General features: G+C 43.2%; 2 protein-coding genes and 2 long non-coding RNA genes across 4 annotated transcripts; 2 read left to right on the top strand and 2 right to left on the bottom strand.

The window, feature by feature from the left end:
- Positions 1 to 15,043: 15,043 nt before the first annotated feature.
- On the top strand, positions 15,044 to 16,104 carry LOC123165059 (uncharacterized). The gene is made up of 5 exons (XR_006482749.1): positions 15,044 to 15,120; positions 15,207 to 15,254; positions 15,455 to 15,499; positions 15,708 to 15,752; positions 15,831 to 16,104. It is a non-coding gene; the product is annotated as an uncharacterized lncRNA (long non-coding RNA).
- Positions 16,105 to 21,928: 5,824 nt separating this feature from the next.
- Positions 21,929 to 23,265, top strand: LOC123165047 (protein TonB). Its single transcript, XM_044582676.1, has 6 exons — positions 21,929 to 22,008; positions 22,101 to 22,181; positions 22,281 to 22,334; positions 22,505 to 22,555; positions 22,819 to 22,898; positions 22,978 to 23,265. Exons 1-5 carry the CDS (start codon positions 21,993 to 21,995, stop codon positions 22,896 to 22,898), a joined length of 282 nt encoding a protein of 93 aa, XP_044438611.1. The 5' UTR covers positions 21,929 to 21,992; the 3' UTR covers positions 22,978 to 23,265.
- Positions 23,266 to 30,228: 6,963 nt separating this feature from the next.
- On the bottom strand, positions 30,229 to 33,597 carry LOC123180258 (uncharacterized). The gene is made up of 3 exons (XM_044592251.1): positions 33,255 to 33,597; positions 30,802 to 33,121; positions 30,229 to 30,713 (listed from the first exon to the last, which is right to left on the bottom strand). The coding sequence occupies exon 2, from the start codon at positions 33,116 to 33,118 to the stop codon at positions 31,787 to 31,789; it is 1,332 nt and encodes a 443-aa protein (XP_044448186.1). The 5' UTR covers positions 33,119 to 33,121; positions 33,255 to 33,597; the 3' UTR covers positions 30,229 to 30,713; positions 30,802 to 31,786.
- Positions 33,598 to 38,369: 4,772 nt separating this feature from the next.
- LOC123180257 (uncharacterized) lies at positions 38,370 to 42,608 on the bottom strand. The gene is made up of 2 exons (XR_006490830.1): positions 42,457 to 42,608; positions 38,370 to 42,332 (listed from the first exon to the last, which is right to left on the bottom strand). It is a non-coding gene; the product is annotated as an uncharacterized lncRNA (long non-coding RNA).
- Between the last annotated feature and the right edge of the window lie 29,481 nt (positions 42,609 to 72,089).

The following is a 72,089-nucleotide window of genomic DNA, read 5'->3' as shown; positions in this document are numbered from 1 at the left end:
TCCTTTTGCCTCACGATATTTTTTGTCGAGCTCAAGGCGAGTACTTGTCACCCTTGTGTTAGCTCGACCTCTCTTCTCGAAACCATGATACAGATTCCCGAACTGGGTTAACACTTAACCCAAGTCGCATGGCCATGCTTTCCATATCTGATCACTCGAGAGGGCCTAGAGAATATCTCTCCAAATAGGAGGGGCAAATTCCATCTTGGTCAACCATGTCTCGCGGCGTGTCTCACGACTCACCTGAAAGCTACCTTTATAACTACCCAGTTACGGAGTAGCGTTTGATAGACCCTAAGTGAGTCGATCCTCATCCCGAGAACATGCGAGGACCTCAGGTCTAGGACATGGCATAGACATTGCACTTGAGACTAACAGATGACTATATCTCGCTGAGTCTCAAAGTGGGTCTGTCCGGCTCGGTGATCTCCATCCCCGAGCCCATACTATCGGTTTAGCATCTCCATGCACATGACTTGTGAAACATAGTCATCAACCGAGTCATATACTAGTCAAGGATATGTGTCCGCATAACCTTATCAACTAGGGACCATTAAAACAATCATCATACAATACATAGTTCCACAAACAAGTCACATACTTATTGATACATATCATTGATGATGTTCAAGGACAATACAAAGGACTCATGAATACATATGGAAATATCATCATCACATGATTGCCTCTAGGGCATATCTCCAACAATAATGCTCACTCAAACATTGTTGAATTCTCTGTAAGCTCAAGGTTGCTCGATCTAAAAAGGACATTGCTTCTTTGCCCCCCACATACTGTACTGTCTTCCCGTCATTGATAAATTCCCCATTGAAATGAAAACGGACAGCAGTACAATCTGCTGGATCCATAACCTATGATTGCAAAAAATAAATGAGATCAAATCACTTTGTTGCAGAAGACCCAAATCATCCCTAAGTGAGCCTTATGAACTATTCTGTGAAAGACGGAGAAGATGGCAGAAGTGGGCGGGGGAATATTGCTCACCTAATTCTTCGCGTCCTCAACCTCGTGTCCGAGCACTGGAAGAACTTGGCAAGCTATGGCGGCGACGATACTTCACCGTCGAGATTAGCCTAGGGGCTGCGGGCTCTGCTTGGAGTTGGGGTAGGAGCTCTGCCCATGGAGGGGATAACTGCAGGAGGCGGCGGAAGCGTCAGATCGGCCGGTGGCGGGAACAACTCAGGCGGCGGTGAGGATAGAGCGGGGCGGCGGCGCTGGTCTGTTCGGGAGAGATTGGGGTGGCGGCGTCGGTCTCCTCGGGAGAGACCGGGGCGGCGGTGGGGGGAGAGGGGCGGCGGTGGGGAGAGATCGGGGCGGCGGCGCTGGTTTCCTCAGCGCCAGGCGGCAGTGGGGAAATCTAAGAGAGAGATGAACAAGAGAAAGGGGGTGCTCGGGCTGTGTAGGTTAAGTCAGACGTGGCATGCTGACTGGACGAGTTGACCTGGTCAACATGTGCTTACTGGACCAAAACCAGGGTCAAGGCGAGATAGGGGGGTAATTCATCTGGTTTTGACAGTTGGAGGGTGCAACTTAGATGGTATAATAGATGAGGGGTGTATATTAGACCGACCAAAGAGTTGAAGGTTGATATATGCACTTCTCTCATTGATTAATATGTCAAGATAGATTGAGCGAGGTGGCCCTCAAAGTTTAGAAAGATCAACCGAGATCAATTAATGAAACAATGATTACAGTAGAAAAAGAGGCATGCATGTCAATGTGACAGTATCTATCCCATTGACCAATGCACAAATGGAAGATTCGGTGTCCTATGAAACATGCATTGACTTTATTAAGACAAGAAAAAAAAACTATAATAAGAACTCCATCCAAATTTGTATAGTGTGCAAAGGTTATAAATTTGACTAATAAAATGTGTGTAATATGGCCCTCAAAGTTTTACGACAGGATGTACTAGCTCTATCCCCATTTACTGCCCCCCCCCCCCCCCCAATATTGTTGGTCATATTTAGATCATGATTTCAACTAATAAAATATAAGTCATATGTAGCAAAAACAATATCATAAGAAACTACATTCAAATAAGAATTCGACAATATAATTTTTTGTGACATGCATGAAAGTTTGGCTAGTTAAATATATGTCCATATTTTTGACCCAAAATACGAGGGGATTAGTAAATAAGGGCAGAGCTCTTTTTTTTAGGGGTAGGACAGAGCTAGTAGCACATAGATATATATATGCCTAGAAATATGGGCTACGTCTGTATCTCGCCTCTTGCGAGCGAGAGGGAGCGGTTGCCCACTTCACGCTGGGTGGGACGGCCCAACATAGCGTACGATTGCTAGTTTTTTCTTCCATCGAAGTATGGTCTATAGTTTGATATGCTACAAGCTCTTTTTTTCAAGGGTATGTACAATTTTGTTAGCTCTAAAAAATACTATGTGCAGTTTAGTTAGCTCAAAGGAAGTAGACTTTTCCATTTTAGATGTACTAATTATTTTTAATGTACTAAATTTACAAAAAAATGCCATATATTAAACTGTTTCTCAATTTTTTAAAAAGTTTGTCACGTGTTAAAATGTATTTATCATGTATTTGATAAATGTTCAATGTCTATTTTAAAATATATGCATAATTTATGGAAAATGATCATCGTATATTTAGAAAATTGATCTTGTATTGACAATTTTTAATCATTTTTTTTAAAAAAATCATAGTATAATTTTCGAAAATATTTATCATTTATTAAAAATCATGTTTTAAAAATTATTCATCATACACTAAAAAATACCCATCTTGAATTTTTTAAATATATATATTAGAAAAATTATGTCATGTATTAAGAATTGTTCTTGTTTTAAAAATGTTCATCATGCATTTTGAAAAGTGTATAGCATAATTCAAGAAAAATCATGTATTCATAATTGTTAATTATGGATTTTAAATATGACCACCCAACTAACAAATATTCATTTAATTTTGAAATGTGTTTGTGCATTTTGAAAAAGCGTTCATATGTTTTAAAGTGTTCATAGATTATTCATAAAAATGAAAGCCAAAAAAGAACACAAAGAATAAAATATAAAGATAAAAAACAAGACAAAAACAAGAACATAAAATAAAAAGGAAAAGGAAAAGAAATTGGTAAAGGAATGAAAACAACAGAGAAACCAGACTAAAAAACTCATTGAAAACCCAGACCAGAGAAACAAAGTAAAAAAAATTGAACCACGAACCAACGAAATAACTAGTTAAGGTTAACCCCTTGCAAAGGTCAATCTTCATCTTCACAGGTGCTAAGAAGTGGTGCACTGCAGTGTGCCAATTGTGTAGGAGTTTTCCTTTTATTCGTAGATTTGTTTATTTAAAATGTTTTATCTTCTCAATCGTGTGTCCAAATACCAAACCGTTTTCACTGTTGGATTTATCATGTCAGGATCTTCGAAAGTTGATCCCATGTTAATAGGTTTCAACGAACTTTTTTATGTGAAAACCGAAAAAAAGTAAGCCAGAAAACCAGAAACGGAAAAGATCGAAAACAAAACAACAAAAACAAAAAAATGAATACCAAAAAACTAGAGGAAAAAGCATAGCCCGAAAACACTGTTGTGTTCTTACTTTTTTTAGAAGCACGGGCTATGCTTTCCCCTTCTCGCGGAAGCATAGCTGTGCTTTTCCCTTTTCGAGAAGCATGGGTTGTGCTTCCTGCAAAAAGAAAATACTATCTTTTTCCTGGTTTATTAGTCCCCATCGTATTTTGTGTCATATTTCACTATAATTTGAACTAATAAAATATAAGTTATATGTAGCAAAAATAATTTCATTAAAAAGTATGCTCAAATATGAATCCAACGATATTTCTTTTAGGACATGCATTAACCTTCTGTTAGTTAAACTAGTCAAAATTTGGCACAAAATTACAAAGGGGGGCAATAAACCGGGACGGAGGTAGTATGTGCTTCTTGTGGAAGGAAACACAGGATGTGCTTGCCCCTTTTTCGGGAAGCACATGTTGTGTCTTTTCGGTAAAGCGCTTTCAAACCAACAGTTTTTTTCCTCCAAAAACTAGGAAAAACCAGGCAAAAACCGAAAAACCAAAGAAACCAAAAAACTAAAGCCCAAATTTTTTCAGAGAAAAAATAAACAAGATTCATAGGGAGCACCCAACACACGACACATGGCAGCGGCTAGACGCACCGCTTGGTGCGCTCCTAGGCCAAAAAACGGACCTTTAGCTAGTTGCACCAACAAACTAGCCATCACGCCTAAAACCTGGCCCCCACTCCAAAGAAAGCTGGCCCACACACGAAGAAATGAATGCCGCGGCTTAAGGGGCCGCAGCTCAAAAATTGCCGTGTGTAGTCGAGCAATTGTTCCCACTCACAATAGGCGAGATATAGTGTTTGCGCTGTATATGGGCGCATGTTTGACGCCATGGACGAGGTCACGCTCGCGGGCGACTGAACTAGGTTGGTCCAGTAACAGTTTCGTACTGTTTTGTTCATGCACAGCAACTCCATCGTGTGTTTTCGGTTATGTGTTGCTCGTAGGTGACCGAATTGAGCCGTAGCAATAGCAGGTTTCATGATGTTCCGTTCGTGCGCAGCAACTAAGCATTTTCTTTTTCTGATTTTTTGTTTGTACTTTTGTTCTGGTTTTGTTTTGGTACTCTGCCATCCGCTTTTGTTTATATACTCCTCCATCCTGTTCTTGGAATACTTTGGAAGGTTCTATGCATTTTCTTTCATGGAGATGTTGATCGTGCTTCGGCCCAGTCAATAGAAACTATGGAGTTAATTTAGCGATTGCATAGGCGCAACATCGTCTCAGATTGTAGTCGGATCTTTAAAGTCGACTCCACCCAAATCGACATGTATTTCTCTTCGAAAGATTGGGACACCCGTGTAATGTATTACATGCCATGGATAGGAGGAGAAATAGAGATGGAAGGTGGAACTTGGGGGAGGGTGATGTGACGGGTTCTCCAACCTGACACACATATAGCAGCAAGCACGAATGGAAACGTGCAAAGGTTACCGACCTATGTAAAAGCGGTGGAGATGCCTATGAGCTAGGTACGCGCAATCTAGAAGAAGACGCTGAGGGTGATTTTGGTGAGGCGGTCGGCCAGGTAGGCAGCGATGCCGGTGCAAAGTTGCAATCACCTTCTTCTTGCAGCCGTGCTGCCTCTTGCTTTAATCCGGTATTGCGTGCGTCGTCAACATTGTGTGCTATGGTGGGAGACAGAGCCGAGCGGGCAATTTGTTGTTGGGGACATCGATGATGTGGGTGCGCGGGAAGTACATGTGTTTCAAGAAAGGGGCCGATGTTGGAGGAAGTGGTGAAACAAAAAGCGAAAGCCCACTAGATCAGAACCCATGATGCAAATGGGACAGCGGCTGTAAGCCTAAATTATTATCATTCGTAATTTATTTTACTCAATACTAAAGTAGGTGATCCTTAATACCAACGCTAAACATGGCACCTCAATATGCCATCATTCATTGAATAAATATATTATAGACATGTAGTAAATCATATGTATTTAGAGTTTCAATTCTCGCATTATTAATCAAAATGTCAACGTTTCAGTCCAACAAGCTTTTTTTGGGGTGGAGGGGGGTGGGGGGCGGGGGGCTTCGTTGCACCAGACACTATCATGTCATGTGTATCTAAAGACATGGTGTGTACTTTGCATACAATTTCTGAGTGGAAGAACAAAGATGGGATATCGTGATACCCATATTAGACTATCTACTACTCCGCCAGCTCCGTCCGTGGGTGTGTTCAAGAAGGTCGCAATCTACCGGTGCAAGTACTAATTACACTCATCTTGGGGCATTAGGTAGGTCACCGCTTGTCTTATCTTTTGTCATGTATCTCATTTAGATATAGAAACATATTATACAATGAATTATCTCTTAGTATTATATCTGGCAGTCCATGATTTCATGCTCCTAAAATTGTGGAATGATTAAAACTGAACTAGAAATATATATATAGCTAAAAATGCCATCTTTTACAACAGATAGAACTATCTTATCTTTCTTAGTGAGAGATCATCTCTTAGCTAACAGAAGGCGAGCTCTTTTCTCATTTCTCTCTCATCCAACTCAATAATTATCCTGTGGGGCATTGCTAAGATAGTGACATTCACAAACCATAAGTGACCAATTAATGATCATGAACATATACCGTCCAAATTCTACACGTAAAAGACTTGACTTGATGTATTGAGAAATTAAATTTTTACTCTGATCTGCAACGACCAAGGAAACATCAACCATATATATACACATCATCTAGCCAATCAAGAAAAATTGCGCCATGACAGTTATCTATACCATCTGCATACCAATAGCTGTCTATGAAGAATATCAAGACCTAGCTAGCCAGAGAGCTATTACATTAAGACTTGTGCTAATTTGAATGGCAAGATCAAGGAAATTACACACGACCAGACCCTTATGGCAGGATATTATGTTCACACCGTGAGAAATACATGGTTTTCCTAAATAATGAACCCGCAGTTTCTACTATGTTTTGTTAAACTATAAAAAGCCAATACCATGGTATCTGTTTTTCCTCTTGTCCATGCCTATAAGGAGTAGTACATTTTTCTTCAGTTTGGAAAGGTATCTGCTTTTTAGGTGAAATATGGTGGACATTTGCCATCCTGAACCATGGACACGAGGATCACATCCACATGTGACGGAAAATAGTACATTTCCCTCTTGGTTTGTCACGGAACTGAACTATATAAGGCACATTATTGGAAGGTAAAAAAAAACTGTCAATACACTTTCAAATAATTATCCGTTTTATTCTGTTTAATTTCTGGCTGCATACGCGATATAAATTTTCTTGACTGAGCAAATCTAACTGGGTCAAATTCAAGATTCAATGACATTGCCACCCATCAGAATGTATACATCAGCGGAATTAATTAGTTGCAAATAGAGTGGAATATACAAATTTTCCTTGAGAGAAGTCATGATCATCCTAATTAATTACATGCAATTTCTACGATTTCGCGATCCTATAAGCCTATCAAAGGAGAACTTTTCCCAAGCATTTGGCCATCGGCAGCTCAAACTTTCTGCAGACGCCCAGTTAAGAATCAAGGGATCTCCAAGTCCAAACAACATGGACACCAAGCCGGACAGTTAGCTAATTAACCTCCAGTTATCATAATAGTATATTGCGTGCATGCACACTCACTCTATTTATATCTTCTGACACGCCATATATATGCAGTGCCTCCACAGAAAACTAAAACAGATGACCATCCACCGTATGTTCCAACACAGCATGTCTCCACAGCATCGCATAGAGCTGGTGGTTAGTGCCGGCCGGTTTCAATTGCTCATTCGAGTATACTATCCTAATCCATTCATTAACTAATTAAATGTTGGGTATCATATATTCTGATTTGCCATGCAGCGGGGAGTACTAAAGATGATATGCCTAGACTACAGAACTATGCATCTGCGACACCATATAATGCCTCTGGGCAGATGACACAGGCATCTTCTGCTGGTCAGTAGTCCAGCACTCGAGCTTATACTATATTTATATATGCAAATAGTAATGGTATATTAGTCTCCAAGTAAGAGTGATCGATCGTCGTGTGCATGCATGCACCATCGCTGACGTCGGCCTTGCTTCCTCCAACCTTTTTGATCAAACTTCTTTTCCCTCTTGTCCAAAAGATCTCCTGAGATGACTAAAGTAATCAACAAACTCCCTAAGTTTCTTTTGTTGTCTCTTGTGCATATATTTTGCACGAGCGCAGATCCGCCTACAGCGTCAAGCTCAAGCACCAGACGGACAAGCAAGTAGACCCAGGTATGCCAAGTTGCGAACTTATATGATAACTGAAATCATCTGCATATATTGTGCATGTGGCTCCGCAGACACCTGACACGGTGAAATTTTATTTTGTCAGGCAGGACCCTAAATACTTTTAAGGGACGTGAATTCATGATCCACTTACATATTGATTTCCCTGTATGGATTGATTGATCAAGAAGAAAAGTGATCTGAACATCAATTGGCATACTTTGTCTCCAAATTAATACATGTATTGAAGATCTGATAGTGTGTAAGTAGTTAAGCGGTGGAAACGAAATATGGATTAATGTATTGCATTATAGTAGTTTGTGCTTGCTTTGGTGAATTTGTATTGTCCTAAGTTCATACGTTGGTATTGTATTGACTTCATAACTGGGTTGTCGTTTTCTTGGGAGATGTTCATTGGGTTATATTGCGTTCGTGTATGTACTTCGCAACAATAAAATGGTATTGTTCGACTACATTTAGTTATCTATGCTTCTTGATCAAAATGGTATATGATATATGTTAATTAGTACATTCAGTTTGATGCAAATGAGCAGCTTCAATCTAGAACAATGAAAAACTTTACATAAGATGGCCACTTATTCTATCACATTGATGGTGAGGTCCGATGAATCCAGTATACTTCCATGGGAATTTATGTGAGTAGTATACCAAGAAATTTCTTGCCCAATATAAGTATATGGTGTGTTGTTTGGTACTTTTCTACCCAGAGCAAACATCACGGAACCGTAACTTTTTTTTTTGCAAAAGGGCGTTTTTATTAACTCATAATGTAACATCAAGAGGATACTACACATAATGAGTGGAGACCCTGCCTGTGCATAATTAGGATGCATACATCAAATATGAACTGACGCACAATGTGGTAAAAGGCAGACCGGCAACAGTAAAGTCGTTTATGACCGAAACTAGGCCTATGTGGGGATGGTGAAGGTACGGATGAAGGTTCTATGCATAGACTATGTTGCCACCAATGTGGGGGTAAAAACGTGGCTTTGGTCACCTGCTCCAACCGCATACATACCATCGCGAACATCAGTTGATACCCAACTCGGTGTACCGTAGACCACGTACAAAGCTAACACATAAAAAATTAGATCAAAGGTACCCGCAAAAAAGAAGATAACTACCAAAGGAGATAAAATTTTACTAATTCTTTCATTTTTATATACAAGGCCACAAACTCAGTTTACAGATACCAATGTAATATTTAATGCCTGCTTTGCAAACTGAGTGGAGGAAGTAGCCGACTGTTATTATGACTGCATGCATGCAAGTATTAAACATGTTGATAGTACGAGAAAATATCATTAACTTTGAATCGATTACTGTTGGTGGCCTTGTATAGATGCAAAATGTATATTGCATAGTGGCCTTGTAGAAGTAAACAGTGGGTAAAAATTGTATCATTTCTACATAGCTTGTATGAGCATACAAAACTTGTTAGGCGTGTCATCAAGCTAGTGACCATACATATTGGCAACATTTTTTTGACAGATATATATTGAACATTATTTGGATGACTAACTACATGGAACATGCAAACTATTGGGATTAAAGTTCCAGAAAACCACAAGCTTTTCATTTAACCACAACCATCATGGGGTGAACGGTTGCAACCCACTCAAATTGTTTGGTTCAGCTCAGGTCACAACGAATCTGACCTATGGAGCCCTGTTGGGGTTTTAGGTTTAGGTTTTGGGGCCTAGTAGTTGAGGTTTTGCGCAAAGAGAGCCTTGGCTCAGTGGTTGGGCATGCGGTTGTGCAGCCTAACGACCCGAGTTGAATTTCTAGAATTAACAAGTGATGCACAGGGGTTTTTCCGCATTTATTGAGGATCAAGTTTGGTGTGTGGTGGAACCAGTCACCAAGAAATATGTTGATACTCATTTTTAAAAATTTGAGGACCATGTTTATCTTGGTACTTATATTAAAATGTATGCATCCCTAGTTAGTGCAGAGGCCAGGAAATGAAAATCTCTCCCATTTTTAATTAGGAGCATGGTTAGAACTTATCGATAGGCTCAGTTAGTTATGACCCCTCCCGACCCCCTACTGACCCCCTCAGTGCCGCCACCCCAGGGCGGCGCCAGGGGGATTAGATACCAGTGCCGCAAGCCCCCCCTCCCCAGAGGAAGATGATGCCGCCGCTGGTGCTGGCGTTGGCTGCAGCGCCCGGTGCCAAGGCGCTGAGACGGGAGGAGCCGGCGGAAACCATTGGAGGTGGCTGGGGCACCTCGGGCTAGGGGCTTCGCACCGCAGCCAGGGCGGCTCCCTAGTTGTGCCACAGCAACCTACGCCCCCATGGCTGGTGGTGCTGGTGATTGGGAGCATGGCAGCGGCCGTGGATCTGGATCCCATCTAGACCCGTCGTCAATTCTTCATGTGGATAATCGGCGACGCGATGAGGGCTCCGGTGAGGGGATGGAGGATCTCCGCCGGAGAACCGGCCGCGTCATACGTCTTCACGGCAAAGCTCAGCGCGGTTCCAGCCAGCCGCGAGATCGCGACGATGGGTTTACGATGAAAACCACGCCTGAGTGCGGTCTTTGCGGACGATGGCGGCGTCACTGACGTAGTTTCCTTCTCGAGGCATTGTCGTTCCAGGCCGCGTCAAGTCGATCAGGATGTTCTGGGGGAAACCCTAGATCTGGCTCTACCGGATCAGATGATGACGGCGCCTTCGGTGCCGCTCTCCCTCCCGGGGGCATCGTTTTGGAGCAAGTGCTGGCTGGGGGGACAAGAGGAGGAGCGGTGTTACATCTACCACAAGGCCGACGGCGGATCCCGACGGCATGGCGCTGCGGAGTTTCCGCGACGGACACGCATGGATGGATATGCGTAGGATGGTGGCATTGTCTGGCGCCATGGTGGCGTCGACGGCAGGCCTGGCAAAGTTGGTGCTTTAGTACCTGCTCTGGAGATGGATCGATGGAAGACAGCGGCGGCGGCTTCTGAGAGTGCGACGGGCCAGAGTGGGACCCAGTCCCGACATTGTGGCTTGGCTGGGGCATCCAGCTTTAGATGTTAGGCTTTGGTGCGGTTTCTGTTTGGTATTCAGCTCGGACATTCGACACCCCTTCATCAAGGGGATAGGAGTAGCGACAGGTGTTGCGAAAATGATAGCTTCAGGCTTCCATATGTATTACTTTGTAAGGTCTTTGTGAAAAATAATAAAATGGTTGCATGCAACGACCAGATGCAGAGCCTGGGGTATACCCTCCTTTTCTAAAATAATTAGTTGAGGTTTTGGGTCATTCGATGTCTTGGCTTCGGCGGAGGCAACGTCGGCACTAAATAAAGAAGCTCCATATCCTTCCTCGATGAGGCGATCGGCTTTATTGTCAGTGATGGATTTGCGAACTAGTCTGTTCAACCGGGGATGTCGCGGTGGTGGTGACATCCTTGTGGTGGACTTTTGACCTCAGGCTCTGCGACTGTGATGGCATCCGGTGCGGAGCTTGGGTGCTAGACGAGGAGCGGATGCAGATAGTGATGTACATCGACAACATCTAGAAGACGAATTGTGTGTTGGATTCGTGGTTGATGGTTGGCGGGTATGGTTTTCTCTTCCGACATCTTAGTCGTGTGGGGGTGCCTGATCTAGAGTTCGATGGTGTATTCGGGGTGCTGCCCCGACCAGATTATTTCAATGGCAATGGCTTCGTCTTTGGTAAGCTACTTTGAAGGTCCGCAAAACTGCATATCAACAATGGAGCCGCATCAAGCCCGGATGAAAAGGTGATTCGTCGCATTTTCCTTTGATGGTTGTTGCAATGGTGCCGGAGGGAGGTGACGGCATTGTTGGAATCATGCTCATGGGATTCGTCGATTTTAATTCTAATTTTCGTTCTTGGCTGACGGTCTTTTATGCAAAGATTAGTGTGTTCTATTATCTTTCTAGTTTTGTCAAGTCGATCTCAAATAGAGTCGAACTGAACTGCTAGACTACGTTGAGTGATGAACTCAATGATTCAAAAAAAAAACTAAGAGATGTCTACGATGGCTAGCTTGTACCTTGTCCTTTCTTATAAGAATGAAAAATGTATTACCATGCAATGTTTTTGTTGTTGTTTCACAGTTCTGTATCTATAGCTGCTTTTCATGGTCTATTTATGCATAATTACACCACGCGTGCTCCATTTCTGTTTGGTATTTACCGAAAAAGGCTTTCGCCCCGCTTTATATTATAAAGTAAATTGCCCGAGCCAAATATCCAACAAGGTTCACACAAACACACATACACAAGTCTCACACACAAATAAGAGCGAAAGGGTTAATGCTGAGAGCACAGGTCAACAAGGCCTGAAAACAAAGCAACACACTCAGACACAGCAACACGTGCAGCATGTCTAATCGGGCTCCGGCGGAGGGGGCGGAAGAGGTGGCGCCATGCGGAAGGCCATCGAGCGAAGTTCAGCGAGGAGATTGTTGATGACGTCCCGGTCCTGGGAGCGGCTAAGCGGCCGCCAAAGCTGTTTGGTATTTATGTTGCATGATAGTCAGCTCCACATCCGTCGGGTCCAATTCTGACTCCAAATGGGTCCATGTAATAATTCATGAATTCAGTTGGAAAGGATCCTTGTACTGGCAACTCGCTGGCCGCAAGAGAGAAAATAAGTTTTGTTTTTCTTTCTTTTTTCCATTTGATCCAAAAAAATGGATCGGGTTCTATTATCAAGAGCTAACGGAGCAAAAACAAAGAAAATAACAAGACCATGAATGAGCGAACAAGCTACAGCGGTGCCGTGAATTAGCACAGGTGGCCAAGAGAAGTAACCCGGCCAAGTACGCATGTGAGCATGTCCTCGTCAAATGCTTGCACATGTGCCTTACATATGTCTCTAAGACGAAATTCCATGTTCGCACATACAACTGGACACTAGAGATTATCCATTCGCCCGCGTGTTTTTACAGCCGCTGAGCAGCGAACCAACGTGGTGTGAACCACAGAAATTCGTTAGAAAGTTCAACCAAGATCAATTAATGAAATGAAGATTCTCAGTGATAGAGCCATCTTATTATTGTCTTGATTGCCGTATAAAAACAGCCGCGCACATATGATTCCATTCCATTGACCGATGGAATATTGGAAGATTCACACTGTCCTACAAGACATGCAGACACGATCATGTCACATTATTGAACGGAGAAAACAGATCGTAATAACTAGCAAGAGTAGTAGCATGCATGTATAGAGTTACGGACCACCCTAGCAAATGTGCAGCTGAACATACTTTTGGCGTCGTGGTTAAGGATGTGTTTGGCCATGCATGGATTATCATACTACCTCCTTGACATGATTTATTGCCATGCATTACACATAATACCATAATATTTATTATGATACGATATTATGATATCATACTCGCTCATGCTCTAAGGCTGTTTGTAATGGGTAGTCTCATAAGTTAGTATCATACATATGATACTACCTCCCTAATATATCATATATTAGTACCATAGATGACATTATTTATAGCCATGCATTACGCATAATAGCATAACATTTATTATGATATGATATCATGATATGATACTCAACCCTCTCTTTCTTCATTTAATTGTATGTCACCTCATCAAAATTACTTAGTTGGCATGCATAATACTAGATATGATACTACCATTACGACCAACCTAAGGCAACCAGTCTCTGAATGGTCCGAGCACATGTAGTAATGATCAGATATACTTCAGAACAGGTTGATAGGGCATAGTCGTCCAGCGAGGGATCTGGCTTGAAACCTTACACGTCGCTCGGGGACTTTGCCCTAACTGTAGTCGAAAAGGGCTGACAACTCGGTTGAGGGGTTGGGGGGGGGGGGCTATCATGGATACCCCACCTTGAGCTAAGCTTGCTCGGACTGGAGAGCTAGATGACCATGCTCTGCACCACGGGACAGTGATGGTTGCCGATTCATTTTGTTATGCAGAGGTCTCATATATGTTCAGCACAGTTGTATCATCTTGATATAAAGATCGAATGGAAGTGTCATTTATCAAAAAAGAAACTATTGAGAATTACTTTGTCTCCTTCTTCCCTGGAAGAAATACCGAGCTCATTTTGTACTTGTTAATTAGCGAACTGCCCAATCAATAATCAGGAAATATATCATGCAAATTATACACGCAAGACTTGACTGGATGTATTGAAAAATTAATTTTACTCTGACTTGGAAGGATGAAGGAAAAAACTACCATATATATACACATCGGCTAGTCAAATGAAGGAAAATTCCGCCATGATAGTTATACCATCTGCATACCAGTAGTTGTTTATGTAGAATATCAAGACCTAGTAGCTAATTAGAGAGCTATTGCATTAACTCCCAAAAGACTTTACCTAAGAAAACTCTCAAACGACTTGTGCCAATTTAAGTGGCATGATCAACGAAATTACACTCAACCAGACTCTTGCGAGACATTATTCGCAAAAAAAAGACTCTTGCGAGACATTCACACATTGAGTGGATTCATCCGTACATATCGTGTTGTTTTCTAGTAATATATATTTTTGTGCATTTTTCATTAACATATATAGTTTGGGCAGATACATGTTTTTTAGGTGAGCTACTGCGGATATTTATTTTTTTGCGGGTTGAACTATTGCAGATACTAGCCAGCCTGAACCATGTACAAGCGGACCACAACATATGTCACTTGACAGGAGAATAGTATATTTTCTCTATGTTTAGCCATGTTCAGGGAACTGAACTTTAGGGTGCATTACTGAGAGGTAGAAACAACATCTAAATCTACTTTCGAATAATTATCCATTTACTGTGCGTATGTAGCTAGGTTGCTCATAGGTTGTTCGTGCCTTTTGGTCTGTTTGGACTTCATCCAGTTTCACTTATTTCCATCTGAACCGCTGTTCTGTTATAATTATAAATAATAATGGAACCCAGCTCCCATTTGGTAGGCATATGCAAAAAAAAATCCCTGTAACTCTGAACTGCTTATGTGATATATGTATAGACTGGGCAAAAATCCTGGTCAAATTGAAGATTTAATGACAGTGGCACTCGTATGAATTTATGCATGTATACATCAGTCTAATTAATCAGTTTTATAAATAGATCATATATAATATTTCCTCAAGAGATGTCATGATCGTCCTAATTAAATGCAATTTCTAGGTTTTTTCATGCGTAAGCCTATAAGAAGCGAACTTTTGTCAAGCATTTGGCAATCCACAGCTCAAACTTGCTGAACACGCCTAGTTAGGGATCAAGGCCTCTCTTACTCCAAACAACATGCCGCCCAAGTCGAAGGGTGAGCTAGCTAGTTAACCTCCAGATATCATAGTTTCGTTCATTAACCAATTAAATTAAAGTTTATATCTTTTTATTGCCATGCAGCGCCGAGTAATAGAGGTCCTATGCCTGGACTGGAAACTTATGCGCAAGGTTCTCATCGACTCTATCTTCATCGCAGCCTCTCCAAATTTAGCCTTATGTTACATTGAAAAGCATAACTGATCTCCTAACATCTTAATCACATGCATGAATGCAAACTGATTGCTTTTCATATCCATGTAGTACTAGTGTTTGATTGATTTTCATATCCGTGTAGTACTAGTGTTTGATTGATTGATATTGCCGTGCAGGGAAACCACCAGCGCCTGTGCAGAAACCACCTGCTTCTAATGGTGGTTAGTAGTACTCCAGCACTCGAGATTACATTACTTTAGTCTCTAAGTAAGAGTAGTAGCTACTGAGCTAACGTACCGATCGTCGTGTGCATGCATGCATGCACCGTCGTCGATGTGGGCCTACCTTTTTGATCTAGCTTCTTTTCCTCGTTCTCCAAAAGATTTCTGTTGCACTTTCTCTTGACATGACCAATTGTTGTGCGTGCAGAAAAGAAGAAAGATAAAGCACTAAGGAACAAGCCGGATAAAAATGGTAGATATATATTCGTCTGCATATAATTCATGTGGCGCTGCAGAAACCTGACATACAGAAAATTTATTTTAATTTCAGGCAAGGATACAAGTACTTCCAATTAATCGGCAATTCAGGATCCAGATATAAAATAATTCTCTTGTTTGGATTGATCGATGCCGAAGAAGAATGATATGAGAATCTACTGCAGACTTGCTAGTATTTATTAGTAAATGTTAAGAGGTGGAAAGGAAATATGGATCAATCTAGTGTTAGTAGTTTGTACGTGCTTGCTTGGTGCATTTGTACACTGTCCTAAGTTCATATGTTGGTCTTGTATTCACATGTATTAATAAATTGGGATTGTATTGAGTTTTATCTTCTTTTTTGGCGTGGAGTTTATTTTATCCTTTTTTTGTTAAAACCTGTGAATTTTATCTTGAGCGGTATCAGTCTGGATCTTTGACAAACTCTGCATAACATGAATAAATATTCTATCACATCATGAGTTCTCACGAATTGAATACACTTTCTGGAATTTTATGTAATTAACTAGGCAATTACCCGCAAAAAAAGGCAATTGCCTCATGCATTGCAATAGACGCTTGAACATCAGCGGCACTAAAATTTTAATTACTAGTTTTGTACACAATAGCCACGATTTACCTATAGTTTTATCATTAATATGATTGTGTGGCTGACAGATAGACTTCAATTGCCGCTTGAACCATCACTTATTGGCTTAGCAAGGAAAACATGACTTTATTTGTTAAGCCAATATGATGTGGGGCAAGTTGAGATGGTTTACAGGACAACCAGTGAGGAAAAACCAATGATTGTGGCGGGGGGGGGGGGGGGGGGTCAAAGGTGAGAGGGGTGAGGGGGATACCCATAGGTCCGGTGAAGGAAGGAGCGAAAGAGGGAACACTATTACAAAATAATATTACCAAGGTTTTTTCGGTTGGAGAATATGTTAGTGCACACCGATTACCAGTAATAGCAGTCAAAATAATGCCCTGAATTATTAAATAAAATTTTAAATTTTGAAAACATTTGATCTCTTTCTTTTAATCTAAGCAAACTTTGCCAAAATCGGTGGGGGTACAGGAGGTGCCCTGTAGAGCCGTCACCCAAGAAAAGAAACCCGTGAGTAATACCACAACAAATTACTTCACAATGTAAGCATATGTTCTGTCGCTTGGTGCCTTTCTAATATATAGTCACAATCTTTTACTATGATGAATATACCATATAGGTACAATGTTTACACATTTTGCACTAGTGCAAGTCTAACTCATTTTCCGCTAATTCACTTGTCAATATTTATCATTGACACTACTACTTTAGTATTTGTCCCGTATCCAGTGAAAATTATTTTTTCCTCGATAAAGGTCATTTTTATTAACACGAAATGTAGCCCTAAGGGGATACTACACATGATGGGCAACCACACGACCTCGGCAAGACTACGGTGGAAAGCACATTTATTCACCCGGACGCCGCTCCCACCACCACAACGACGCACCACAGTAGACAAAACCTAACCCTACCTACTAGGCCAGAACAGAAGAACGGGATCCCCCCTCCCTCCTGCCGTCGGAGTGCCAAGCGGAGGGAGAGGGACCGGCGCCCTCGCCAGCGGAGATCGGGTATGGAAGTTGGTCACCGCCTGTCTCCTGAGAGAATAGACAGGGCGAAAACTCAACGGGGGAGTTAAACCACTATGGCCTTGTAAAGGGATATTAACGTTTGATACCTTTCTACTATATAATCCCAATCTTTTGCTGTGATGAATATACCATATAGTTGCAATGGTTACACAGTTTGGACTAGTGCAAGTCTAACTCATTTTTCGCTAATTCACTTTCCCATATTTCTTATTGACACTACTACTTTATTATGTGCCACATATATGTGAAAATACATTTTTCTTGATAAAGAGTGCTTTTGTTAACTCAAGATGTAGCATTAGGGGGATGCTATGCATGATGCATGGACAACCACCTGGCCACTGCATAACTACGATGGAAATGTGAAAAATACATTTTCTTGATAAAGAGTGCTTTTATTAACTCAAAATGTAGCATTAGGGGGATGCTATGAATGATGCATGGACAACCACCTGGCCTCTCCATAACTACGATGGAAAGCACATTATGGTTGAAAATTCAGTTACCATATATAATGTGCCTTCAATCGTAGTTATGCAGTGGTCAGGTGGTTGTCCATGCATCATGCATAGCACCCCTAATGCTACATTTTGAGTTAATAAAAGCACTCTTTATCAAGAAAAATGTATTTTTCATATATACGGTTCATTTTTTCCGTTTCAATAATGCGACATGGTCGAGTCAATGCATGCTTTGTCGGACTGGGAACCATCATATCCACTTGTCCATGGATCAATGGATTAAATACTGATTTGCATACCTGTTTTTCTACTGTAACAGTAATCAAGCCAATAATAATAAGATTTCTCTGTCATTGGCAATCTTTGTCCCATTAACTGATCTCAGTTGAACGTTCTGTGCTGAGCTGATTGTGATTTCACTCGCTGACTTCATACTCCGCGGCTGTGCACACGTACACACGTCCAAATAGATACATATACATTCCACCTGGTTTTACGTCCCTAAGTTGTAGAGGCCACTTAGAAAACTCCATCTTCTCACGTTCAATTGGAATGTATATCAATTTGGACGTGTGTACGTGTGCACAGCCGTGAAGTACGAAGTCAGGGAGTGAAATCACAACCAGCTCAGCACAGAAAGTTCAGCTGAGATCAATTAATGGGGCAAAGATTGCCAATGACCGAGAAATCTTATTATTATTGGCTTGATTATTATTACAGTAGAAAAACAGGTATGCAAATCAGTATTTATTCCATTGATCCATGGACAAGTGGATGGTTCCCTGTCCGACAAAGCATGCATTGACTCGATCATGTCGCATTATTGAAATGAAAAAAAAAATGAACCGTAATAATAAGTTGTACTCACTCCGTTCCTAAATATAAGTCTTTGTGAAGATTTCACTACAAACTACATATGGATGTATATAGACATATTTTAGAGTGTAGATTCACTCATTTTGCTCCATATGTAATCCATAATGGAATCTCTTAAAAGACTTATATTTAGAAACGGAGGGAGTAGAGGTCACATGTATGCAACTAATCAAGGAGTCATCGACCACTCGCATTCTAGGGAACGTTCTGCCGAGCATACTATTACTTCTCGTCTTCTAAGACACCAAATACTACATAGAAAGGGAGTTGATGGATATAGAGGTTGTGGCAGTAGGCTATGTTCCATATTTATATATGGTGCGTCAAAAGATCAGAAAAATATTCGCACAATTGTACTGTCTCCATTCGGGTTTATAAGTCGAATGAGGGATTTTCTCTTCATTTTGACTAACGAAAGATATGCTATATGCTAAAAAAAATCTTTAGATTCGTTGTCGTATGAAGTTTCTGTAGGTATTGCATCACCTTACATTTGAACCAGACCCTTGTTGAAATACATGACCATAGGCAGTTTCTAGAGTCCTTATTAATGAAGAAACCCTACCTCGGTTTGGATTCGGCCCGCTCTTAGGACTAGCCAAATTTTCCCTGCCCAACCATAAATATTGTCACAGGGGTTCGTTTAGGTCGGATGTGTTTATCTAAGACTCAACACAACTGCAACTGTGTGTACTTTGTTTGTGCCTAACACAAACCAAAACCACTTTATCTATATTCACAATATCCAGATTACATAGTATAGTTCGATTGCTTCAAGAAATTAGACCTTCATGGTGATGTTGATCGTGCTCCGGCCCGGTCAATAAAAACTATGGAGTTAGTTTAGCGATTACATAGGCGCAACATCGTCTCACATTCTAGTCGGATCTTCAAAGTCAACTCCAGCCAAATCAACATGTATTTCTCTTCGAAAGATCGGGACACCCTTGTACATAATACATGCCATGGATAGGAGGAGAAATGGAGATGGAAGGTGGCCCTTGGGGGAGGGTGATGTGACGGGTTCTCCAACCTGACACACATATAGCAGCAAGCACCAATGGAAACATGCAAAGGTTACCGACCTATGTAAAAGTGGTGGAGAGGCCTGTGAGCTAGATACGCGCAATCTAGAAGAAGACTCTGAGGGTGATTTTGGTGAGGCGGTTGGGCAGGTAGGTAGCGATGCCGTTGCAGAGTTGCAATCACCTTCTTCTTGCAGCCCTGCTGCCTCTTGCTTTGCTCCAGTATTGCGTGCGCCGTCAACAATGTGTTCTATGGTGGGAGACAATGAGAGAGTTGGAACCTGGAAGCGGGGGTAGGGAGCCGAGCGGGCAATCTGTTGTTGGGGGCGTCGATGATGTGGATGCGCGGGAAGTCCAGGTGTTTCAACAAAGGGGCCGATTTTGGAGGAAGCGGTGAAACAAAAAGGCGAAAGCCCAGTAGATCAGAACCCACAATGCAAATGGGACAGCGGCTGTAAGCCTAAATTATTATCATTCGTAATTTATTTTACTCAATACTAAAGTAGGTGATCCTTAATACTAACGCGTAAACATGGTACCTCAATATGTCATCATGCATTGAAAAAAGATTAGTCATTTTCAATCTATTATGCCACTTGTATTAAATAAATATTTTATAGACATATAGTAAATCATATATATTTAAAGTTTCTGTTATCGCATTATTAATCGAAATGTCAACGTTTCAGTCCAACAAGCTTTTTTTGGGGTGGGGGGGGGGGGGGTGCGTCATTGCACCGGACACTATCATGTCATGTGTATCTAGAAACATGGTGTGTACTTTGCATACAATTTCTGAGTGGAAGAACAAAGACAGGATATTGTGATACCCGTATTAGACTATCTACTACTCCACCGGCTCCGTCCGTGGGTGTGTTCAAGGAGGTCGCACTCTACCGGTGGAAGTACTAATTACACTTGGGGCATTAGGTAGGTCACCGCTTGTCTCATCTTACATCATGTATGTCATTTAGATATAGAAACATATTGTACAATGAATTGTTTCTTAGTGTTATATCTAGCAGTTAATATTTCATGCTCCTAAAATTGTGTGATTAAAACTGAACTAGAAATATATATAGCTAAAAATGCCATCTTTTACAACAGATGGAACTATCTTATCTTTCTAAGTGAGAGCTCATCTCTTAGCTAAGAGAAGGCAAATCTTTTCTCATTTCTCTCTCATCCAACTCAATAATTATCCTGTGGGGCATTGCTAAGATAGCGACATTGACAAACCCTAACTGACTAATTAATGATCATGAATGTATATCGTCCAAATTATACACGTAAAAGGCTTGACTTGATGTATTGAGAAATTAAATTTTACTCTGATCTGCAATGACCAAGGAAACATCTACCATATATATACACATCATCTAGTCAAATCAAGAAAAACTGCGCCATGACAGTTATTTATACCATCTGCATACCAATAGCTGTCTATGAAGAATATCAAGACCTAGCTAGCCAGAGAGCTATTACATTAAGACTTGTGCTAATTTGATGGCAAGATCAAGGAAATTACACACGACGAGACCCATATGGCAGGATATTATGTTCACACCATGAGAAATACTGGTTTTCCTAAATAATGAACCCGCAGTTTCTACTATGTTTTGTTAAACTATGAAAAGCCAATACCATGGTATCTTTTTTTCCTCTTGTCTATGCGTATAAGGAGTAGTACATTTTTCTTCAGTTTGGAAAGGTGTCTGCTTTTTAGGTGAAATATGGTGGACATTTGCCATCCTGAACCATGGACACGAGGATCACATCCACATGTGACAGAAAATAGTACATTTCCCTCTTGGTTTGTCATGGAACTGAACTATATAAGGCGCATTATTGAAAGGTGAAAAAACTGTTAATACACTTTCAAATAATTATCCGTTCTATTATGTGTAATTTCTTGTTGCATACGCGATATAAATTTTCTTGACTGAGCACATCCTAGCAAATCTAACTAGGTCAAATTAAAGATTCAATGACACTGCCACCGATGAGAATGTACACATCGGCGCAATTAATTAGTTCTGCAAATAGAGTGGAATATACAATTTTTCCTCGAGAGACGTCATGATCGTCCTAATTACATGCAATTTCTACGATTTCACAATCCTTATAAGCCTATAAAAGGCGAACTTTTCCCAAGCGTTTGGCCATCAATAGCTCAAACTTGCTGCAGACGCCCAGTTAAGAATCAAGGCCTCTCCAAGTCCAAACAACATGTTCACCAAGGACGGTAAGCTAATTAACCTCCACTTATCATAACCGTATATTGCGTGCATGCAGACTAGCCCTATTTATATTTTCTGACACGCCATATATATGCAGTGCCTCTACTGAAAACTACATCACCTACCCGTCCAACCTATGTTCCACCACCAGGTGGCTCAGCATCGCCTTCTGACGATGGTTAGTACCGGCCGCCGATCTCAATTGCTCATTCGAGTAGTACTATCCCAGTCCCATTCATTAACTAATTAAGTTTCATATCAATTATTTGTTATGCAGTGATGCATACTAAAGATGTGCCTGGACCGAAAAATTCTGACGCCGGGAAGAAAGGTATTCATCCTGTTGGATACTATCACCATCGCTAGCCTCTCCAAATTTGCCTCATGTTACATTGATAAGCATAGCCAGCCTCCTAACATCTTAATCCCATGCATGCATGCAACTGGTTAAACTGATCGTATCCGTATACTACTCTCTAATTGATTGATATTGCCGTGCAGTTGTGACACCACATAACGCACCTGCACAGCCGGCAGAGGCATCTTCTACTGGTTAGTATACTCAACTACTCAAACATTCAAGCTTACTATTACGTCTCCAAGCAAGAGCAGCTACTGAGCTACATACTCGATCGTCGTGTGCATGCATGCATGCCCCATCATCCACGTCGGACTTGTTTCAATTCCCTGCCCACCTTTTGAACTAGCTTTCACATCCCTGTTCTCCAAAAGACTTCAGCTGATCTTTTTCTTCCATGACCAAATAGTCAATGGATTCTCTAATGTTTGTCTCTTGTGATTTTGCATGTGTGCAGGTGCAGCAGCTAAAGCTACAAGTCATTCCACACCGCCGCTGAAGGTATCAAGCAGCACAAAACAAAACAAGCCAACCTAGGTATACGAACTATAATTATTGCATATATTGTGCGTGTGGCTCCGCAGAAACCTGACACACTGAAATTTTATTTTGTTAGGCAAGGTTCCAAATTATTCTCAGCGGTGAATTCAGGATTCACATATATATTTTAATCCTCTCATGTGGATGGATCAAGAAGAAGAACGAGGTGATACGTATACTGAAGACACTAATAGTGTGTAAGAAGTTAAGAGGTGGAACAGAAATATGTATCAATCTATTGCATGTTTATAGTTTGTACTTCCTTTGGTGGATTTGTTCACTGACTTAAGTTGGTATGTTGGTATTGTATTGATTTCACATGTATTAATAAATTTGGATTGTACTAAGTTTATCTTCTTTTTTGCCATGGAATTAATGTATGTTTTTCTTCACAAACTTGTGAATTTTATCTTGAGCCATGTCAATACGTAACTTTTATCAGCCCCACATCAGATAAACAAGTAATCTATCACATTGACCTCAAACAAATTGAATACACTTTCATGGAAATTTATGTAAGTAATACAAACATTTTGGGGGGTTGGGAAAAATAACAGGTGACCCGTGGTGGGACCAGCTACCAATTATACTAGTCAAAATAACACTTGGAATTATTCAAAGGAATTTCAAATTTGCCAAAATGTATCTAAATTTACCGAATTCGAGCAAATTTTATAAAAAAATAATTTGTAAATACAGGTCGTTTTTCTTCTCTATGGGGAAGTGGGACATGTAGAGCTGGTTACTGGAGAATACGCCGAGTGAAAAATCTCTAAGTAATACAACAAGAAATTCCTTGCACAATGTACGCATATGCCATGTACTGTCTATGAGTGGCTCTTTCATGCCGACGGATGGGTCCGTGTGGTCGGGCAAGGATTCTCGGGAACTCTGCCAGGAGGATTATTTTTGCTTCATATTGATATTTGTTCGTCTGAACCGAAGCTCTCCCGAATTAAGGAGCCAATGAGCGAGAACACAACTAACTCACCACAGAAATGAGTTAGAAAGTTGAACTGGGATCGATTTAATGAAACAATGATTGCCGGTGATAGAGCAATATTATCGTTGCCTTGGTTACAGTAGAAAAACAGGCATGCATATCAGTATGACAGTATCTATCATTGAGCAATGCACAAATGGAAGATTTATTGTCCTGCAAACACATGCATTGACACGATCATGTAACATTATTGAAACAGAAAAAATATAGGACTCAGCTCCATCTGATTTGTATAGCATGCACGACTTTTAAGTCTTTATTTATATTTAAACTAATAAAATATGTGTAATATTTTATTGGTCCTTAAATTTCTACATAGACTAGTATATCTGCTCTAATTTTTGTAGCTTCTTTTAGAGAAACACCCTAGCTCATTTATTCATCGATAATAAAAAGTTTTACAGAGCCCGGGGGCTCCAAAATCCGGACATGCCACCCCGGTACTAATTCAAGAGGCTTTCTAGCAATATTATGGGCATCTACATTATCCTCTCTTCTTTCATAACAAAGCACTATATCTCCTAGCTCCTGCTCATACTCATGATCTCCTTGATGTCCATCACGTTTGTTCCTTCGAAAGTGCTCTTTTGATCCCGAGCACACATGATCCCTTCATGACCTGTAAAAGTCAAAAACTTCCTAAAAATATCCACACACAAAAAATCTTATTTTCTTTTTGTGATAAACATTGATGAATGTTTCAACTGTGCACACAAACTAGCGATGAAATGACATTCGTGGCGACCTGGGCGAAAAAAACTAAATCGATTTCAAAAGGCTTCCAACAATAGTTTTTTGGGAGCATCGATTTTTCTTTTTTTCCCAGACCCCCATGAATGTGATTTCATCACAAAATTCTGTACGCGGGTGAAGAATTCATCACTGTTTATAAAAAACAGATTTAAAAAAACTATTTTTTTATTTGGCTGTTTATCAATCAGCGTGTATGTGAGCTCGGGATCGAAAACCACATGCCCTCCTCCTCTACTTCCTTTATCAATAGCTCTAACAAACTCCGAGCAGCCCTGTGCAACCATCGCCTTCCAGAGGTCAAGATCCCGAGCTATAAACAACGACTCCTGACAAGCCAATAATTCTGCACAATTAGGACCAATGGTGACCTTGGTCACCAGGATGGAAGCCCCCAAGAAAACCCCTCCTACAGGGCCAACATCCCATCGTGACCAGGGTATTGGTTACCGCTCGAAATTTCGAGATTTACCATGGTTACCGCATATTTCGGACCCCCTTGGTAAATGGGCATTTCGAGCAAAAAAAATCGATTTTTTAAATTATTTTTTAATTCAAACTCTCAATGTATAATAAAGTATGGCAGCACTTGACAACACGCGTGTAGACAACGTTCCACTGGGCTAGTAGATCTTTTATGATAAATGTATGTTTAAGTGCTATCTATATCTATTTTGAAAGAATTTGAACTCAAAATTTAATTATAAATTTCGTTCAAAATTTGCTTGAAATTCCATGGTAACCGTGGTAACCATGTTTACCGGTCCCCCTCGGTAAAAATGCACCATTCGGTAACCAAAACCTTGATCGTGACCTCTACATGACTACGGAGGAAAACACATTATGGTTGAAATTTCACTTACCATATTTACAGTAGCATGATGGAACTGTGTGTATCCTATCCACAGTCCAATTGTGCATGTAATATTTACTTGTACTAGTTAGTGTAGTTAGAACCGACTCCAGTAACGGCAACTCGCGGGCTGCTGCTGCACGCCGGCCAGAATCGGAGGGACACCTGCTATGCCATATATGGATGAGTGCACAAGTGGGTGCAGGCGTGCCGAGATCGAGCTCAAGTGGCCAAGAGCGACCCGGCCAAGTATGTTGTCATCGTCAATGCTAGAGAGGCCACTATAAAAATTCCATGTTCTCACGTTTGAGTGGAATGAATATCTATTTGTCCGTGTGTACGTATGCACAGCTGGGAAGTAAGGAGTCAGCGAGTGAAATCACAGCCAGCTTGTTAAGATAGGGCCATTGACACACCCTAACTGCCCAATTAATGAGCAGGAGCGTATATCGTCCAAACTATGCACGTAAAAGACTTGACTTGATGTATTGAGAATTAAATTTAACTCTGATTTAGAACGACCAAGGAAAAACCTACCATATATATACACATCAGCTAGTCAAGTCAAGAAAAATCCGCCATGACAATTGTACCATCTGAATACTGATAGATGTTTATATAGAATATCAAGACCTAGCCAGCTAGAGAGCTACTACATTAACTCTCAAAAGACTTGTGCTAATTTGAACGGCAAGATCAAGGAAATTACACGCGGTCAGGCCCTTATTGCAGGATATTGTGTTCAAACCTTGAGAAATACATAGTTTTCCTAAATAAGAATCCACAGTTTCTACTATTTTCTTAAACTATGAACAATCCAATAGTACATTTTCCTTCAGTTTGTATCTGTTTTTAGGTGAAATATGGTGGACATTTGCCATCCTGAACCTGGACAAGAGGATCACATCCATATGTGAAGGAAAATAGTACATTTCCCTCTTGGTTTTCACGGAACTAAACCACATATGGTGCATTATTGAAAGGGACAAAAACCCTTAATGCACTTGACAATAATTATCCATCTTATTTGGTGTAATTCCAGGCGGCATACGCTATATGTATTTTATTTTATTTTATTGAAACTAAGGCAAAAGATTTGCCACATCGAATAATTAAGCAGAAGAGAATTGCCCAATAGATTGAGGAAAAATTGGGCGAAAACCGTTACAACATGGCCACATGTGGACTACTCCCAAAGCATGAATCTCCACGACCACCCCTCCAGACAAGCAAATAACCCCACTACAACCACAGACCTCAGGCCCATGGATCACAACGTTTCAAAAGAACCACTGTCGAAAACACATCAAAAAATACATCAGACAAGACACAACAACCCGAAAAGAAAAGAAAAATCTGTCAAGCAGTCACAAACACCTTGCTTATGGCGCCACTCTGCTTGATTTTTCTCCCTAATAATTTCTCCTTCAGGGTGACGGAACGATGGCTAGCGCACACCCTCTTGCTCTTGTCCCTGATTGCCTCCTCCTTCAGTAAGCAACCAGCTATCTTGCTAGATCTAGGGTTAGCAAACTCAAATATGGCCATTAATTCTCAAAAAAAATAGCAAAGAAAGCCTCAGAAACTTGCGATGATGCAACTGATATCACAACCTCATTACTCATAGGAACCACCTGGACGATGGGCTCGGGAGGTTGGAAGACAACACCACCCAAACCTCCACGCTCCACGAAGATGAGTGCCTTACTAGTTTGTGATGGTGGTGGTGTGGGTGGCGGTGCAACCACTATCAAAGTCACAAGCGAGTCTGCATGTACCATTTACAAAGGCGAAGCATGCTCCCCGCACATCATTTGTAGCTCGGGCATGATCTACAGCACCAGCACCAGAGCAACAATGTCGGTGATGTCCTCACTCCTAGAGGCAGTCGATGCAACATGCAACGATGACAAGTAGAGCTAATACGAGGGGAAAACATTCATAGAAGTCAGCTTCCTCTCTCTCTCTCTCTCCACACAATCAACATGGAGCTCGGTCGGGTGAGTGAAATCAGGCGCAATTATGAGCCTACCAAGGGTAGCCTCCACCCTCACCAAAAAACTCGTAACCTGCGCCAGGCAACCTTGCAACTCAAGGCGAAGCAGCTCAGCCTTCTCAGCCAAGACGAACTGCAAATTATTCTGACCGAGAAAAATCTTGGTAAATCTAACTGGGTCAAATTAAAAGATTCATTGACATTGGAATCCATCAGAATGTATACATCAGTGCAATTAATTTGTTCTGTAAGTAGAGTGGAATATACAATTTTTCCTCGAGAGATGTCATGTTCATCCTAATGGTATGCAATTTCTATGATTTTGTAATCCGTATAATCCTTTTGGTCATCAACAACTCAAACTTGCTGGAGACGGCCAGTTACAAATCAAAGCCTATCCAACTCCAAACAACCTCCACGCGAAGTAGTGTAGCCGACTAGCCGCCCCGCTCCTAGCCCCGCCGTTGGCCAGCCCGGCCACGGCGGCCACCGCTGCTCACGCCGATAGTCACTCCGACTGCGGTAGCCACCCTACTCCCAACCTCTTCTGCTCCCTTGGGTAAGACATGTCTTTATCGGATCTCCGCTTTGATAGAGGCCATGCCTTCAAGGATTGTATTTGGCGCTCTCTGAAACTTCCAATCAACTTTACGGCAGAAAATGGGCAACGAGAATTCTTTATGGTGGCTGAGTATACAAGATCCAAGATCCGTCTCACGGAGGAATCAGTAGGTACAATTCTCCTTTCCTGCTTCGGAGGACGAGCCTCTCTCTTCAAAGTTCAGAAAATTCGTGAGCCACTTTTCAAATTCTTGTTTTCTTCCATCAATGTTGGTTTTGCTATTTACAATGGAGGAAATGTCTCATTGCCTGAATTCAATCTTGGATTCCTCCTTTGGGGACCAAATGGGCCAAAGCATCGATCTTTGACCGATCCTGAGCAAGATGATGGTTGGATAGTTGTCTCTTGTTCAAGAAATGCAAATTCATATGCAGATGCTATTCGAGCTCCAAGGTATTACAATCAAGCGACAAATAATTTTCAAAATCAGAGGAATAGCATGGCAAAATCAACGGTAGCAGTTACTACGGTCTTTGATAGACTTCAGTTCCCTGTTGCTGGTAATAATGAAGCGGGAATTCAGCCTATTCAAAATGGAAGGGGAGCAATTTCAGGCAATATTGTTGTCCCAAGGCCCATTACAGCCCAATCTAAAGCCTTTTGTGTTCATGTCTATTGGTGGGCCATGAGAGGCCGGCCTGCAAGCCCAATCTAAAATATTTTTCTCAAACCTATGAATTTTATCTTGAGCGGTGTCAATCTGAAACATTAAACTCTGGTTCAGATAAACAAGTAATCTATCACATTGTGACCTCAAACGAACTAAATATACTTTCATGGAAAAGTAAGTAATTAATATCAACATTTTTGGGGGTTTGGAAAATTAACCAGTGGGACGCGGTAGGACCGCTTTCGAATGATATTAGTCAAATACAACTTGGAATTATTCAAAGGAATTTCAAATTTACCAAAAATTACCTAAAATTATTGAATTCGAGCAAACTTTGTAAAAAGAAGGTAAACACAAGCTAGTTACCAGAGAATATCCAAGACAAAAATATCTCAGCAATACAACAAGAAATTTCTTGGGCGATGTACGCATGGGCCATGTTGTGCTCTCTGTCGGTGGCTCTTTAATGCCAGCGGATGGCTCCGCGGGGTCGGGCATGATTCTTTGGAACTCTGCTAGGAGGATAATTTCCACTTCATATCGATAATGAAGCTCTCAAAGTGGAGGGCATGGCCCTGGAGTTTCAATGGATAGATCTCCCGTTTATCGTTCAGACAGATTCTTCGGTGGCCCTGTTTGCCTTGTGAGACCATACCTTGGCCCGCTCGGCGTATGGACATCTAGTTGATGAGATCAAAAGGTTGATGCAAGAATGGAAGTTTATGCCCTAGAAAGTAGCTTGAGACCAAAATAGGTTGGCTAATTATTTGGCAAATTTTGGTTGTTCTGAACACAGTACCAGAATAAAACTCCTTTATTCTCTGCAAAAAAAAGTGCTTCCTCGTTTTTGGTACCTTTCTACATATGACTGTAATCTTATTTTTATTTTATTTTCTGTGGGGACTATAACAATCATAGTTATTTGTTGTGCTGCATATATCATATAAGTGCAATGTCTACACATTTACTACTAATGAAACTGTGCAGGTCTATCTGAGCTTCTGCTAGTTCACCCTTTTTCCCATATATGTGTGGAAAAACATTATGATGGAAAATTCACTTCCGGGTAGCTAGCATGACATAACTTCCTGTGTCCAATATAGCATGCAAATATGCATCTCACTAAACAGAGTCTAGATTTTCTACGTGCTATGGTTGTGGCTTCATGCCACAATTGATTAAGAGAGAAGTGCATATATCAACCTTCAACTCTTTGGTCGGTCTAATATACACCCCTCATCTATTATACCATCTAAGTTGCACCCTCCAACTGTCAAAACCAGACGAATTACCCCCCTGTCTCGCCTTGACCCTGGTTTTGGTCCAGTCAGCACATGTTGACCAGGTCAACTCGTCCAGTCAGCATGCCATGTCAGCATTGAAATGAATGTATAATGCATAAGTCGATAATTTGAAAAATATCCTAATCTGCTGGTCAAAATTCGGCAGCATTTTGGTGCCATTTGGTACCATTTGAGCATCATATGAACAAATAAAAAGGCTTGAACAGAACTTGGTCACACATACATATATATAGGTCTGAAACACACATACATAGGTCTCACATACATATAGATAGGTCTGATACACACAAAGGTCTCACAAATAGGTCTGACACATAGGTCTCACATAGATAGGTCTGATCGACACCCAAATCTCACAAGCACACAAATAACTCTCAATTTTCAAATCCCAGCAAGCTTCGAAACCGAGCATATTTGGCCTTGCCAGTCCCCTTGCCTTTGTTACTACCATTGCTACTGCACCTCTCTTTGGTAACTTTGCTGCTAGTTGTCGCGCGAGAAGTACCAGTGCAAACATTGACATTGACATTCGAGCTTCCATGTACATTGAAGGTATTTCCAGAGAAATTATTTGACCTACTGTTGTTATTAGTTGGCGCCCTTCTCTTTGCTTGTCTTGGTGGTGCCATCTCCTCGGTGGCCCTTCTTTTGTGTGAAGTGCTTTGTTGTGAACTCTATAATAGAATAATTAGATGTACTACATTATATCAGCAGTGGTACAAAAAAGAAAGTACGGCAGAAAAATATGGTGAACGAGCTTACCAGAACAGGTGCTTCACTTGGTGGACGAGCACTTCCCCTAGGAGCACTAGGAGTAGCAGAAAGTGGAGCAGTACCACTAGGAGCAGAAGCAGATGGAGCACTAGCACTAGGCACTCCATTTCTTTGTTTGCAAGTTGTTTTGTTGTGTCCACTATGCTTGCACAAGCTACGCTTGATCACTGTGCCAACCTTGCTAACTTTGCTAGTCTTTGGTTTTTCTTCCTCTTCTCTTGTTCTACACTTCTTTTTCCTACCAGGCATATTGATGTGCCTAGGTGCTTTTGGTTTTGGTCTCTGAGACACAGGCCATGCAGCTCTTCCCTCAAGAGCTTGCAGACAATAAGCATAAGTTTTTTTGAAATTATCCACTCTGTAGCAATCAGCAATGTAATCATCCAATTTGTTTGTAGTGCAGTGTATGCAGCTGATGGCATGAGAGCAAGGAAGGCCTGACAACTGCCAATACCTACAACTACATGTCCTGTCATACAATCTGACAGTGTACCTATGTACTCTTGTCTTCACTTCATAAGCATCATTGCCATTAAAAATTGCATGACAATAAGCAGAATAATCTATGCTTTTCTGTAGCTTCTTCAGTACTTTTGGACAGATGATGCCAGTCCAACTTTCCATCTCACTTCTCATTTCTTGTATCCTGATCATAATTTGCTGCCTAATTGTTTCGAACATTGTTATCACAGGATATAATCTAGCCTCAACTATCCATTTGTTAAAAGTTTCAGAAATGTTGTTGTCCACAGAATCACAACAGCTTCCTAACCTGAACCAAGCCCTGCTCCAGTGTTGTGGGTCTGTGTTCATAACATCCCTTGCTCCATCAGGTGTGCATTGTGCTAACTTGGCCCTTGCAAGATTGAACAACATTGTGCAAGGTGCTTTTGCACAAGCCCAGAATAGCTTTTGCCAGTCCTTTTCCCTATATTTTTTCCTCCAGTTAGCATATATGTGCCTAGCACAATTCCTATGCTCTGCCATTGGAGCCCAGTGGTGAACAACATTCAATATTCCTTTTTGCAAAGAAGCCCTTCTTACAAGCATCAAAGCACACATAAAAGTGGTGGAATGTTGGTTCTTCAAAATCTGGGTGAAGCTTGACCACACAAGTAGTCCCAGGGTTGCTTCTAAGTAACTCAAGTTGGTAATCAAACACTTGGTTGTACTCTCCCTCTTTAGCCGCAAGCATTTTTCCAATGACAAGTGCTTTTGCTCTCTTGATTTTGGATATTGACACATTTGCAAACATTTTTTCCTGTATGGTTGACTTTAATTGCTGGATTGACCATTCTGGACTTGACATTATCGAACTCTCAAACTTTTCTGCAATCCGTCTACTTGTAACTAGTGCACTATCTTTCCTTTTTGGACAAGTGTGTTCCTCAGTAAATGAAGTAATCTGCCAACTTTCAAACTTTGATGTTTTCCTCAACAAACACACCCAAGGACAATGAGGCCATGTGCACTTTGCCCTTACTCTGACTCCCTCATCTTTTAAGAACTTGATTTCTTTTCTTTCCTTCAGTGCATAACGAATGATTGCATCTTTGAACTCCTTCTTCCCACTAAATGTCATACCCAAGGTGAACTTGATCACTTCTGCTTTACTATTAAACCTAGCATATTCAGACTCACGCTTGATAAGTTCACCATCACTATCCTCGTCATAAGATTCATCCTCTTCGGCACTTGAGTCATCTTCATAATTGCCTTCAGGTTTAACTACATTCAATGCTTCAAACTCATACTCAAGTGCAAGTTTTTCAGCTGCCATCTTCTTGCTCTTTTTGAATTTCTTGTAATCTTGCCTAATAGCATCTGCCTCATCGTCATCTGATGAACAATCTGGTGGCACAAAGTCACTATCATCGGAGCTGCTTTCTACATCAATTGGCTTTTCCTTTGCGGACTTCTTCTCATCAGCAGTAGCTACATACTCGTCTTCAGCCCAATCTTCTTCCTCACTAACTTCTTCATCTTGCATGGCTGGATCCTCGACATACACATCAGCCACACCTGCATCTGTTGTACATGCTGACAGTGTTTCAACAGACTTGTCCTCAGACAGCATCAACAACCCATCAAATAAATCCTTCCCAGGGAAGAGCCAGTGCAATTGTTGTCCGTCCACTGTGACATAATGCTCACTCAAACATTGTTGAATTCTCTGTAAGCTCAAGATTGCTCGATCTAAAAAGGACATTGCTTCTTTGCCCCCCACATATTGTACTGTCTTCCCGTCATTGATAAATTCCCCATTGAAATGAAAACGGACAGCAATACAATCTGCTGGATCCATAACCTATGATTGCAAAAAATAAATGAGATCAAATCACTTTGTTGCAGAGGACCCAAATCATCCCTAAGTGAGCCTTATGAACTATTCTGTGAAAGATGGAGAAGATGGCAGAAGTGGGCGGGGGAATATTGCTCACCTAATTCTTCGCGTCCTCAACCTCGTGTCCGAGCACTGGAAGAACTTGGCAAGCTACGGCGGCGACGATACTTCACCGTCGAGATCAGCCTAGGAGCTGCGGGCTCTGCTTGGAGTTGGGGTAGGAGCTCTGCCCGTGGAGGGGATAACTGGAGGAGGCGGTGGAAGCGTCAGATCGGCCGGTGGCGGGAACAACTCAGGCGGCGGTGAGGAGAGACCGGGGCGGCGGCGCTGGTCTCCTCGGGAGAGATCGGGGTGGCGGCGTCGGTCTCCTCGGGAGAGATCGGGGTGGCGGTGGGGGAGGAGAGGGCGGCGGTGGGGGAGAGGGGCGGCGGTGGGGAGAGATCGGGCGGCGGTGGGGAGAGATCGGGGCGGCGGCGCTGGTTTCCTCAGCGCCAGGCGGCGGTGGGGAAATCTGAGAGAGAGATGAACGAGAGAAAGGGGGTGCTCGGGCTGTGTAGGTTAAGTCAGACGTGGCATGCTGACTGGACGAGTTGACCTGGTCAACATGTGCTTACTGGACCAAAACCAGGGTCAAGGCGAGACAGGGGGTAATTCGTCTGGTTTTGACAGTTTGAGGGTGCAACTTAGACGGTATAATAGATGAGGGGTGTATATTAGACCGACCAAAGAGTTGAAGGTTGATATATGCACTTCTCTCATTGATTAATATGTCAAGATAGATTGAGCGAGGTGGCCCTCAAAGTTTAGAAAGATCAACCGAGATCAATTAATGAAACAATGATTACAGTAGAAAAAGAGGCATGCATGTCAATGTGACAGTATCTATCCCATTGACCAATGCACAAATGGAAGATTCGATGTCCTATGAAACATGCATTGACTTTATTAAGACAAGAAAAAAACTATAATAAGAACTCCATCCAGATTTGTATAGTGTGCAAAGGTTATAAATTTGACTAATAAAATGTGTGTAATATGGCCCTCAAAGTTTTACGACATGATGTACTAGCTCTATCCCCATTTACTGCCCCCCCCCCCCCCCCAGAATATTTTTGGTCATATTTAGATCATGATTTCAACTAATAAAATATAAGTCATATGTAGCAAAAACAATATCATAAGAAACTACATTCAAATAAGAATTCGACAATATAATTTTTTGTGACATGCATGAAAGTTTGGCTAGTCAAATATATGTCCATATTTTTGACCCAAAATACGAGGGGATTAGTAAATAAGGGCAGAGCTCTTTTTTTTAGGGGTAGGACAGAGCTAGTAGTACATAGATATATATGCCTAGAAATATGGGCTACGTCTGTATCTCGCCTCTTGCGAGCGAGAGGGAGCGGTTGCCCACTTCGCGCTGGGTGGGACGGCCCAGCATAGCGTACGATTGCTAGTTTTTTCTTCCATCGAAGTATGGTCTATAGTTTGATATGCTACAAGCTCTTTTTTTCAAGGGTATGTACAATTTTGTTAGCTCTAAGAAATACTATGTGCAGTTTAGTTAGCTCAAAGGAAGTAGAATTTTCCATTTTAGATGTACTAATTATTTTTAAATAATTATTTTTAATGTACTAAATTTACAAAAAAAAAGCCATATATTAAACTGTTTCTCAATTTTTTAAAAAGTTTGTCACGTGTTAAAATTTATTTATCATGTATTTGATAAATGTTCAATGTCTATTTTAAAATATATGCATAATTTATGGAAAATGATCATCGTATATTTAGAAAATTGATCTTGTATTGACAATTTTTAATCATATTTATAAAAAAATCATAGTATAATTTTCGAAAATATTTATCATTTATTAAAAATCATGTTTTAAAAATTATTCATCATACACTAAAAAATACCCATCTTGAATTTTTTAAATATATATATTAGAAAAATTATGTCATGTATTAAGAATTGTTCTTGTTTTAAAAATGTTCATCATGCATTTTGAAAAGTGTATAGCATAATTCAAGAAAAATCATGTATTCATAATTGTCAATTATGGATTTTAAATATGACCACCCAACTAACAAATATTCATTTAATTTTGAAATGTGTTTGTGCATTTTGAAAAAGCGTTCATATGTTTTAAAGTGTTCATAGATTATTCATAAAAATGAAAGCCAAAAAAGAACACAAAGAAGAAAATATAAAGATAAAAAACAAGACAAAAACAAGAACATAAAATAAAAAGGAAAAGGAAAAGAAATTGGGAAAGGAATGAAAACAACAGAGAAACCAGACTAAAAAACTCATTGAAAACCTAGACCAGAGAAACAAAGTAAAAAAATTGAACCTACGAACCAACGAAATAACTAGTTAAGGTTAACCCCTTGCAAAGGTCAATCTTCATCTTCACAGGTGCTAAGAAGTGGTGCACTGCAGTGTGCCAATTGTGTAGGAGTTTTCCTTTTATTCGTAGATTTGTTTATTTAAAATGTTTTATCTTCTCAATCGTGTGTCCAAATACCAAACCGTTTTCACTGTTGGATTTATCATGTCAGGATCTTCGAAAGTTGATCCCATGTTAATAGGTTTCGACGAACTTTTTTATGTGAAAACCGAAAAAAAAGTAAGCCAGAAAACCAGAAACGGAAAAGATCGAAAACAAAACAAAAAAAACAAAAAAATAAATACCAAAAAACTAGAGGAAAAAATCATAGCCCGAAAACACTGTTGTGTTCTCACTTTTTTTAGAAGCACATGCTATGCTTTCCCCTTCTCGCGGAAGCACATCTATGCTTTTCCCTTTTCGAGAAGCATGGGTTGTGCTTCCTGTGAAAAGAAAATACTATCATTTTCCTGGTTTATTAGTCCCCATCGTATTTTGTGTCATATTTCACTATAATTTGAACTAATAAAATATAAGTTATATGTAGCAAAAATAATTTCATTAAAAAAGTATGCTCAAATATGAATCCAACGATATTTCTTTTAGGACATGCATTAACCTTCTGTTAGTTAAACTAGTCAAAATTTGGCACAAAATTACAAAAGGGGGCAATAAACCGGGACAGAGGTAGTATGTGCTTCTTGTGGAAGAAAACACAGGATGTGCTTGCCCCGTTTTCGGGAAGCACATGTTGTGCCTTTTTGGTAAAGCGCTTTCAAAACAACACTTTTTTCCTCCAAAAACTAGGAAAAACCAGGCAAAAACCGAAAAACCAAAGAAACCAAAAAACTAAAGCCCAAATTTTTTCAGAGAAAAAAATAAACAAGATTTATAGGGAGCACCCAACACATGACACATGGCAGCGGCTAGACGCACCGCTTGGTGCGCTCCCAGGCCAAAAAACGGGCCCTTGTGGGAGCACCCCCCGGGTAACCTTTAGCTAGTTGCACCAACAAACTAGCCATCGCGCCTAAAACCTGGCCCCCACTCCAAAGAAAGCTGGCCCACACACAAAGAAATGAACGCCGCGGCTTAAGGGGCCGCAGCTCAAAAATTGCCGTGTGTAGTCGAGCAATTGTTCCCACTCACAATTGGCGAGATATAGTGTTTGCGCTGTATATGGGCGCATGTTTGACGCCATGGACGAGGTCACGCTCGCAGGCGACTGAACTAGGTTGGTCCAGTAACAGTTTCGTACTGTTTTGTTCATGCACAGCAACTCCATCGTGTGTTTTCGGTTATGTGTTGCTCGTAGGCGACCGAATTGAGCCGTAGCAATAGCAGGTTTCATGATGTTCCGTTCGTGCGCAGCAACTAAGCATTTTTTTCTGATTTTTTGTTTGTACTTTTGTTCTGGTTTTGTTTTGGTACTCTGCCATCCGCTTTTTTTTATATACTCCTCCATCCTGTTCTTGGAATACTTTGGAAGGTTCTATGCATTTTATTTTCATTTCCCTGTTTTTTCATTTGCTCGGTTTATTTTCTTTTTTCTTTTTCTTTTATTATGTTTATTTATAAATCTACTCTTTTTTCATACATGGACATTTTTTTAAACATGGCGGACTATTTTCAGTGTATGTTGAACATTTTTGTAATATATGATGAATATTTCTTAAATATATAGAAATACTTTTTTTATATAATGTGAAAATAATTAAATACACACTGAACATTTAATAAACAGAGACTGAAGATTTTTTTAATATATGGTGAACATTTTCTAAATACACATTGAACATTTTTTAAACACAATGTGCAGATTTTCTAAATACATATATTTATTGAAATATGTTCTGTACATTTCAATTTATTTCATCAGTATATTTGTGTAAATATATTTTATGAATTTTTTATTATATTTAGTTGATGTATTTGCACAAAAAATAGAACAACGTAAGTGAGCCGCTACACTTCAGCACATTTAGGCTGATGTGGGTGTTTCCTTGCCTACCTGACGCCTACGTGTGTCATATAGAAGGAATCCTGTGTATGTGCCCTAATGGGAAGACTAATTCATGTTTTTAGTAGAACAGGGTTGTTCTTTCATTCAAAACATTCAACGGAATACAACAAATATCGGGTAAACTACCCAGCCACATGTAAGGCTGCAGCAGCTTTAACTAAGCTATGAGCCACTCCAGCTGACTCCCTGTGCTCATGTACTACTGTAGCTTCATTAGAAAACCTGGAATGATAATCAGTCTCACGCAAAATCATAGCTACAGCAAAAAAAATTGCCAAACCAAACATTGTCCTCGCCGTTAGCCATACAGATCCACCGCCGGTTGATTATATGTTTGGAGAGGCGGCGGTATGATTATATGTTTGGAGAGGCGCCTACCGCCGCAGCCTGTTGCCATCAAGAGACGCAAGCGGATCATATACGAGGACAACCTTTGTTTCCATAAGCACCTTCCAACTTTTTTCAACCACACACTACCACAAAGTAATGTGTTTACAACCTTAAAAAAAACTCATGTTTTTACAGACTCCCTTTGTAAGCACGTGCAATTGGTCATGGAAAAAGGGTAAGACATTGAACCAAATATGCAAGCACATGTACAGCAGCAACATGTAAAAGGAGAGGAGGAAGCAAAGCCATGTAAATTGACTTCCGGAGATATTTGGCGTCACTGAAGAGCACATCTACAGCAGCAACATGTAAAAGGAGAGGAGGAAGCAAAGCCATGTAAATTGACTTCCGGAGATATTTGGCGTCACTGAAGAGCACATCTACAGCAGCAACATGTAAAAGGAGAGGAGGAAGCAAAGCCATGTAAATTGACTACCGGAGATATTTGGCGTCATGGAAGTATCCTAAAATACTATGAAGCTCATGTCCAAGACGACAGATGACAAGCTCAGGCTCTCAGGCTCTCAGCAAAGGGACACATGAATACTGGCACCTACAAACAAAGTTGCCCCCTCCAGCCATTCAACCATATCGGGATGGGGAATACGCAGCTTGTTCTTGATCACAACATCATGATAGCAAAAGCCAGAAACACTATTTTGATTTGCACTGGTGCCCCTATGATATACTACTAGTTCCTATATATCTTTCCTGGGTCGGTGAACTTGAGCTGCTGACTGCTGGTGCGCTGATCTTCGTGTTCCTCAGGACTTTTGAGATGTGAGCGAAGGGCAGGCCTCATCGGAGAAGAAAAACAACACGCGTCATGCAAAACAACATGTGAAGATTTATTAAGTATGGTGTGTCAAAAACCAATCTCTAGTCGGATAATCGTAATAACACGCAAATTAGTGTCTACAAATAATGTCACTCTTCCTATGATGACATAATTAATAGAACTGAACATATTTAAAATAAGACTCTCCAGTAATTCTCTATATAAGAATATTTTAGAGCGAGAACATTGTCCGCATGAAAAATGAAGTAGCGAGAGCTACTTTGAAGAAATCTGGAGGTGTACCATTAGCCATCATTACTATAGCTAGTATTTGGGTTAGTAATAATCAAATAGAGCAAACAATGATTGGTTGTGCTTGCTCAATGCTATGGGTTGTGGGGTTACAATAGGTGCTAGTTTGAAAGAAAAAAAAAGATATTATTGCTCAGCTATTATGATCTGCCTTCTCATCTAAAGGCTTGTTTATTATCTAAACATATTTCCCAATAGTCCAATGGCTCATGAAGTGGAAGAATTATTATAGTTGTATGGTGCGGTGGGGTGAGACATGTTTAGTCGTCCGCTGCGGCTGCCCTATCGACATGTGGCGATCACTTGTTTATGATCTCTCTCAAACTTCCAGAAATATGCTTATATGTAATAAACTAGTCTTCAGATGAGAAGCAAATCATAACAATTGGAGCAACGATATCCCTTTTATTTTCTTCAAAATAGCATCTTCTGTAACCTCATGAGGCATAAAATTGAGCAAACAAAACTAATAATTTTTTTGATCCATTTGGTATATTACTAACCAAAATAGTAGCTATAGTAATAATGGTTATGGTACGCTGCCACATTTCTTCGAAATAGCTCTCGATATTTTCTCCAATTCACATGAACATATGTTCTCGTCGTGATATATTTTCTATAGAAAATCATTTGAGTCTTATTTGAAAGAGGTTTCTCATGAACTATGTATCACAGAAAAAGTGATATGCTTCAAAGATACTAATTTTGCATCTTGTTATGATGATATCCAACTACAACTAAAACGTATACAAACAACACTTAATCTTCACCTTTTCTCTACCCAGATGTGATCAATAATCATAAGGTATTTACAAAAAAAATATAAATATTAATTGGCACATCAATTTATTTAGACACAAAAACTAAAATGAACTATAGGAATTTAGAAATCGCAATGAAGATAATGAATTATCAACATTGTGCTAGCTAGGAAGAGTAAAAAGGCAGCTAAATTGGATTAAAAAAAATTGGCATAATAGAAGTATCACGGACTAAGAGATGAAGAAAAAAATTCAGAGCCATTTGATTCTCTTTTAAATAGAATAAAAGACGAGTACTATGTGCACGTGCCTTTTGTCCATTAGAAACTCACCAAGTTGGTTAATGAGTATGGTGTGACAAAGACCAATCTCTACAGTCAAATAATCATAACAACATGCAAATCAGTGTCTACGAATAATGTCACTCTTCCCATGATGAATAGGTGTCCGCATGAAAAATGGAGTAAGTAGCGAGAACTTTTTTGAAGAAATGTGGAGGTGTATCATTAGCCATCATTACTATGGCTAGTATTTTGGTTAGTAATAACCAAATAGAGCAAATAATGATTGGTTGTGTTTGCTCAATGCTATGGGCTGTGGGGTTACAAAAGATGCTAGTTTGTAAGAAAACAAAATGAAAATAATATTACTGCTCAGCTATTATGATCTGCCTTCTCATCTGAAGACTTGTTTATTATATCTAAACATATTTCTCAGCGGCCCAATGGCTCTTGAAGTGGAAGAATTATTATAGTTGTATCAATGATGTTCTCTTCTGCACGGGATCTGCTTGTGATCTCTCTCTCAAACTTCCAAGAATAGCTTATATGTATAAACTAGTCTTCAGATGAGAAGCAGATCATAACAATTAAGCAACAATATCACTTTCATTTCGCTCAGCTATTATGATCTACCTTCTCATCTAAAGACTTGTTTAGCGGCCCAATGGCTCTTGAAGTGGAAGAATTATTGTAGTTGTAGCAATGATGTTCCCTTCTGCACGGGATCTGCTTGTGATCTCTCTCTCAAACTTTCAAAAATATGCTTATATGTAATAAACTAGTCTTCAGATGAGAAGCAGATCATAACAATTGAGCGACAATATCCCTTTCATTTCCTTCAAATATAGCATCTTTTGTTACCTCATGACACATAAAATTGAGAAAACAGAATCAATAATTTTTTGCTCCATTCGGTATATTACTAACCAAAATAGTAGTTGTAGCAATAATGGCTATGGTACACCACCACAGTTCTTGAAAATAGCTCTCGATATTTTCTCCAATTCACGAAACATATGTTCTCGCTATGATATATTTTTCTGTAGAAAATTATTTGGGAGTCTTATTTGAAAGAGGTTTCTTATGAATTATGTTATCACAGAAAAAGTGAGATGCTTCAAAGATAGTAATCTTGTATGTTATGTTATAATTATTCAACTACAAAGATTTTTTTTTTTACAAACAACACTTAATAAATCTTCACATTTTCTTCTCCCCAGATGTGATCAATAATCATAAGGTATTTACAACAAAAAAATTAAAAATATTGTGCTATCTAGGAAGAGTAAAAAGGTAGGAAATTTATATTAAAAAGAGGAAATGACGTATTAAAAGTACCACAGAAAAAGAGAGGAAGAAAGTAATTTCATAGCCAGTTGATTCTCTTTTAAATAGAATGAAAGAGGAGTACTATGTGCCAATCAGTGATACTTTTAGTAAGTTCCAGCGGATTCAGCACATTCACAAGCCTTCTTTAGATATGTACCAGATAAGCTACTGAAATAAGTTCAGGACCAAGAATTGATTTTACGTATATTAACTCCAGTTTAAAAGATTATACTAACAATTAAAGGGCGTCCGATTTTCCATGATAGAAGGAAATACAGTAAGCTCCACAACTTCACAAGCAGTTTCTCACCCAAAAAAAACTTCACAAGCAGTCAAAGGTGCAAGCAAAGAAATACTATGCTCAAGCAGAAAGTTTGAGACACCACTATAACCAAGCAAAGAAATGCAGCAAGTATGCAAGCATACTTTCGTGTTGAGCCAGTAACTATTGAAGAGAAAGCTCGGGAAGATCTTACCTTGCAGTCCGGAGGTGCTCGGAGGGAGGCCAGATCGATGCAGTGAAGAGATCTGGATCAGGGAAGACCAAACATGTGATGTGATTCCAGATCGATGCCAGATCAAACCGGAGGAAACAGTAAGCTTGTCGATGCCACATCCAACCGGAGGAAATTGCTTCTCGATGCGAGATCGGGCCGGAGGAAATAGTAAGCTTGTCGATGCCAGATGTGATTCCAGTTGACGCGAAGACGGCGACCTCGCCTCGTGACCACAAGGCTGCAGCAGGGTGCGACCTGGCGGTGGACGAGATCTCGACCGGGATCCGTGAGGAGGAGAGACGACGCCGAAGGCAGAAGGTTGAAGAAGAGCAGCCTGAACGAACACCGAACGGCAGCTCTCCGCCTCCAGTTCGCGACGCTGAAGAAGTTGACAGCAGAGCAGATCGAGCTCTGCAAAGCAAGAATCCGGATCAGATCCACAAGAAATGGACGCCGAAAAGGAGAAGGAAAAGAAGAGCATAGATCGAGAGCGAGAGCATGAATCTGCAGGACGGTGCGAGGAGAGACGAGCTACCTTTGGCGCTGCCGCTGGTGCTAGCGCCGACGAGATCTGCGGTGGAGGAGAAAAGTCGTCGCCGCAGACTGAAGTGAAACGAGTAGATCCGGATTCAGATCGGGAGTGAGCTGACGGTGCGTGGGCTCCGCGGTCACATCACTCTACTAGTTACCCGCACGCCCAGGGCCTGCCGATAGACGCTTTTTATGGCCGTCCGAGGCTATCGCTTTCAGGTCGATGGTGTGATTTGTTTTTTTAGAGAGAGAAATGTTTTGTTACTCTTTGTTGCAAACTGGCTGCCACAAGGGCCCACCTGATTTAGGCCCGTGGCGACCCATTTCATATGTTTAGGTCCGCAAGGTGGCCACGGCACAACACACGGCCGCAAACGCAAAAACTCTCTGTCACATGTTGATCTAGACGTATTTCTGCCGCAAATTTGGGTCCTATTTGCGTTCATACAGACGTGAGACAGACATGTCGCACATCCTTTTGGTGTCCGCTTTGCACGTCAGCCGCCCAACCATCTGTTCGAAATATGAGCAATTTATCAAATGATTTTATTAATATAAATATTAGATAAAGCATGACTAATATAACATGGATAAAATTAGTCATGCGATCTGACAGTGAGAAGGTAAATAACATCTGCATATATGAACTGCAACCAAACATGTCTAAAGCAGATAGTAGAACAGGTTGCATATATGGCATAGAACCTATCATATGTAGGACAGACACTAGAGCAAAGAACTGCGACAGGACCTCTAACAGAAAAAGCAAGAACACGTATGGAACAGCAGCAGCAGCAGTAGCACTGGACTTGGGGTCGGTGTCCTCGCCAGCCATGTCGTCGAGAAGGTTGTCGACGTCGAGGAAGAAGTCGTCGTCGGGGAAGAAGTCGTCGGAGTCCGAGGCGTCCGTGACGAAGAAGTCAGTAGTCGCGTTGAGCGCTCCCCAAAAACCTTATCACCCTTCTCCCGTACAGGACTCAAAGAGGTGCGGTTTCGGAGGCCTACTGTCCCGACCTGCGGTGCACGCCGCAAGCCGGGATGGGGAAGATCGTAGCAGCAGCGCAGTGCTCAGGAACTTTGTGGCGAGGGGAAGGATCTTCTGGGTGCGTCTCTCTGAGAGGAGCGACCTCCCTTTTATAGGCGCAAGAGAAGGAGGCGAGAGGCTACGCCGGGAGCTGAAGAGAATGAGGGAGACGAAACGAACAGGCAGCAGGCGAAGAGGTGCGCCGTTCGTATTCAATCTCCACTACAGCAAAAACGTTTCAGCTTCCGCGTGACCTTTCGTATACCCGTCGTGCGTGGCAAAAATTTAGACATCGGCTCGGCTCATTCCCGCAACCCGCGGCGCATCGTGACGAGGCGGGCGGCGGAGGAGGAGCGCGCGTGGATGTCCCTCTTGTTCTCATCCTCATACATGTGGAGAAAGTGCCTCCCTTATAAAGAGGTCCAACTCCCTCTAAACTAGCATTGTGGGACTAAACTTTAGTTCCACCTCTTGCCTTGCACGAATGGGCTGCGTGGGCCTCTAGGATTTATTAGGAATTTCTGAAACTGCTATTGGGCTAGGCCCAAAATTGACAAAATTCCAGCAATCCCCCACCAGATCCTGGAGACACACAGAATTTGCCTTTGGTTCCAAAATACTGTTTTATGTACCGGTACTGCGGTTGAGACTATTAAGTTGAACTTCCACCTAGAACTGTATGCTACACTAGTAAGCAACTTGAACAGTGGACTGGGTCTTGAACTGCAAGTTTTCTACGAATCTAGCTTCACATAAAGCCTTGACCGATACGTGGCTACCATGGGTCTTCCCAGCGGGTGGAGCTTATGCGTCATACTCCGAGACCTTTCATGAGTTTACTAGAGAGAACCCTACTCTCATAGATTGCGACGTTTAACAATCAGACTCATATAGGTGTGTTCTTCAAAAGATGTTCTGCAGGACAACATCTCTGCTTAAATGAGCCACTTAGAACACATTAAGATATACATCAACCTGCCATGCAGTTTTAGGGGAGTATTGCATCTTCATGGAGTGGTATTGTTAATAGTAAGGATACTCTCCTCTCAGTTGATCAACAGCTTGTTTTCCACATCTAATTCACGAGATCTCCGATCACAAAGAATAGGTTACCACTGTGAACAACTCATATTGTGGGTCTCATATCCATCTCCCTCGATGCATTATCTATCACATTACGTGATAGACCCTTAGTAAAAGGATCTGCCAGATTTTTAGACGTTTGGATATAATCCAATGCAATAACTCCGGAGTTTCTTATTTTCCTGACAGACTTTAACCTTCTCTGAATGTGTCTTGATGACTTCATGTTATCCTTTGAGCTGCTCACTTTCGTGATCACAGTTTGATTGTCGCAGTTCATAAGGATACCCAGTACAGGTTTCTCAACAACCGACAAGTCATTCAAGAGCCAACGAAGCCAATCTGCTTCGACCGTAGCTGTATCTAGTGTTGTGAGTTCTGCTTCCATTGTTGACCTCGTTAAGATGGTCTGCTTGCAAGACTTCCAAGAAACAGCGCCACCTCCATGAGTGAATACATATCCGCTCGTGGCCTTTATCTCATCAGCATCTGAGATCCAGTTTGAGTCACTATACCCTTCAAGCACCTTTGGGTGCCCGGTGTAGTGAATTCCATAATTCACAGTGCCTTTCAAATAACGCAAAACTCTCTCTAGAGCTTTTCAATGCACATCTCCTGGTTTTGAGACAAACCGACTCAGTTTGCTAACAGCAAAAGAGATGTCAGGTCTTGTAGCACTGGCTAAGTACATAAGCGAGCCAATAATCTGAGAATATTTCAATTGATCTCTAGCAATTCTTCGATTCTTTCGAAGTAACACACTCGCATCATATGGTGTTGGAGAGGGCTTGCAGTCACTATAGCCAAAGCGACTCAAGATCTTTTCCACATAGTGAGATTGAAGCAATGTAATCCCACCATCATCGTCTCTCAACAACTTGATGTTCAGAATGACATCAGCCACTCCTAAATCCTTCATCTCAAAACAACGAGATAGGAAATCCTTGACCTCCTTAATAACATTCAGATTTGTTCCGAAAATCAGTATGTCATCAACATACAAGCAAAGGATAACTCCCTCGCCCCCACCATGGCGATAGTACACACATTTGTCAGCTTCGTTTACAACAAAGCCTGCAGCTGTTAAAGTTCTTTCAAACTTCTCATGCCACTGTTTGGGTGCTTGCTTGAGTCCATACAAAGACTTCAGCAACTTGCACACTTTTCCTTCCTGACCATCTAGTACAAACCCATCTGGTTGTTCCATATAAATTTCCTCGTCCAACTCTCCATTTAGGAAAGCAGTCTTAACATCCATTTGATGAACGAGAAGACCATGTGAGGCAGCTAGTGAAAGTAGAACTCGAATAGTGGTCAGTCGAGCCACAGGTGAGTAAGTATCAAAGAAGTCTTCACCTTCCTTTTGGGTATAACCCTTAGCCACGAGCCGAGCCTTGTACTTTTCAATAGTACCATCAGGCCTAAGCTTCTTCTTGAATACCCATTTGCATCCTATAGGTTTGCACCCATAAGGACGATCAGTTATCTCCCAAGTTTCATTCGCCAAGATGGAATCCATCTCGCTACGAACCGCTTCCTTCCAGTAGTCAGCATCTTCAGATGCATAGGCCTCTGAAATAGAACTGGGAGTGTCATCTATGAGATACACAAGAAAATCATCACCAAAGGACTTTGCAGTCCTCTGTCTCTTGCTCCTAGTAGGAACTTCATTGTTCTCCTCCACAGGACTTTCAAAGTGTTCCATCGAAATGGCAGGTTCGGTAATTGTGACTGGTTCCTGATTCGATGAACTAGGCATCTCCTGATTAGATGAGGTGGCCATATCCTTCATGGGAAAGATATCTTCAAAGAAAGTCGCATCATTTGACTCCATGATCGTACCGACATGCTGTCAGGTACCTTAGATTTTACAACCAAGAATCTATAACCAATGCTATGAAAAGCATATCCCAGGAAAACACAATCCACGGTCTTTGGTCCGAGCTTGCACTTCTTTGGAATTGGCACATTGACTTTCGCCAAACAACCCCAGGTTCGTAGATAAGAGAGCTTTAATCTTTTCTTCTCCCATTCCTCGAATGGAGTTATCTCTTTATTCTTTGTGGGAATTCGGTTTAGGACATGACATGCAGTCAATATCGCCTCCCCCACCATGCCTTGGAGAGACCCGATGTGTCCAACATGGCGTTAACCAAATCTGTTAGAATACGGTTCTTTCTTTCGGCCACTGCATTTGACTGAGGTGAATAGGGAGGCGTCCTCTCATGGATTATACCATGTTCCGCACAAAAAACATCAAATTCATTGGAAAAAATACTCTCCACCACGGTCGGACCTAAGCCTCTTGATTTTCCGATCAAGTTGGTTTTCCACTTCAACTTTATAGATCTTGAAAAAGTTCAAAGCCTCATCCTTAGATTTCAGAAGATACCACGGCAGTATCTAGTGGAGTCGTCAATTAACGTCATGAAATATTTCTTTCCACATTTTTTCAAAACACCATTCATTTCACATAGATCTGAATGTATGAGTTCTAGTGGTGCAAGATTTCTCGTTTCCGCAGTCACATGAGACTTACGAGGTTGCTTAGCTTGCACACACACTTGACACTTGGAACCCTTGACAGTGGTAAAACTAGGGATTAAGTTCAACTTCGTTAGTCGTGACATGCAACCAAAGTTAACATGACAAAGACGTGAATGGCACACATTTGATTCACTATTGTTACAAATATGATTAACAACTTTATTGCAAACGTCTGATAAGGATAAACGAAACAGGCCTCCTGACTCATAGCCTTTACCAACAAAGGTTCCATACTTGGATATTACAAATTTATTCGACTCAAAGACAAGCTTGTAGCCATCTCTACACAGAAGAGATCCGCTAACAAGATTTTTATTGACGGAGGGGACATAATGCACGTTCTTCAGCCGCGCGATCTTCCCCGAAGTAAACTTCAGATCGACTGTGCCAACACCACAAACAGAAGCACTTGAACCGTTGCCCATTAGCACGGTTGAAGTCCTTGCGGTCTGATAAGACGAAAACATGGAAATATCACCGCATACATGCACATTAGCACCCGTGTCAATCAACCAATCAGGAGAATGACATACTGAAAGAATAGTGGGAAATATACCATACCCAGCATCCTTCATGTCAGTGTCTCAAATGACAACATTAGCGGTCTTGCCGCCTTTCCCAGGATGACTCTTGTCATAGCGATTAGGGCAACTAGGAGCCCAATGATCAGGATCCCCACACACATGACAAACACCTTTCTTCTTGTCATTCTTCTTCTTGAAGTTCGTGTGTTGCACAGCCTTGTTCTTCCCATCAAACTTTGCTTTACCATCACACTTGCCCTTGTTCTTGAACTTGTGGGGCTGGAAGTTCTTCTTCTGTACCAGATTGGCACTAGATCCTCCCTCAATACCTCGAGCACGTGTGTCCTTTGCTCTCGCCTTTTCTTCCACATCAAGATTGCCAATGATACCCGGGACGGAAAACTCCTGTCTCTTATGCTTCAGTAAGGTAGCAAAGTTCCTCCACGAAGGAGGAAGCTTAGTGATGATATCTCCGGCAACAAACTTGTCCGGTAGCATACAACTGAAGTGCTCAAGTTCTCTAGCAAATGACTGTATCTCATGAGCTTGCTCAACCACGGAGCGCTCTTCAGTCATCCTGTAATCATAGAATTGCTCCATGATGTACAGCTCAGTGCCAGCATCCGAGACACCAAACTTGGCCTCGAGTGCATCCCACATATCTTTTCCATTATCAATTGACACATAAGCATCAACTATGTTCTCACCAAGAACACTCAAGAGAGCGGCCTTAAACAGAGTATCCATTTTCTGAAAAGCTTGTGCCTGTTGAGCATCAATCTCTCCTTCAGGTTTGCCAAGAGTGGCGTCATAGCAACTCATAGTTTGAAACCATAAGACTTCTCTCATGCGCCATCCCTTATAGTGGATACCCTCAAACATAGGAGGTTTCATGGAAGCAGCAAAACCACTCGGGGTAAATTGCCTATAATAAGGTTTTTGGATTGTTGGAAATAAGAGCAATTTACCAAATGATTTTATTAATAGAAATATTAGATAAAGCATGACTAATATAACATGGATAAAAATAGTCATGCGATCTGACAGTGAGAAGGTAAATAACATCTGCATATATGAACTGCAACCAAACATGTCTAAAGCAGATAGTAGAACAGGTTGCATATAGAAAGAGCAAGGACACGTACGGAACAGCAGCAGCAGTAGCACTGGACTTGGGGTCGGTGTCCTCGCCAGCCATGTCGTTGAGAAGGCTGTCGACGTCGGGGAAGAAGTCGTCGGAGTCCGGGGCGTCCGTGACGAAGAAGTCAGTAGTCGCGCTGAGCGCTCCCCAAAAACCTTATCACCCTTCTCCCGTACAGGACTCAAAGAGGTGCGGTTTCGGAGGCCTACTGTCCCGACCTGCGGTGCACGCCGCAAGCCGGGATGGGGAAGATCGTAGCAGCAGCGCAGTGCTCAGGAACTTTGTGGCGAGAGGAAGGATCTTCTGGTGCGTCTCTCTGAGAGGAGCGACCTCCCTTTTATAGGCGCAAGAGAAGGAGGCGAGAGGCTGCGCCGGGAGCTGAAGAGAATGAGGGAGACGAAACGAACAGGCAGCAGGCGAAGAGGTGCGCCGTTCGTATTCAATCCCCACTACAGCAAAAATGTTTCAGCTTGTGCGTGACATTTCGTATACCCGTCGTGCGTGGCAAAAATGTAGACATCGGCTCGGCTCATTCCCGCAACCCGCGGCGAGGCGGGCGACGGAGGAGGAGCGCGCGTGGATGTCCCTCTTGTTCTCATCCTCATACATGTGGAGAAAGAGCCTCCCTTATGAAGAGGTCCAACTCCCTCTAAACTAGCAATGTGGGACTAAACTTTAGTTCCACCTCTTGCCTTGCACGAATGGGCTGCGTGGGCCTCTAGGATTTATTAGGAATTTCTGAAACTGCTATTGGTTAGGCCCAAAATAGACAATATTCCAGCACCACCACCCACCGGTCTCATTTAATCCACGCGTGTGGAAGGCCCCCACAAATCAGCCGCCCAGTCCATCTATCCCCAGTCCTTTTTAAGGCCACGTGTGCGTGTGGGGGCCTGTCCAGTCCACTCTTCCCGGTATTTTTCCTCTCCCTCTACCCCCAAGGCGACCGACAAACCCTAGCCACCGCCACCCACCACCATTCGCCCGCCAAGATGCCATCAAAGTGGATCCTGTAGAAGTCTAGGAAGCACGACCACGAGGCCAGCTCATCCTCTGGGTCCTATGGACCATGCCGTCGCGCGGCAAGCTTCGTCCTGACGCCGCCCGCAACAGCGTATCTACATCGGTGTCGTTCAATGCCAATGGTACTGGGATGAGGCCACCCCGGTGCCGAGGCTTGACGTCCGCTATCGGCCGGCTGGCACCTCAACCCAGAGAGGGTGCTCGTGCCTCCCGTTCAGGCCACCAGTCGCGCGTGCCTACTGGAGATACACCGCCGCCGAGATCAGTTCCCCAAGGATCTCCGCCGTGACCCGGCGTACGCCATCACCTCCCCTTCTGGGACACTTGGTTCTGCAACGGTCATGACGCGCGACACCAGCCGTACTTCGTCGCCTGTGCCCCCCTCGTACGGGTGCTCCCAGACCCCCGCATGCATGTGGATGTGCGCATGTGCGTGCTCCCAGTCCACCACACCCAGCCGTTGTGTCCGACTACGCCTCCCAGATTGACTAGGGGACGACGAGGACCTCAAAAAGTCATAGAGGAATTCGAGCTCTGTATGAGAAAACAATCGGAAAAAAGTCAAAGAAATCCGAAACTTTTTTTGAATTTCTTTTGCACTAGTATATAAATTTCTGCGAAGGAAAAAGATCCCATTGACTTCATGGCCAAACAATAAAATTCTGAAGTCAATGCGGGTTTTTCCTTCCCTGAATGATTTTTACAAATACAATAGAAGGTCAACTTTTTATTACAAAAAAATTTCAGATTTTTTTGACTTTTTTGTAGTTACTAATTGTGTCTTACCTACCCAGAAACCAAACGCCCGTGTCCAACGATTAAACCCTATAAGCTAAACAGGCTGAGTTGGGCCCGATGTGTACAGTTTTCACTAGATAGCGTTGGGCTCGAACATGATCAGTGCTATCGGGTGAACAGTGCCGCAGACGGAAATAGTGGCATGGCTTCTTTTTCCAACAACGGCGAAGCTTGCCGAAGGTGGTGGTTAGGTGTCACGCCGTGCGTAGAATTTTGGGGAATATTTGATAGAGATTTGCCAGGGGTTGGTGGTCTCCTAAAATGGTGGATCGGGGTAGGAGGAACGAGACGCGCTACAGCTAATTATTCTAATTTGGCATCTGATTTGTTTATTTTCATTCCCAACTGAGTGGCATATATATAGTCTGTTATAAGTCTATAAATCGCGAGTTGACATGCCACCACGCGAGGTCGTTATCCGCACCACCCGTCCCCACGCGATTCGTTAATTCAATACAACGTTGGCGTATAATCTCCCATGGGCAGCGTACTTCAGCTCGTATAGCGCTTGTATTTGACTCTGCGAGCCACAATAAAGGCCCACATGGCAGCCTGCAGCGCCAATGGCTACCTGCATCAGGCGGGAGCGAGCCCCGCAGAGGTATTTATTGCGCGGCAGTGACAACGGCTAGCTGCACCAGGCGGCAGCGAGACAGCATGAATGGATTAGTTCGTGAGCTCCTTCAACACACCTACTCCTCTAATCCACCATGTGTCATTCGGTGCTCTCATCAACTCTGGGTACTCTATGCAACTTGTTCAGAATCATTTGGTGGACATTTCAAGCTCATTTTTTTGCAAGGGGCAATGCAAGCTCCTGTACTAGGTTCCCAACGAGCCTAGAAAATCAATAACAAAACCTGGCCTAAGCGCATATTTTGAGCATAGCAACGGTATTCCTATAGTAGGAACATTAACGAACGGCTACCCTTCCGCTGTCACTTGAGCTTGATACAATGGTCACCTTATCATTTTGTCTTCCCCCAACTGGCAGATTGAAGAAGGTTGCACAGTGTATGAGTATTACTGTTACCTTCCCATGAAATTTGTTATTAACGTAACACATATACTCCCTCCGTTCCAAAATAGATGACCCAACTTTATACTAAAGTTAGTACAAAATTGAGTCATCTATTTTGAAACGGAGGCAGTATGTTATTTACATTCATTCTTATGGGGATATGCCATCATCCACGAGGTAATACTGCAGCATTAACATGAACAGTGGGAGTGCTTTGATGAACTGATACAACAGTACCCTCAATAATACACACGAAAAATGAAGTTGGGCAACACAAATCAAAACAAAACCGGCAGCTCCAGACTTGTTAAATGCCATTCAAGGCATACAGGTTTGAGACAGCCACATTTAAATGTTGTAGACCAGTGTTTTAAATGGCCTGCACCACATTAACATGGCAGAACGGTCAAGACCGTATTCTGCATGCATATTCGCTTGTATCTAATTCCATTTAAGATGGCTAGCCACCAACCCATACACGTATTTGCTGAATTAACCTCGCGTATTGTTTGGGTATTCATTCAATCACTATATTAATTGCTAATCTTATAGCATAGATGGACCGCCCAGATTTCATCCTCGCGGGCCACCATGTCCCAAAAATCCGTGTCGGTTATAAGTGAACTAAATCAGTGTGCTAAAAGTAAATGAAAGAACCACATGACACATGTGGCAAGCAATCCAAACTATTAAAAAAAGTAAATAAACTGCTTTAGAACACAACCTTATGTTAAATTCTGGGTCATCTTAGTTATGCATCTTAGTTATGCAGAGGCTGAGTGTGTGTTCATTGTGTTTGTATCTTCTTGATGCTTTATTCTGGGTCAATAAAATTCACCCTTCATCGAAAAAGAACACAGCCTTACGTAATTCTATTTCTATCCAATCAACCGTTCGTTGCTTTAGATAGATGCGTTCTGGACCGTCCGATTACTGAACCTTGAGGTGTCGCTGTTGTTCTGTCTCTTCTTCAGGTATCTTCTGTCTCTTCTTCAGAGGTATCTTCAGAAGGTACATTAGGGGCAAAAGGTACGTAGAGCATCCAGTGGAGAACCCGATTTGGGCACTAGGCGGGCGAAGAGAAATCCGGCCATGCAGATCTGGAACCAACTACTCTTTCAACGGGTTTGGTTGCCCATGATGGTTGAATAAAGCTCTAAATTCCCTGCAAAAAAAGAGATTTCTTTCAAGCTCCGCCACTGGTTACAAGTGAACCAAATCAGTGCGATAATAGAAGTACATGAACCAAATCACCGCTTTAGAACTCAGACTTACATAACTCTATCCAACCAACCGTTCATTGCTTTAGGTAGATGCGTTCTGGACTGTCCGATTACTGAACCTTGAGTCTTGAGATGTGGCTGTTGTGCTGTCTCTTCTCCAGTTATCTTCAGAGGGTACTGGGCCTGATATTAGAGGCAAAAGGTAGAGCATCAAGTGGAGAGCCCGATTTGGGCACTAGGTAGGCGAAGAGAAGCCCGGCCATGCAGACTTGCTACTACAAATTATCGCCGGGGATATGTTTGTATACTTACGCTGTTCCAACATACGAATGGTTTCCCTCTAGTTAGGGTTTTGTTCCTCGAGGGGCGATCTCCGCCGCCGTCGAGACCTGTCCTTCCCCGCCCGCGACTCCTCCCCGGCTGGCACTCCTGGATCGTAGGGGACCGATCGCCCGTCTCCTCATCCGAGGCGCTGGCTGCTGGTGGGTTCGGTGTTGGAAATATGCCCTAGAGGCAATAATAAATGGTTATTATTATATTTCTTTGTTCATGGTAATTGTCTATTATTCATGCTATAATTGTATTGTCCGGAAATCGTAATACATGTGTGAATACATAGACCACAACCTGTCCCTAGTAAGCCTCTAGTTGACTAGCTCGTTGATCAACAGATAGTCATGGTTTCCTGACTATGGACATTGGATGTCATTGATAACGGGATCACATCATTAGGAGAATGATGTGATGGACAAGACCCAATCCTAAGCATAGCATAAAAGATCGTGTAGTTTCGTTTGCTAGAGCTTTTCCAATGTCAAGTATCTTTTCCTTAGACCATGAGATCGTGCAACTCCCGGATACCGTAGGAGTGCTTTGGGTGTGCCAAACGTCACAACGTAACTGGGTGACTATAAAGGTGCACTACGGGTATCTCCGAAAGTGTCTGTTGGGTTGGCACGGATCGAGACTGGGATTTGTCACTCCGTGTGACGGAGAGGTATCTCTGGGCCCACTCGGTAATGCATCATCATAATGAGCTCAATGTGACTAAGGCGTTAGTCACGGGATCATGCATTGCGGTACGAGTAAAGAGACTTGCCGGTAACGAGATTGAACAAGGTATTGGGATACCGACGATCGAATCTCGGGCAAGTAACATACCGATTGACAAAGGGAATTGCATACGGGATTGATTGAATCCTCGACACCGTGGTTCATCCGATGAGATCATCGTGGAGCATGTGGGAGCCAACATGGGTATCCAGATCCCGCTGTTGGTTATTGACCGGAGAGGCGTCTCAGTCATGTCTGCATGTCTCCCGAACCCGTAGGGTCTACACACTTAAGGTCCGGTGACGCTAGGGTTGTAGAGATATATGTATGCAGAAACCCGAAAGTTGTTCGGAGTCCCGGATGAGATCCCGGACGTCACGAGGAGTTCCGGAATGGTCCGGAGGTAAAGATTTATATATGGGAAGTCTTATTTTGGTCGCCGGAAAAGTTTCGCACTTTATCGGTATTGTACCGGGAGTGCCGAAAGGGGTCCGGGGGTCCACCAAGGGGGTCCACCAGCCCCGGGGGGCCACATGGGCTGTAAGGGGTGCGCCTTGGCCTATATGGGCCAAGGGCACCAGCCCCAAGAGGCCCATGCGCAAGAGATAAGAAAAAAGGGAGAGTCCTAAAGGGGGAAGGCACCTCCGAGGTGCCTTGGGGGGGAAGGACTCCCCCCCTGGCCGCACCCTTCCTTGGAGGAAGGGGCAAGGCTGCGCCCCCCCTCTCCCTTGGCCCTATATATAGTGGGGGGAAGGGAGGGCAGCGAGATCTAAGCCTTGGGCGCCTCCCTCCTCCCCTGCAACACCTCTCTCTCTCTCTCGCAGAAGCTCGGCGAAGCCCTGCCGGAGACCCGCTACATCCACCACCACGCCGTCGTGCTATTGGATCTCCATCAACCTCTCCTCCCCCCTTGCTGGATCAAGAAGGAGGAGACGTCACTGCACCGTACGTGTGTTGAACGCGGAGGTGCCGTACGTTCGGCACTCGGTCATCGGTGATTTGGATCACGGCGAGTACGACTCCGTCATCCACGTTCATTGGAACGCTTCCGCTCGCGGTCTACAAGGGTATGTAGATGCACTCCCTTCCCCTCATTGCTAGTAGACTCCATAGATGCATCTTGGTGACCGTAGGAAAAATTTTAAATTATGCTACGATTCCCAACAGTGGCATCATGAGCCAGGTCTATGCGTAGTTACTATGCACGAGTAGAACACAAAGCAGTTGTGGGCGTTGAGTTTGCCAATTCTTCTTGCCGCTACTAGTCGTTTCTTGTTTGGGCGGCATTGTAGGATGAAGCGGCCCGGACCGACCTTACACGTACGCTTACGTGAGACAGGTTCCACCGACTGACATGCACTAGATGCATAAGGTGGCTAGCGGGTGGCTGTCTCTCCTACTTTAGTCGGAACGGATTCGATGAAAAGGGTCCTTATGAAGGGTAAATAGAAATTGGCAAATCACGTTGTGGTCATACGTAGGTAAGAAACGTTCTTGCTAGAAACCTACAAACCACGTAAAAACTTGCAACAACAATTAGAGGACGTCTAACTTGTTTTTGCAGCAAGTGCTATGTGATGTGATATGGCCAGAAGATGTGATGAATGATATATGTGATGTATGAGATTGATCATATTCTTGTAATAGGAATCACGACTTGCATGTCGATGAGTATGACAACCGGCAGGAGCCATAGGAGTTGTCTTTATTATTTTGTATGACCTGCGTGTCATTGAATAACGCCATGTAAATTACTTTACTTTGTTGCTAAACGAGTTAGCCATAGAAGTAGAAGTAATCGTTGGCGTGACGACTTCATGAAGACACAATGATGGAGATCATGATGATGGAGATCATGGTGTCATGCCGGTGACGAAGATGATCATGGTGCCCCGAAGATGGAGATCAAAGGAGCATGATGATATTGGCCATATCATGTCACTATTTGATTGCATGTGATGTTTATCATGTTTTTGCATCTTATTTGCTTAGAACGACGGTAGTAAGTAAGATGATCCCTTATAATAATTTCAAGAAAGTGTTCACCCTAACTGTGCACCGTTGCGAAGGTTCGTTGTTTCGAAGCACCACGTGATGATCGGGTGTGATAGATTCTAACGTTCGAATACAACGGGTGTTGACGAGCCTAGCATGTACAGACATGGCCTCGGAACACACGCAATACACTTAGGTTGACTTGACGAGCCTAGAATGTACAGACATGGCCTCGGAACACGGAGGACCGAAAGGTCGAGCATGAGTCGTATAGAAGATACGATCTGTTGGAAATATGCCCTAGAGGCAATAATAAATGGTTATTATTATATTTCTGTGTTCATGATAATAGTCTTTTATTCATGCTATAATTGTATTGTCCGGAAATCGTAATACATGTGTGAATACATAGACCACAACCTGTCCCTAGTAAGCCTCTAGTTGACTAGCTCGTTGATCAACAGATAGTCATGGTTTCCTGACTATGGACATAGGATGTCATTGATAACGGGATCACATCATTAGGAGAATGATGTGATGGACAAGACCCAACTTAAGCATAGCATAAAAGATCGTGTAGTTTCGTTTGCTAGAGCTTTTCCAATGTCAAGTATCTTTTCCTTAGACCATGAGATCGTGCAACTCCCGGATACCGTAGGAGTGCTTTGGGTGTGCCAAACGTCACAACGTAACTGGGTGACTATAAAGGTGCATTACGGGTATCTCCGAAAGTGTCTGTTGGGTTGGCACGGATCGAGACTGGGATTTGTCACTCCGTGTAAACGGAGAGGTATCTCTGGGCCCACTCGGTAATGCATCATCATAATGAGCTCAATGTGACTAAGGCGTTAGTCACGGGATCATGCATTGCGGTACGAGTAAAGAGACTTGCCGGTAACGAGATTGAACAAGGTATTGGGATACCGACGATCGAATCTCGGGCAAGTAACATACCGATTGACAAAGGGAATTGCATACGGATTGATTGAATCCTCGACACCGTGGTTCACTCCGATGATATCATCGTGGAACATGTGGGAGCCAACATGGGTATCCAGATCCCGCTGTTGGTTATTGACCGGAGAGGCGTCTCGGTCATGTCTGCATGTCTCCCGAACCCGTAGGGTCTACACACTTAAGGTCCGGTGACGCTAGGGTTGTAGAGATATATGTATGCGGAAACCCGAAAGTTGTTCGGAGTCCCGGATGAGATCCCGGACGTCACGAGAGGTTCCGGAATGGTCCGGAGGTGAAGAATTATATATAGGAAGTCCAGTTTTGGCCACCGGGAAAGTTTCGGGGGTTATCGGTATTGTACCGGGACCACCGGAAGGGTCCCGGAGGGCCCCGTGGGCTGAAAGTGGAGGGGAACCAGCCCCTAATGGGCTGGGGCGCCACTTTGGGCCTCCCCCCCATGCGCCTAGGGTTGGGAACCCTAGGGGGGGAGTTTCCCCTTGCCTTGGGGGGCAAGGCAACCCCTTCCCCCTTGGCCGCCGCCCCCCCCTTGGAGATCCCATCTCCAAGGGCTGCGCACCCCCCTTGGGGGCCTATATAAAGGGGGGGAGGGAGGGCAGCACAGTACAGCCTTTGGCGCCTCCCTCCTCCCCTGCAACACCTCTCTCTCTCGCGCAGAAGCTCGACGAAGCCCTGCCAGAGAGCCGCTACATCCACCACCACGCCGTCGTGCTGTTGGATCTCCATCAACCTCTCCTCCCCCCTTGCTGGATCAAGAAAGGAGGAGACGTCGCTGCACCGTACGTGTGTTGAACGCGGAGGTGCCGTCCGTTCGGCACTCGGTCATCGGTGATTTGGATCACGGCGAGTACGACTCCGTCATCCACGTTCATTGGAACGCTTCCGCTCGCGATCTACAAGGGTATGTAGATCCACTCCTTTCCCCTCGTTGCTAGTAGACTCCATAGATGCATCTTGGTGAGCGTAGGAAAATTTTAAATTATGCTACGATTCCCAACAGTGGCATCATGAGCCAGGCCTATGCGTAGTTACTATGCACGAGTAGAACACAAAGAAGTTGTGGGCGTTGATGTTGCCAATTCTTCTTGCCGCTACTAGTCGTTTCTTGTTTCGGCGGCATTGTAGGATGAAGCGGCCCGGACCGACCTTACACGTACGCTTACGTGAGACAGGTTCCACCGACTGACATGCACTAGTTGCATAAGGTGGCTAGCGGGTGTCTGTCTCTCCTACTTTAGTCGGAACGGATTCGATGAAAAGGGTCCTTATGAAGGGTAAATAGAAATTGGCAAATCACGTTGTGGTCATACGTAGGTAAGAAATCGTTCTTGCTAGAAACCTACAAACCACGTAAAAACTTGCAACAACAATTAGAGGACGTCTAACTTGTTTTTGCAGCAAGTGATATATGTGATATGATATGGCCAGAAGATGTGATGAATGATATATGTGATGTATGAGATTGATCATATTCTTGTAATAGGAATCACGACTTGCATGTCGATGAGTATGACAACCGGCAGGAGCCATAGGAGTTGTCTTTATTATTTTGCATGACCTGCGTGTCATTGAATAACGCCATGTAATTTACTTTACTTTGTTGCTAAACGGTTAGCCATAGAAGTAGAAGTAATCGTTGGCGTGACAACTTCATGAAGACACAATGATGGAGATCATGATGATGGAGATCATGGTGTCATGCCGGTGACGAAGATGATCATGGTGCCCCGAAGATGGAGATCAAAGGAGCATGATGATATTGGCCATATCATGTCACTATTTGATTGCATGTGATGTTTATCATGTTTTTGCATCTTATTTGCTTAGAACGACGGTAGCAAGTAGGATGATCCCTTATAATAATTTCAAGAAAGTGTTCACCCTAACTGTGCACCGTTGCGAAGGTTCGTCGTTTCGAAGCACCACGTGATGATCGGGTGTGATAGATTCTTACGTTCGCATACAACGGGTGTTGACGAGCCTAGCATGTACAGACATGGCCTCGGAACACACGCAATACACTTAGGTTGACTTGACGAGCCTAGCATGTACAGACATGGCCTCGGAACACGGAGGACCGAAAGGTCGAGCATGAGTCGTATAGAAGATACGATCAACATGGAGATGTTCACCGATCTTGACTAGTCCGTCTCACGTGATGATCGGACACGGCCTAGTTGAGTTCGGATCATGTTTCACTTAGATAACTAGAGGGATGTCTATCTGAGTGGGAGTTCATTAAATAATTTGATTATATGAACTTAATTATCATGAACTTAGTCTAAAATCTTTACACTATGTATTGTAGATCAAATGGCCCACGTTGTCCTCAATTTCAACGCGTTCCTAGAGAAAACCAAGCTGAAAGATGATGGCAGCAACTATACGGACTGGGTCCGGAACCTGAGGATCATCCTCATAGCAGCCAAGAAAGATTATGTCTTAGAAGCACCGCTAGGTGAAGCACCAATCCCTGAGAACCAAGACGTTATGAACGCTTGGCAGCAGCGTGCTGATGATTACTCCCTCGTTCAGTGCGGCATGCTTTACAGCTTAGAACCGGGTCTCCAAAAGCGTTTTGAGAAACATGGAGCATACGAGATGTTCGAGGAGCTGAAACTGGTTTTTCAAGCTCATGCCCGGGTCGAGAGATATGATGTCTCCGACAAGTTCTTCAGCTGTAAAATGGAGGAGAACAGTTCTGTTAGTGAGCACATACTCAGAATGTCTGGGTTGCACAACCGCTTGTCTCAGCTGGGAGTTAATCTCCCGGATGACGCGGTCATTGACAGAATCCTCCAGTCGCTTCCACCAAGCTACAAGAGCTTTGTGATGAACTACAATATGCAGGGGATGGAAAAGACCATTCCCGAGGTATATTCAATGCTGAAATCAGCGGAAGGGGAGATCAAAAAGAACATCAAGTGTTGATGGTGAATAAAACCACTAAGTTCAAGAAGGGCAAGGGTAAGAAGAACTTCAAGAAGGACGGCAAGGGAGTTGCCGCGCCCGGTAAGCCAGTTACCGGGAAGAAGTCAAAGAATGGACCCAAGCCCGAGACTGAGTGCTTTTATTGCAAGGGAAGTGGTCACTGGAAGCGGAACTGCCCCAAATATTTAGCGGACAAGAAGAAGGCCGGCAACACCCAAGGTATATGTGATATACAAGTAATTGATGTGTACCTTACCAGTACTCGTAGTAGCTCCTGGGTATTTGATACCGGTGCGGTTGCTCATATTTGTAACTCAAATCAGGAACTACGGAATAAACGGAGACTGGCAAAAGACGAGGTGACGATGCGCGTCGGGAATGGTTCCAAGGTCGATGTGATCGCCGTCGGCACGCTACCTCTGCATCTACCCACGGGATTAGTTATAAACCTCAATAATTGTTATTTAGTGCCAGCTTTGAGCATGAACATTGTATCTGGATCTCGTTTAATTCGAGATGGCTACTCATTTAAATCTGAGAATAATGGTTGTTCTATTTATTTGAGAGATATGTTTTATGGTCATGCCCCGCTGGTCAATGGTTTATTCTTGATGAATCTCGAACGTGATGCTACACATGTTCATAGTGTGAATACCAAAAGATGTAAAGTTGATAACGATAGTCCCACATACTTGTGGCACTGCCGCCTTGGTCACATTGGTGTCAAGCGCATGAAGAAGCTCCATGCAGATGGACTTTTGGAGTCTCTTGATTACGAATCATTTGACACGTGCGAACCATGCCTCATGGGTAAGATGACCAAGACTCCGTTCTCCGGAACAATGGAGCGAGCAACCAACTTATTGGAAATCATACATACCGATGTGTGCGGTCCAATGAGTGTTGAGGCTCGCGGAGGATATCGTTATGTTCTCACTCTCACTGATGATTTAAGTAGATATGGGTATGTCTACCTAATGAAACACAAGTCTGAAACCTTTGAAAAGTTCAAGGAATTTCAGAGTGAAGTCGAGAATCAACGTGACAGGAAAATAAAATTCTTACGATCAGATCGTGGTGGAGAATATTTAAGTCACGAATTTGGTACACACTTAAGGAAATGTGGAATAGTTTCACAACTCACGCCGCCTGGAACACCTCAGAGAAATGGTGTGTCCGAACGTCGTAATCGCACTCTATTGGATATGGTGCGATCTATGATGTCTCTTACCGATTTACCGCTCTCATTTTGGGGTTATGCTTTAGAGACTGCCGCATTCACTTTAAATAGGGCACCGTCTAAATCCGTTGAGACGACACCGTATGAATTATGGTTTGGGAAGAAACCTAAGCTGTCGTTTCTAAAAGTTTGGGGATGCGATGCTTATGTCAAGAAACTTCAACCTGAAAAGCTCGAACCCAAATCGGAAAAATGCGTCTTCATAGGATACCCTAAGGAAACTATTGGGTACACCTTCTACCTCAGATCCGAAGGCAAGATCTTCGTTGCCAAGAACGGGTCCTTTCTAGAGAAGGAGTTTCTCTCGAAAGAATTGAGTGGGAGGAAAGTGGAACTTGATGAGGTGATAGTCACCCCTTCCGAGTCGGAAAATAGCGCAGCGCGGGAAAATGTTCCTGTGGTGCCTACACCGACGGGGGAGGAAGTTAATGATGATGATCATGAAGCTTCGGATCAAGTTGCCACTGAACTTCGTAGGTCCACAAGGACACGTTCCGCACCAGAGTGGTACGGCAACCCTGTCCTGGAAATCATGTTGTTAGACAACGGTGAACCTTCGAACTATGAAGAAGCGATGGCGGGCCCGGATTCCGACAAATGGCTAGAAGCCATGAAATCCGAGATAGAATCCATGTATGAAAACAAAGTATGGACTTTGACTGACTTGCCCGATGAGCGGCGAGCCATAGAAAACAAATGGATCTTTAAGAAGAAGACGGACGCAGATGGTAATGTGACCATCTACAAAGCTCGACTTGTCGCTAAGGGTTATCGACAAGTTCAAGGGGTTGACTACGATGAGACTTTCTCACCCGTAGCGAAGCTGAAGTCCGTCCGAATCATGTTAGCAATTGCCGCATACTATGATTATGAGATATGGCAGATGGACGTCAAAACGGCATTCCTTAACGGCTTCCTTAAGGAAGAGTTGTATATGATGCAGCCGGAAGGTTTTGTCGATCCTAAGAATGCTAACAAAGTATGCAAGCTCCAGCGCTCAATCTATGGGCTGGTGCAAGCATCTCGGAGTTGGAACATTCGCTTTGATGAGATGATCAAAGCGTTTGGGTTTACACAGACTTATGGAGAAGCCTGTGTTTACAAGAAAGTGAGTGGGAGCTCTGTAGCATTTCTCATATTATATGTGGATGACATATTATTGATGGGAAATGATATAGAATTCTTGGAAAGTATAAAGGCCTATTTGAATAAATGTTTTTCAATGAAGGACCTTGGAGAAGCTGCTTATATATTAGGCATCAAGATCTATAGAGATAGATCAAGACGCCTCATTGGTCTTTCACAGAGTACATACCTTGACAAGATATTGAAGAAGTTCAGTATGGATCAGTCCAAGAAGGGGTTCTTGCCTGTATTGCAAGGTGTGCAATTGAGCACGGCTCAATGCCCGACCACGGCAGAAGATATAGAAGAGATGAGTGTCATCCCCTATGCCTCGGCCATAGGGTCTATTATGTATGCCATGCTGTGTACCAGACCTGATGTAAACCTTGCCGTAAGTTTGGTAGGAAGGTACCAAAGTAATCCCGGCAAGGAACACTGGACAGCGGTCAAGAATATCCTGAAGTACCTGAAGAGGACTAAGGATATGTTTCTCGTCTATGGAGGTGACGAAGAGCTCGTCGTAAAGGGTTACGTCGACGCTAGCTTCGACACAGATCCGGATGACTCGAAGTCACAGACCGGATACGTGTATATTTTGAATAGAGGAGCAGTAAGCTGGTGCAGTTGCAAGCAAAGCGTCGTGGCGGGATCTACATGTGAAGCGGAATACATGGCAGCCTCGGAGGCAGCACAGGAAGCAGTCTGGATGAAGGAGTTCATTACCGACCTAGGGGTGATTCCCAATGCGTCGGGCCCAATGACTCTCTTATGTGACAACACTGGAGCTATTGCCCTTGCGAAGGAGCCCAGGTTTCACAGGAAGACCAGGCATATCAAGCGTCGCTTCAACTCCATTCGTGAAAGTGTTCAAAATGGAGACATAGATATTTGTAAAGTACACACGGACCTGAATGTAGCAGATCCGTTGACTAAACCTCTCCCTAGGGCAAAACATGATCAACACCAGGACGCAATGGGTGTTCGATTCATCACAATGTAACTAGATTATTGACTCTAGTGCAAGTGGGAGACTGTTGGAAATATGCCCTAGAGGCAATAATAAATGGTTATTATTATATTTCTGTGTTCATGATAATAGTCTTTTATTCATGCTATAATTGTATTGTCCGGAAATCGTAATACATGTGTGAATACATAGACCACAACCTGTCCCTAGTAAGCCTCTAGTTGACTAGCTCGTTGATCAACAGATAGTCATGGTTTCCTGACTATGGACATAGGATGTCATTGATAACGGGATCACATCATTAGGAGAATGATGTGATGGACAAGACCCAACTTAAGCATAGCATAAAAGATCGTGTAGTTTCGTTTGCTAGAGCTTTTCCAATGTCAAGTATCTTTTCCTTAGACCATGAGATCGTGCAACTCCCGGATACCGTAGGAGTGCTTTGGGTGTGCCAAACGTCACAACGTAACTGGGTGACTATAAAGGTGCATTACGGGTATCTCCGAAAGTGTCTGTTGGGTTGGCACGGATCGAGACTGGGATTTGTCACTCCGTGTAAACGGAGAGGTATCTCTGGGCCCACTCGGTAATGCATCATCATAATGAGCTCAATGTGACTAAGGCGTTAGTCACGGGATCATGCATTGCGGTACGAGTAAAGAGACTTGCCGGTAACGAGATTGAACAAGGTATTGGGATACCGACGATCGAATCTCGGGCAAGTAACATACCGATTGACAAAGGGAATTGCATACGGATTGATTGAATCCTCGACACCGTGGTTCACCCGATGATATCATCGTGGAACATGTGGGAGCCAACATGGGTATCCAGATCCCGCTGTTGGTTATTGACCGGAGAGGCGTCTCGGTCATGTCTGCATGTCTCCCGAACCCGTAGGGTCTACACACTTAAGGTCCGGTGACGCTAGGGTTGTAGAGATATATGTATGCGGAAACCCGAAAGTTGTTCGGAGTCCCGGATGAGATCCCGGACGTCACGAGAGGTTCCGGAATGGTCCGGAGGTGAAGAATTATATATAGGAAGTCCAGTTTTGGCCACCGGGAAAGTTTCGGGGGTTATCGGTATTGTACCGGGACCACCGGAAGGGTCCCGGGGGTCCACCGGGTGGGGCCACCTGTCCCGGAGGGCCCCGTGGGCTGAAAGTGGAGGGGAACCAGCCCCTAATGGGCTGGGGCGCCACTTTGGGCCTCCCCCCCATGCGCCTAGGGTTGGGAACCCTAGGGGGGGAGTTTCCCCTTGCCTTGGGGGGCAAGGCAACCCCTTCCCCCTTGGCCGCCGCCCCCCCTTGGAGATCCCATCTCCAAGGGCTGCGCACCCCCCTTGGGGGCCTATATAAAGGGGGGGGAGGGAGGGCAGCACACTACAGCCTTTGGCGCCTCCCTCCTCCCCTGCAACACCTCTCTCTCTCGCGCAGAAGCTCGACGAAGCCCTGCCAGAGAGCCGCTACATCCACCACCACGCCGTCGTGCTGTTGGATCTCCATCAACCTCTCCTCCCCCCTTGCTGGATCAAGAAAGGAGGAGACGTCGCTGCACCGTACGTGTGTTGAACGCGGAGGTGCCGTCCGTTCGGCACTCGGTCATCGGTGATTTGGATCACGGCGAGTACGACTCCGTCATCCACGTTCATTGGAACGCTTCCGCTCGCGATCTACAAGGGTATGTAGATCCACTCCTTTCCCCTCGTTGCTAGTAGACTCCATAGATGCATCTTGGTGAGCGTAGGAAAATTTTAAATTATGCTACGATTCCCAACACGATCAACATGGAGATGTTCACCGATCTTGACTAGTCCGTCTCACGTGATGATCGGACACGGCCTAGTTAAACTCGGATCATGTTTCACTTAGATGACTAGAGGGATGTCTATCCGAGTGGGAGTTCATAATCAGATGAACTTCATTATCATGAACATAGTCAAAAAGGTATTTGCAAATTATGTCATAGCTTGCGCTTTAGTTCTACTGGTTAAGATATGTTCCTAGAGAAAATTTAGTTGAAAATTGGTAGTAGCAATTATGCGGACTGGGTCCGTAAACTGAGGATTGTCCTCATTGCTGCACAGAAGGCTTATGTCCTTAATGCACCGCTCGGTGTGCTGAACCTCAGCGTCGTCTGTAGATGTTACGAAACATCTGGCATACACGTTTTGATGACTACGTGATAGTTCAGTGCGGTTTAGAATTGTGGCACCAAAGATGTTTTGAAACGTCGCAGAACATGTGAGATGTTCCGAAGACTGAAATTGGGATTTCAGACTAGTGCCCACGTCAAGAGGTATGAGACCTCTGACAAGTTTCTTAAGCCTGCAAACTAAGGGAGAAAAGCTCAATCGTTGAGCGTGTGCTCAGATAGTCTGAGTGCCACAATCGCTTGAATCGAGTGGGAGTTAATCTCCCAGATGAGATAGTGATAGTTCTCCATAGTCACTGCCACCAAGCTAGTAGAGCTTCGTGATGAACTATAACATATCAAGGATAATCATGATGATCCTTGAGCTATTCGCGATGTTTGACACCGCGAGAGTAGAAATCAAGAAGGAGCATCAATTGTTGATGGTTAGTAAAACCACTAGTTTAAGAAGGGCAAGGGCAAAAGGGATACTTCATGAAACAGCAAGTCGTTTGCTGCTCTAGTGAAGAATCCCAAGGTTGAACCCAAACCCGAGACTAAGTGCTTCTGTAATGAGAGGAACGGTCACTGAAGCAGTACTACCCTAGATACTTGGTAGATGAGAAGGCAGGCAAGGTCGACAGAAGTATATTGGATATACGTTATATGAATGTGTACTTTACTAGTACTCCTAGCAGCACCAGGGTATTAGATACTGGTTCGGTTGCTAAGTGTTAGTAACTCGAAATAAAAGCTGCGGAATAAATGGAGACTAGCTAAAGGTGAGATGACGATATGTGTTGGAAGTGTTTCCAAGGTTGATGTGATCAAGCATCGCATGCTTCCTCTACCATCGAGATTTGGTGTTTGCGTTGAACATGATTGGATTATGTTTACCGCAAAACGGTTATTCATTTAAGGAGAATAATGGTTACTCTGTTTATTTGAATAATACCTTCAATGGTCTTGCACCTAAAATGAATCTCGATCGTAGTGATACACATGTTCATGCCAAAAGATATAAGATAGTAATGATAGTACCACATACTTGTGGCACTGCCACTTGAGTCATATTGGTGTAGAACGCATGAAGAAGCTCCATGTAGGTGGATCTTTGGACTCACTCATTTTTGAAAAGATTGAGACATGCGAACCATGTCTATTGGTATATATGCATGAAGAAACTCCATACAGATGGATCGTTTGGACTCACTTGATTATGAATCACTTGAGACATGCAAATCATACCACATGGGCAAGATGACTGAAAGGCCTCGTTTTCAGTAAGATGGAACAAGAGAGCAATTTATTGGAAGTAATACATTTTGATGTATGCAGTCCAATGAATGCTAAGGCATGCAGTGGATATCGTTATGTTCTTACTTCACAGATGATTTGAGTCGATACTGAGTGTATTTACTTGATGAAACACTAGTCTGAATTATTGAAAGGTTCAAGCAATTTCAGAGTGAAGTTGAAGATCGTCGTGACAAGAGGATAAAATGTCTGTGATATGATCATAGAGATGAGTATCTGAGATACGAGTTTGGCACACAATTGAGACATTGTGGAAAGTGTTTCACAATTAATACCGCCTGGAACACCATAGTGTGATGGTGTGTCCGAACATCATAACTGCACCCTATTGGATATGGTGCATACCATGATGTTTCTTATCAAATTACCACTATCGTTTATGGGTTAGGCATTAGAGGCAACCGCATTCACTTTAAAAGGGGCACCACGCAATTCCGTTGAGACGACACCATTTAAAGAAACCTAAGTTGTCGTTTCTTAAAAGTTTGGGGCTGCGATGCTTATGTGAAAAAGTTTCAGGTTGATAAGCTCGAACCCAAAGCGGATAAATGCATCTTCATAGAATACCCAAAAAAAAAACAGTTGGGTATACCTCCTATTTCAGATCTGGAAGCAAAAGTAGTTGCTTCTAGAAACGAGTCCTTTCTCGAGGAAAAGTTTCTCTCGAAAGAATTGAGTGGGAGGATGGTGGAGACTTGATAAGGTTATTGAACCGTCGCTTCAACTAGTATGTAGCAGGGCACAGGAAGTTGTTCCTGTGGCACCTACACCAATTGAAGTAGAAGCTTATGATGGTGATCATGAAACTTCGGATCAAGTCACTACCAAACCTCGTAGGACGACGAGGATGCGCACTACTTCAGAGTAATGCGTGATCCTGTCTTGGAAGTCATGTTGCTAGACAACAATGAACCTACGAGCTATGGAGAAGCGATGGTGGGCCCATATTCCGACGAATGGCTCGAGGCCATGAAATCCGAGATAGAATCCATGTATCAGAACAAAGCATGGACTTTGGTGAACTTGCCCGATGATCGGCAAGCCATTGAGATAAATGGATCTTTAAGAAGAAGACGGACATGGACGGTAATGTTACCGTCTATGAAGCTCGACTTGTGGCAAAGAGTATTTTCACAAGTTCAAGGAGTTGACTACGATGAGTTTTTCTCATCCGTAGCGATGCTTAGGTCCGTCGGAATCATGTTAGCATTAGCTACATTTATGAAATCTGGCAGATGGATGTCAAAACAAGTTTCCTTACCAGTTTTCGTAAGGAAAGGTTGTATGTGATACAATCAGAAAGGTTTTGTCGATCCTAAGGATGCTAAAAGGTATGCTAGCTCCAGCGATCCTTCCATGGATTAGAGCAAGCATCTCGGAGTCAGAATATATGCTTTGATGGGGTGATCAAAGTTTTTGGGTTTATACAAAGTTTGTTAGAAACTTGTATTTACAATAAAGTGAGTGGGAGCGCTACAACATTTCTGATAAGTATATGTGAATGACATATTGTTGATCCGAAATGATGTAAAATTTCTGGAAAGCATAAAGGGTTGTTTGAAAGGAGTTTTTCAAAGGAAGACCTGGATAAAGCTACTTACATATTGGGCATCAAGATCCATAGAGATAGATCAAGACGCCTGATGATACTTTCAAAAGACAACACACCTTGACATGATTTTGAAAGAGTTCAAAATAGATCAGCAAAGAAGGAGTTCTTGGCTGTGTTACAAGGTGTGAGTATTGAGTGAGACTCAAGACCTGACCACAGCAGAAGATAGAGAAAGGACGAAGGTCGTCCCCTATGCTTTAGACGTAGGCTCTATAGTATGCTATGCTGTGTACCGCACATGTAGTGTGCCTTGCCATGAGTTGGTCAAGAGGGTACAATGGTGATCCGGGAAAGGATCTCATGACAGCGGTCGAACTTATCCTTAGTACATAGTGGATTAAGGAATTTCTCGATTATGGAGGTGGAAAGGAGTTCGTCGTAAAGGGTTACGTCGATGCGAACTTTGACACTAATCCGGATGACTCTGAGTAGTAAACCGGATTCGTATAGTAGAGCAATTATTTGAAATGGCTCCAAATAGCGCGTGGTAGCATCCACAAGATGACATAGATATTCGTAAAGCACACGGTTCTGAAAGGTTCAGACCCGTTGACTAATAACCTCTCTCACAAGCATAACATGACCACACCAGAACACATTGAGTGATAATCACATAGTGATGTGAACTAGATTGTTGACTCTAGTAAACTCTTTAGATGTTGGTCACATGGTGATGTGACCAGTGAGTGTTAATCACATGGTGATGTGAACTAGATTATTGACTCTAGTGCAAGTGGGAGACTGTTGGAAATATGCCCTAGAGGCAATAATAAATGGTTATTATTATATTTCTTTGTTCATGGTAATTGTCTATTATTCATGCTATAATTGTATTGTCCGGAAATCGTAATACATGTGTGAATACATAGACCACAACCTGTCCCTAGTAAGCCTCTAGTTGACTAGCTCGTTGATCAACAGATAGTCATGGTTTCCTGACTATGGACATTGGATGTCATTGATAACGGGATCACATCATGAGGAGAATGATGTGATGGACAAGACCCAATCCTAAGCATAGCATAAAAGATCGTGTAGTTTCGTTTGCTAGAGCTTTCTAATGTCAAGTATCTTTTCCTTAGACCATGAGATCGTGCAACTCCCGGATACCGTAGGAGTGCTTTGGGTGTGCCAAACGTCACAACGTAACTGGGTGACTATAAAGGTGCACTACGGGTATCTCCGAAAGTGTCTGTTGGGTTGGCACGGATCGAGACTGGGATTTGTCACTCCGTGTGACGGAGAGGTATCTCTGGGCCCACTCGGTAATGCATCATCATAATGAGCTCAATGTGACTAAGGCGTTAGTCACGGGATCATGCATTGCGGTACGAGTAAAGAGACTTGCCGGTAACGAGATTGAACAAGGTATTGGGATACCGACGATCGAATCTCGGGCAAGTAACATACCGTTTGACAAAGGGAATTGCATACGGGATTGACTGAATCCTCGACATCGTGGTTCATCCGATGAGATCATCGTGGAGCATGTGGGAGCCAACATGGGTATCCAGATCCCGCTGTTGGTTATTGACCGGAGAGGCGTCTCAGTCATGTCTGCATGTCTCCCGAACCCGTAGGGTCTACACACTTAAGGTCCGGTGACGCTAGGGTTGTAGAGATATATGTATGCGGAAACCCGAAAGTTGTTCGGAGTCCCGGATGAGATCCCGGACGTCACGAGGAGTTCCGGAATGGTCCGGAGGTAAAGATTTATATATGGGAAGTCTTATTTTGGTCGCCGGAAAAGTTTCGCACTTTATCGGTATTATACCGGGAGTGCCGAAAGGGGTCCGGGGGTCCACCAAGGGGGTCCACCAGCCCCGGGGGGCCACATGGGCTGTAAGGGGTGCGCCTTGGCCTATATGGGCCAAGGGCACCAGCCCCAAGAGGCCCATGCGCAAGAGATAAGAAAAAAGGGAGAGTCCTAAAGGGGGAAGGCACCTCCGAGGTGCCTTGGGGGGGAAGGACTCCCCCCCTGGCCGCACCCTTCCTTGGAGGAAGGGGCAAGGCTGCGCCCCCCCTCTCCCTTGGCCCTATATATAGTGGGGGGAAGGGAGGGCAGCGAGATCTAAGCCTTGGGCGCCTCCCTCCTCCCCTGCAACACCTCTCTCTCTCTCTCGCAGAAGCTCGGCGAAGCCCTGCCGGAGACCCGCTACATCCACCACCACGCCGTCGTGCTGTTGGATCTCCATCAACCTCTCCTCCCCCCTTGCTGGATCAAGAAGGAGGAGACGTCACTGCACCGTACGTGTGTTGAACGCGGAGGTGCCGTACGTTCGGCACTCGGTCATCGGTGATTTGGATCACGGCGAGTACGACTCCGTCATCCACGTTCATTGGAACGCTTCCGCTCGCGGTCTACAAGGGTATGTAGATGCACTCCCTTCCCCTCATTGCTAGTAGACTCCATAGATGCATCTTGGTGACCGTAGGAAAAATTTTAAATTATGCTACGATTCCCAACATTCGGGGCATAGGGTATCTGCAGAACCCGATCGCTAATATCGGGTTAGGGTTTTAACATGGCGGCCGATGGATCCCTGTGTCCAGAGGGGGTCACTGACGTTGAGAAGATGATGCAAGAGCTGGGTTTGAAGGAGGAAGACCTAGACGACGCGGTCTTCGTCGAGAAGGATGCACCGGAGGCAGCACGGTGGATAGCAGTCGCTAGGGTTAATTCTGAAAAACCCTATAGCCAGTTTTGGTTCTTTCGGAATATGAGAGCTGCTTGGGACCTCGCGCAAGAAGCCAAGTTCAAGCCCCTGGAAGACAATCTCTATACCATCCAATTTTCCTGTTTAGGGGATTGGGAGAGAGTCATGCACGAGGGACCGTGGCACTTCCGGGGGGATGCAGTCATACTGAAGGAGTATGACGGAGTGACGAAGCCATCAAACGTCAAGCTGGACACAGTAGACATCTGGATTTAGATACATGATATACCAATCCTCTACGCCCACCTGGTTCCTTCTCTTGCGTCAAAGGTGGGAGAGGTTCTTTTCACGGAACCCCAGTCACATGATTTCACAGGAGACTTCCACCGTGTCTGGGTGAGGATTAATGTTACTAAACCCCTCAAGAATGCCGTGTCCATGATACGAGGTGGCGAGAGGCAGATATACAAGGTCAAGTATGAAAAGCTACCGGATTGGTGTGCCGTGTGCGGTATGCTGGGCCATCTTTACAAGGAGCACGGGACAGGTATCCACCCTCCGCCAGCTCTCGTTTTCAAGGAGCTCAGGGCGTCTTGGGTCATGAGGAACGGCAGCGGCCCGGGAGGAGGCCGCGGACGCAGGGGGGGTCGCAGAGGAGGACGGTCCGGTGGAAGCGGGCGCTCACGCTCCCAGCAAGATGAGGATGTTGAGGAGTACAGCGAACAAGATATGGAGATGGCTGATGCTGAGAAGGTCAGGAAGAGAGGATCGGAACAAACACCGCATCAAGGCCTGAAGGTGCACTCGGAGGAGACAAAGGGGACTATGCTTGCACTACCCCCTCCCCCCAATCCGTCGGTGGTCCTAAGCCCAAGCGTGATACAAGAGTCAAAGAGAGCAAAGACAGTGCCGGAGACAGACAAGGTTTCAGCAGCAAAAAGTTTGTTTCTTAGCAAGAACGATTCAAAGCAGGCGGGCCCGAGTGACGGGCCCCACCGAGCCCAATGAGTGTTTTCTGCTGGAACTGCCGCGGCGTGGGCAAAGCCGCGACAGTCCGTGAACTTCGCGAGTTTGCGAAGAAATTTGCCCCTACCCTTTTGTGTATTGTAGAAACTTAGCTTGAAGGCTCGAGGGTAGAAGCGTTAGCAGGAACACTTGGTTATGATAATAGTTATGCAGTTAGTAGCCGTGGTAGAAGTGTAGGCATTGGTTTGTTTTGGAACAATGAAATAAATATCGAGCT

The sequence above is a fragment of the Triticum aestivum genome, chromosome 1D (assembly GCF_018294505.1).
Source record: "Triticum aestivum cultivar Chinese Spring chromosome 1D, IWGSC CS RefSeq v2.1, whole genome shotgun sequence".
NCBI classification, from domain to species: Eukaryota; Viridiplantae; Streptophyta; class Magnoliopsida; order Poales; family Poaceae; genus Triticum; species Triticum aestivum.
Note: the sequence above shows the minus strand (reverse complement) of the source record. Positions and strands in the feature narration are given on the sequence as shown.

Excerpts from the sequence above, each read along its gene's own strand:
- LOC123165047 (XM_044582676.1), top strand. Across the intron at positions 22,335-22,504 it reads TTCTGACGCCGGGAAGAAAG|TTGTGACACCACATAACGCA; the intron begins GTATTCATCCTG and ends ATTGCCGTGCAG. Across the intron at positions 22,556-22,818 it reads GGCAGAGGCATCTTCTACTG|GTGCAGCAGCTAAAGCTACA; the intron begins GTTAGTATACTC and ends GCATGTGTGCAG.
- LOC123180258 (XM_044592251.1), bottom strand. The coding sequence starts at position 33,118 with ATGGATCCAGCAGATTGTATTGCTGTCCGTTTTCATTTCAATGGGGAA.